This window comes from Xenopus tropicalis, chromosome 8, assembly GCF_000004195.4.
Source record: "Xenopus tropicalis strain Nigerian chromosome 8, UCB_Xtro_10.0, whole genome shotgun sequence".
NCBI lineage: Eukaryota > Metazoa > Chordata > Amphibia > Anura > Pipidae > Xenopus > Xenopus tropicalis.
Window position 1 is genome coordinate 2,962,308 of NC_030684.2, and position 71,113 is coordinate 3,033,420.

At 47.8% G+C, this 71,113-nt stretch overlaps 3 protein-coding genes across 7 annotated transcripts in view; 1 reads left to right on the forward strand and 2 right to left on the reverse strand.

The window, feature by feature from the left end:
- The first annotated feature begins 5,607 nt into the window (after positions 1 to 5,607).
- On the forward strand, positions 5,608 to 23,418 carry noxa1 (NADPH oxidase activator 1). 2 transcript variants are annotated; one of them, NM_001005801.1, is given in 17 exon segments: positions 5,705 to 5,997; positions 7,089 to 7,171; positions 7,447 to 7,555; positions 10,045 to 10,173; positions 13,755 to 13,862; positions 14,516 to 14,575; positions 16,239 to 16,276; positions 17,496 to 17,634; positions 17,832 to 17,891; positions 19,680 to 19,776; positions 19,874 to 19,923; positions 20,021 to 20,104; positions 20,204 to 20,314; positions 20,398 to 20,582; positions 20,808 to 20,913; positions 21,918 to 22,041; positions 23,090 to 23,418. In NM_001005801.1, coding segments are annotated over 17 exon segments (1,743 nt in total). In that variant the 5' UTR covers positions 5,705 to 5,823; the 3' UTR covers positions 23,176 to 23,418.
- Positions 23,419 to 25,177: 1,759 nt separating this feature from the next.
- entpd8 (ectonucleoside triphosphate diphosphohydrolase 8) lies at positions 25,178 to 51,214 on the reverse strand. 2 transcript variants are annotated; one of them, XR_004219866.1, is made up of 11 exons: positions 51,127 to 51,214; positions 45,211 to 45,348; positions 41,041 to 41,158; positions 37,429 to 37,579; positions 33,563 to 33,722; positions 33,241 to 33,471; positions 30,671 to 30,931; positions 27,714 to 27,824; positions 26,973 to 27,110; positions 26,408 to 26,797; positions 25,178 to 26,363 (listed from the first exon to the last, which is right to left on the reverse strand). XR_004219866.1 is itself a non-coding variant. In XM_031891999.1 (10 exons), exons 2-10 carry the CDS (start codon positions 45,334 to 45,336, stop codon positions 26,582 to 26,584), a joined length of 1,512 nt encoding a protein of 503 aa, XP_031747859.1. In that variant the 5' UTR covers positions 45,337 to 45,348; positions 51,127 to 51,214; the 3' UTR covers positions 25,178 to 26,581. The 2 variants fall into 2 exon arrangements, 1 of the variants encoding a protein (XP_031747859.1); XM_031891999.1 differs by having other exon boundaries at positions 25,178 to 26,797.
- Positions 51,215 to 62,145: 10,931 nt separating this feature from the next.
- nsmf (NMDA receptor synaptonuclear signaling and neuronal migration factor) overlaps positions 62,146 to 71,113 on the reverse strand; it is a 21,249-nt gene continuing 12,281 nt past the window's right edge. Inside the window, exons 5-16 of one of the 3 annotated variants that reach the window (NM_001123437.1) lie at positions 70,905 to 70,910; positions 69,455 to 69,523; positions 68,460 to 68,512; positions 68,272 to 68,361; positions 67,925 to 68,046; positions 67,730 to 67,813; positions 67,544 to 67,577; positions 67,282 to 67,352; positions 65,565 to 65,644; positions 65,377 to 65,479; positions 64,954 to 65,029; positions 63,521 to 63,922 (exon numbers count right to left, since the gene is read on the reverse strand). In NM_001123437.1, the coding sequence (NP_001116909.1) occupies positions 63,825 to 63,922; positions 64,954 to 65,029; positions 65,377 to 65,479; positions 65,565 to 65,644; positions 67,282 to 67,352; positions 67,544 to 67,577; positions 67,730 to 67,813; positions 67,925 to 68,046; positions 68,272 to 68,361; positions 68,460 to 68,512; positions 69,455 to 69,523; positions 70,905 to 70,910 (886 nt within the window). In that variant the 3' untranslated portion in view covers positions 63,521 to 63,824. Of the gene's footprint in view, positions 63,923 to 64,953; positions 65,030 to 65,376; positions 65,480 to 65,564; positions 65,645 to 67,281; positions 67,353 to 67,543; positions 67,578 to 67,729; positions 67,814 to 67,924; positions 68,047 to 68,271; positions 68,362 to 68,459; positions 68,513 to 69,454; positions 69,524 to 70,904; positions 70,911 to 71,113 lie in introns of all 3 variants that reach the window. The other 2 variants (XM_031890194.1, XM_031890195.1) reach the window with 2 other exon arrangements.

Consider the following 71,113-nt stretch of genomic DNA (forward strand, 5'->3'; position numbering starts at 1 on the left):
ATACAAACAGCTGATGTGACGCTATAATAACCAGTCATTCCCCTGCTGGAAAGTTCATGTAGGAGCCGCTCATATCAGTCAGTAAATAGATCCCAATACAAACAGCCGATGTGACTCTATAATAACAAGTCATTCCCCTGCTGGAAAGTTCATGTAGGAGCCGCTCATATCATTCAGTAAATAGATCCCAATACAAACAGCCGATGTGACTCTATAATAACCAGTCATTCCCCTGCTGGAAAGTTCATGTAGGAGCCGCTCATATCATTCAGTAAATAGATCCCAATACAAACAGCTGATGTGACTCTATAATAACCAGTCATTCCCCTGCTGGAAAGTTCATGTAGGAGCCGCTCATATCAGTCAGTAAATAGATCCCAATACAAACAGCCGATGTGACTCTATAATAACCAGTCATTCCCCTGCTGGAAAGTTCATGTAGGAGCCGCTCATATCAGTCAGTAAATAGATCCCAATACAAACAGCTGATGTGACTCTATAATAACCAGTCATTCCCCTGCTGGAAAGTTCATGTAGGAGCCGCTCATATCAGTCAGTAAATAGATCCCAATACAAACAGCCGATGTGACTCTATAATAACCAGTCATTCCCCTGCTGGAAAGTTCATGTAGGAGCCGCTCATATCATTCAGTAAATAGATCCCAATACAAACAGCTGATGTGACTCTATAATAACCAGTCATTCCCCTGCTGGAAAGTTCATGTAGGAGCCGCTCATATCAGTCAGTAAATAGATCCCAATACAAACAGCCGATGTGACTCTATAATAACCAGTCATTCCCCTGCTGGAAAGTTCATGTAGGAGCCGCTCATATCATTCAGTAAATAGATCCCAATACAAACAGCCGATGTGACTCTATAATAACCAGTCATTCCCCTGCTGGAAAGTTCATGTAGGAGCCGCTCATATCAGTCAGTAAATAGATCCCAATACAAACAGCCGATGTGACTCTATAATAACCAGTCATTCCCCTGCTGGAAAGTTCATGTAGGAGCCGCTCATATCAGTCAGTAAATAGATCCCAATACAAACAGCTGATGTGACTCTATAATAACCAGTCATTCCCCTGCTGGAAAGTTCATGTAGGAGCCGCTCATATCAGTCAGTAAATAGATCCCAATACAAACAGCTGATGTGACTCTATAATAACCAGTCATTCCCCTGCTGGAAAGTTCATGTAGGAGCCGCTCATATCATTCAGTAAATAGATCCCAATACAAACAGCCGATGTGACTCTATAATAACCAGTCATTCCCCTGCTGGAAAGTTCATGTAGGAGCCGCTCATATCAGTCAGTAAATAGATCCCAATACAAACAGCTGATGTGACTCTATAATAACCAGTCATTCCCCTGCTGGAAAGTTCATGTAGGAGCCGCTCATATCAGTCAGTAAATAGATCCCAATACAAACAGCTGATGTGACTCTATAATAACCAGTCATTCCCCTGCTGGAAAGTTCATGTAGGAGCCACTCATATCAGTCAGTAAATAGATCCCAATACAAACAGCTGATGTGACTCTATAATAACCAGTCAGTCCCCTGCTGGAAAGTTCATGTAGGAGCCGCTCATATCATTCAGTAAATAGATCCCAATACAAACAGCCGATGTGACTCTATAATAACCAGTCATTCCCCTGCTGGAAAGTTCATGTAGGAGCCGCTCATATCAGTCAGTAAATAGATCCCATACAAACAGCTGATGTGACTCTATAATAACCAGTCATTCCCTGCTGGAAAGTTCATGTAGGAGCCGCTCATATCATTCAGTAAACAGATCCCAATACAAACAGCTGATGTGACTCTATAATAACCAGTCAGTCCCCTGCTGGAAAGTTAATGTAGGAGCCGCTCATATCATTCAGTAAATAGATCCCAATACAAACAGCTGATGTGACTCTATAATAACCAGTCACTCCCCTGCTGGAAAGTTCATGTAGGAGCCGCTCATATCAGTCAGTAAATAGATCCCAATACAAACAGCTGATGTGACTCTATAATAAGCAGTCATTCCCCTGCTGGAAAGTTCATGTAGGAGCCGCTCATATCAGTCAGTAAATAGATCCCAATACAAACAGCTGATGTGACTCTATAATAAGCAGTCATTCCCCTGCTGGAAAGTTCATGTAGGAGCCGCTCATATCAGTCAGTAAATAGATCCCAATACAAACAGCTGATGTGACTCTATAATAACCAGTCATTCCCCTGCTGGAAAGTTCATGTAGGAGCCGCTCATATCAGTCAGTAAATAGATCCCAATACAAACAGCCGATGTGACTCTATAATAACCAGTCATTCCCCTGCTGGAAAGTTCATGTAGGAGCTGCTCATATCAGTCAGTAAATAGATCCCAATACAAACAGCTGATGTGACTCTATAATAACCAGTCATTCCCCTGCTGGAAAGTTCATGTAGGAGCCGCTCATATCATTCAGTAAATAGATCCCAATACAAACAGCTGATGTGACTCTATAATAACCAGTCATTCCCCTGCTGGAAAGTTCATGTAGGAGCCGCTCATATCATTCAGTAAATAGATCCCGATACAAACAGCCGATGTGACTCTATAATAACCAGTCATTCCCCTGCTGGAAAGTTCATGTAGGAGCCGCTCATATCAGTCAGTAAATAGATCCCAATACAAACAGCTGATGTGACTCTATAATAACCAGTCATTCCCCTGCTGGAAAGTTCATGTAGGAGCCGCTCATATCAGTCAGTAAATAGATCCCAATACAAACAGTCATTCCCCTGCTGGAAAGTTCATGTATGTTTATACTTCCCCTTTAAATAGACTTTTGTTTTTATGAAAGTAGGGGAAAGGTACCAGACAGAACAAACAAAGAATTGGTTGAATAACAGAAAAAGCCCGATGTTTGTTTACCAAGTTAACCCTTTGTAGGCCTGTCCCGGGCACAATAAATACCCCCCCCCCTCCCAGTTATGTGGGAAGCTGTAACTCGCGGGTTGAACAGAGGGAGGGAAACAGGTTTGTCGGGGCCGGGGCCGTTGTTGTTAATGAGTATATTTAGGCAGTGTTTGCTTTAGATGCGCATTGTGCTGTACTACTTGCCCTTTATTCCTCTGACAGTAACAGTGTGCCAGTTTCCCTTTATAACTTGTTCCATTCTCCATCTCCTTTGATACTCACCTATGCAGCAGGGTTAGCTTAATGTACCCCGGGTCGGGCTGCGATGTCCAAAGCCCACCGGGGCTATTACCCCAACACTGCCTCTGGGGCCCCTACACCGCCTCTGGGACCCCTGCACCGCCTCTGGGGCCCCTACACCGCCTCTGGGACCCCCTACACTGCCTCTGGGGCCCCTACACCGCCTCTGGGACCCCCTACACCACCTCTGGGGCCCCTACACCGCCTCTGGGGCCCCTACACCGCCTCTTGGCCCCCTACACTGCCTCTGGGGCCCCTACACCGCCTCTGGGACCCCCTACACCGCCTCATTCATTTAAACCACTGCCTGGTTGCTAGGGTAAATAAGACCCTAGCAACCAGATAGCTGCTGACATACCAAATGGAGAGCCGCTGAACAAAAAAGCTAAATAACTGAAAAACCATTAAAAAAAAAAAAAATGAAGACCAATTGCAAATTGTCTACATCATATTAAATGAGCATTTAAAGGTCAACTAACCCCTTTACTAATGAATTAACAAACAAGCGAGCGTTCGACATGCTTCGATTTATACAAACGAACTCCGATTTACAAACTTGAAAACTGATAATTGAGCCCATTAAGGCATGACGATCCGAATTACGGAAAGACCCCTTATCTGGAAAATTCTGAGCATTCTGGATAACAGGTCCCGTACCTGTATATGAGTTCTTTATTCTAACGAGTTTTCCTTAATGAGCGAGAATTCAACATGCGACTTTATTTGATTTAGAAAAACAACCTTGAAAATTGATAAATAAGCCCACTAAGGTATGATGATCTGAATTACAGAAAGACCCCTTATCCGGAGAACCCCAGGTCCTATTCTGGATAACAGGTCCTGTACCTGTATTTGAGCTTTTTATTCTAACGAGTTTTTCTTTAATAATAAATAAATTAATTGACACAATGATCCGAATTACGGAGAGACCCCTTATCCGGAAAACCCCGGGTCCTATTCTGGATAACAGGTCCCGTACTTGTATATGAGTTTTTCATTCTAACGAGTTTTCCTTTATTAATAAATAAGCGAGAATCCGACATGCGAGTTTATTCGATTTAGAAAAACAAAGTTGAAAATTGATAAATAAGCCCATAAAGTATGATGATCTGAATTACAGAAAGACCCCTTATCCGTAAAAAACTCTGGGTCCTATTCTGGATAACAGGTCCCTTACCTGTATAGGAGTTTTTTATTCTAACGAGTTTTCCTTAATTAATAAATGAGCCCATTAAGGTATAAAGATCCAAATTACGGAAAGACCCCTTATCTGGAAAACCCCAGGTCCTGAGCATTCTGGATAACGGGTCCTGTACTTGTATATGAGTTTTTTATTCTAACGAGTTTCCTCAACATGCGAGTTTATTTGATTTAGAAAAAAGTTAAAAATTGATAAATAAGCCCACTAAAGTATGATGATCCAAATTACAGAGAGACCCCTTATCCAGAAAACTCCGGGTCCTATTCTGGATAACAGGTCCCTTACTTGTATACAAGTTTTTTATTCAAACGAGTATTTTATTAATAAATAAGTGAGAATTTGACGTGCGAGTTTCTTCGATTTTAAAAATTGATAACTAAGCCCATAAAGTATGATGATCCAAATTACGGAAAGACCCCTTATCCGGAAAACTCCAGGTCCTATTCTGGATAACAGGATAACATACGAGTTTATTCGATTTAGAAAAACGAACTTGAAAATTGCTAAATAAGCTCACTAAAGTGTGATGATCCGAATTACGGAAATATCCCTTATCCGGAAAACTCCGGGTCCTATTCTGGATAACAGGTCCCATACCTGTATACGAGTTTGTCATTCTAACGAGTTTTCCTTTATTAACAAATAAGCGAGAATTCGACAAACTTGAAAATTGATAAATAAGCCCATAAAGTATGATGATCCAAATTACGGAGAGACCCCTTATCTGGAAAACCCCAGGTCCTGAACATTCTGGATAACAGGTCCTGTACTTGTATATGAGTTTGTTATCCTAACGAGTTTTCTTTAATTAATAAGTAAGCGAGAATTTGAGTTTCTTCGATTTTGAAAATTGATAACTAAGCCCATAAAGTATGATGATCCAAATTACGGAGAGACCCCTTATCCGGAAAACGCTGGGTCCTATGCTGGATAACAGGTCCCGCACCTGTATTCGAGCTTATTATTCAAACAAGTTTTTCTTTGATAATAAATAAATTATTTGACATGCGAATTTATTCGATTTAGGAAAAAAAACGTAAAAATTGATAAATAAGCCCACTAAAGTATGATGATCCGAATTACGGAGAGACCCCTTTTCAGGAAAAAACAGGTCCTGAGCATTCTGGATAACAGCTCCCGTACCTGTACTGATAAAAGTGGCCCCGAACCTTCTGAAACAATAGCAGATTTATCAAGGGCAGGGGGTTGGTTATAATGAGCCCTCGTTAATGTGTGTGTGTTCTGCAAACAGACAGCTCAGTGTTGGAGTCGGTGAAGCAACGCTGGAATCTGATTAATCACAGAGGGAAGGAGGGGAGGGCAAGACGGCGGGGCAGAACTTCCTGGTAGGTTAGTGAATAACCCCGAGGCGCGAGGGCTGCGTCCCATTCCTTCCTTGTCGCCGTCAAGCAGATCTTTCCCTCCCCAGCGAGATGCACTACAAGGAGGTGGTGAGACGTTGGCACGAGGGGGTCGTTGCCGCCGAGGGGAAAGACTACGACGCGGCTCTGAGGAGCTTCACCGCCATCGAGGATCCGCCCTCCAGGATTTGGTTTAACGTGGGGGGTATTTACCTGCTCAGGGGGGATTTGCCCCGGGCTTTGGAGGTAAGTGTCTCACTGGCTCCCGGGATATTTACTGTCAGGGCAAAGACACACAGAGCTACTTAGTAGCAGCTACTTGTCACGGCTAGTAAGGGTGAAGACACACAGAGCTACTTAGTAGCAGCTATTTGTCTTGGCTACTATGGGTGAAGACACACACAGCTACTTAGTAGCAGCTACAGAAACAGATAATCGTTTACTGATAATTGCCCCTACATGTGGTTTAGCAGGGGCAACTTTCAGTATTGTCTATGGCAGGAGATTGTCTGGGGTTTAGTAGCTGCTACTAAGTAGCTCCGTGTGTCTTCGCCCTTATTCGCCTGTAGATCAGAGGTATTGGGAGAAAGGAGGTTCCCAGGAAGGATTGAGTAACGTTGTAGGATCCTCTCCCTAAACCAGTTGCACCGGCACATACAGGAAAGGGTTAAGGGTGATGACAAACAGAGCTACTTAGTAGCAGCTACTTGTCACGGCTATAGCCGTGACAAGTAGCTGTTGCTAAGTAGCTCTGTGTGTCTTCACCCTTAGTAGCCATGACAAGTAGCTGCTACTAAGTAGCTCCGTGTGTCTTTCCCCCTTACATGTAATGACATTGCTGGGGCTCCTTGTCTGCCTGTAGAACCTTCCAGAGGGCACAAAGGGATATCCCTCGGTATTAGGAGACAGGAGGTTCCATGAAAGGATTGAGTAAAGTCCCTAAGGCTAAAGGCGGGCTTACACGGGCAGATTTCAGCAGTTTATCTGCCTGTGTAAGGGCTTCCCCAACATATGGCCTGAAATTGGGCAGTTTGAATTTTCTGTTGGATCGGGGGACTTGATTGGTTTGTTGATGTGGCCCCCAACCTGTAGGGGTGCATATCTTGAGAAGATTGGCTCACTAGGTTGCCCCCGCGCACGTCTGAACTGCTCCGAGGGTCCTTACCCCTTAGGGGCAGGTTTAATAAAATGTGAGATTAGAGCTCCTCCCTATTTCAACCCACTTTCTATTCATTCCTATGGGGGATTTAAGAAGCCTATTTATCACTGGGTGAAACCATTTCTGGGAATGGGGGGGCATTTATTAATCTAATTCCTTTTCTTGCTGCCCCCTACAGGCGTATGATAAATCGCTGGCCCAAGACCCCTGCCTGGCCGTGGGGTACTATCAGCGGGGGTACCTACAGTTCAAGTTAGGGAGGTAAGTCCATTCTTTTCAGTCGTTTCAGGGGTTGCTGGGAGTTGTAGTTTGGCAATTGACTCCATGATACAGGGTTATAGGCCCTAATGTTAATTATTGTCTGACACTTTGGGGGCCAATTACTAACTGTCGGATTTTATTTGTGTGTGTTAGTAAACGTGCCCCTTTGTGTTGAACTACAATTCCCAGAATGCCCCAGAGGAATGCTGGGAATGGGGGTTGGCTAACAGAACACTAAAGCCCCTTGTTTGTGGGTCTCCTCCCCCCCCCCGTAGGTATGAGAAGGCGCTGAGCGACTGCCACCTTGCCCTCTCCAACCTGAGGAACAACAGCTTCATAGACTACAAACAGCTGGGGCTGCGCCACGTGCTCTTCTCCTGGGAGGTACAGTATTGCCAGCTCCCCGGGCACGGCGCCCATAGCAACGCCCTGTAGGAAAGCCAACACATACATGCCCTATGTACTAACACTGACGGCCAATGTACCGTCTCTGCCATCATTGTTTTCTATTTCACCCACTTTCAAGGGGAAGTTAATCCCATCATTGTTTCCTATTTCACCCAGTTTCAAGGGGAAGTTAATTCCATCATTGTTTCTATTTCACACACTTTCAAGGGGAAGTTAATCCCATCATTGTTTCTATTTCACCCACTTTCAAGGGGAAGTTAATCCCATCATTGTTTCCTATTTCACCCAGTTTCAAGGGGAAGTTAATCCCATCATTGTTTTCTATTTCACCCACTTTCAAGGGGAAGTTAATCCCATCATTGTTTCTATTTCACCCACTTTCAAGGGGAAGTTAATCCCATCATTGTTTCCTATTTCACCCAGTTTCAAGGAGAAGTTAATCCCCTCATTGTTTTCTATTTCACCCAGTTTCAAGGAGAAGTTAATCCCATCATTGTTTCTATTTCACCCACTTTCAAGGGGAAGTTAATCCCATCATTGTTTCTATTTCACCCACTTTCAAGGGGAAGTTAATCCCATCATTGTTTCTATTTCACCCAGTTTCAAGGGGAAGTTAATCCCCTCATTGTTTCTATTTCACCCAGTTTCAAGGGGAAGTTAATCCCATCATTGTTTCTATTTCACCCACTTTCAAGGAGAAGTTAATCCCATCATTGTTTCTATTTCACCCACTTTCAATGGGAAGTTAATCCCATCATTGTTTCCTATTTCACCCAGTTTCAAGGAGAAGTTAATCCCCTCATTGTTTCTATTTCACCCAGTTTCAAGGGGAAGTTAATCCCATCATTGTTTCTATTTCACCCACTTTCAAGGGGAAGTTAATCCCATCATTGTTTCCTATTTCACCCAGTTTCAAGGAGAAGTTAATCCCCTCATTGTTTCTATTTCACCCACTTTCAAGGGGAAGTTAATCCCATCATTGTTTCCTATTTCACCCAGTTTCAAGGAGAAGTTAATCCCCTCATTGTTTCTATTTCACCCACTTTCAATGGGAAGTTAATCCCATCATTGTTTCCTATTTCACCCAGTTTCAAGGGGAAGTTAATCCCATCATTGTTTTCTATTTCACCCACTTTCAAGGGGAAGTTAATCCCATCATTGTTTTCTATTTCACCCACTTTCAAGGGGAAGTTAATCCCATCATTGTTTTCTATTTCACCCACTTTCAAGGGGAAGTTAATCCCATCATTGTTTCCTATTTCACCCACTTTCAAGGGGAAGTTAATCCCATCATTGTTTTCTATTTCACCCACTTTCAAGGGGAAGTTAATCCCATCATTGTTTCCTATTTCACCCAGTTTCAGGGAGAAGTTAATCCCCTCATTGTTTCTATTTCACCCAGTTTCAAGGGGAAGTTAATCCCATCATTGTTTCTATTTCACCCACTTTCAAGGGGAAGTTAATCCCATCATTGTTTTCTATTTCACACACTTTCAAGGGGAAGTTAATCCCATCATTGTTTTCTATTTCACCCACTTTCAAGGGGAAGTTAATCCCATCATTGTTTTCTATTTCACACACTTTCAAGGGGAAGTGAATCCCATCATTGTTTTCTATTTCACCCACTTTCAAGGGGAAGTTAATCCCATCATTGTTTTCTATTTCACCCACTTTCAAGGGGAAGTTAATCCCATCATTGTTTTCTATTTCACCCACTTTCAAGGGGAAGTTAATCCCATCATTGTTTTCTATTTCACCCAGTTTCAAGGGGAAGTTAATCCCATCATTGTTTTCTATTTCACCCACTTTCAAGGGGAAGTTAATCCCATCATTGTTTTCTTTTCACTCACTTTCAAGGGGAAGTTAATCCCATCATTGTTTTCTATTTCACCCACTTTCAAGGGGAAGTTAATTCCATCATTGTTTTCTATTTCACACACTTTCAAGGGGAAGTTAATTCCATCATTGTTTTCTATTTCACTCACTTTCAAGGGGAAGTTAATCCCATCATTGTTTCCTATTTCACCCACTTTCAAGGGGAAGTTAATTCCATCATTGTTTTCTATTTCACTCACTTTCAAGGGGAAGTTAATCCCATCATTGTTTCCTATTTCACACACTTTCATGGGGAAATTAATCCCATCATTGTTTCTATTTCACCCAGTTTCAAGGGGAAGTTAATCCCATCATTGTTTCTATTTCACACACTTTCAAGGGGAAGTTAATCCCATCATTGTTTCTATTTCACCCACTTTCAAGGGGAAGTTAATCCCATCATTGTTTCTATTTCACTCACTTTCAAGGGGAAGTTAATCCCATCATTGTTTCCTATTTCACACACTTTCATGGGGAAATTAATCCCATCATTGTTTTCTTTTCACACAATTACAAGTGAAACGTGCCAGTGCTTCTACAATGGCCGCTGGAGCACTTCCTGGCACTAATGATACATACAATGTGCGCAGGCGCAGTACAACATGGCCGCCGTCCTGTGTTCCCTGGGGAGATGGGAGAGTGCGGAGGAGAAGCTGAAGGAAACCCTGCAAGGAGATGGGAGAAATGCCAAGCTGGACTGGGCTCTGGATCAGGTGCAGGTGAGGTGCCAGATAAAGCTGCTGATTGGGCGGTGCCTCCCGCATTTCCTTAGCGCAACAGGGGTTATGTGATAAAGGGCACTAAGTTTGCCCAGGAGCAGTAACCCATAGCAACCAATCAGGAGGTAGAATTGACTGGTCACCTGTTTAAAAGCAAACATCTTATTGGTTGCTATCACTTACTGTTCCTGAGCAATACAAGTGCCTTATATTACATATGGGGGGTAAGTACCTTTATAGTACATATGGGGGGTAAGTGCCTTATATTACATATGGGGGTAAGTGCCTTATATTACATATGGGGGTAAGTGCGTTATAGTACATATGGGGGGTAAGTGCCTTATATTACATATGGGGGTAAGTGCCTTATATTACATATGGGGGTAAGTGCCTTATAGTACATATGGGGGGGTAAGTGCCTTATAGTACATGTGGGGGGGTAAGTGCCTTATATTACATATGGGGGTAAGTGCCTTATAGTACATATGGGGGGGTAAGTGCCTTATATTACATATGGGGGTAAGTGCCTTATATTACATATGGGGGTAAGTGCCTTATATTACACATGGGGGGGTAAGTGCCTTATATTACACATGGGGGGGTAAGTGCCTTATATTACACATGGAGGGTAAGTGCCTTATATTACACATGGAGGGTAAGTGCCTTATATTACATATGGGGGTAAGTGCCTTATATTACACATGGGGGGGTAAGTGCCTTATATTACACATGGGGGGTAAGTGCCTTATATTACACATGGGGGGGTAAGTGCCTTATATTACACATGGGGGGTAAGTGCCTTATATTACACATGGAGGGTAAGTGCCTTATATTACACATGGAGGGTAAGTGCCTTATATTACATATGGGGGTAAGTGCCTTATATTACACATGGGGGGTAAGTGCCTTATATTACACATGGAGGGTAAGTGCCTTATATTACATATGGGGGTAAGTGCCTTATATTACATATGGGGGTAAGTGCCTTATATTACACATGGAGGGTAAGTGCCTTATATTACATATGGGGGTAAGTGCCTTATATTACATATGGGGGTAAGTGCCTTATAGTACATATGGGGGGGGTAAGTGCCTTATATTACATATGGGGGTAAGTGCCTTATATTACACATGGGGGGGTAAGTGCCTTATATTACACATGGGGGTAAGTGCCTTATATTACACATGGGGGTAAGTGCCTTATAGTACATGTGGGGGGGTAAGTGCCTTATATTACATATGGGGGTAAGTGCCTTATAGTACATATGGGGGTAAGTGCCTTATATTACATATGGGGGTAAGTGCCTTATATTACATATGGGGGTAAGTGCCTTATATTACATATGGGGGGGTAAGTGCCTTATATTACATATGGGGGTAAGTGCCTTATAGTACACATGGGGGGTAAGTGCCTTATATTACATATGGGGGTAAGTGCCTTATATTACATATGGGGGTAAGTGCCTTATATTACATATGGGGGGGTAAGTGCCTTATAGTACATGTGGGGGGTAAGTGCCTTATAGTACATATGGGGGGGTAAGTGCCTTATATTACATATGGGGGGGTAAGTGCCTTATATTACATGTGGGGGGTAAGTGCCTTATATTACATGTGGGGGTAAGTACCTTATAGTACATATGGGGGGGTAAGTGCCTTATATTACATATGGGGGTAAGTGCCTTATATTACACATGGGGTAAGTGCCTTATATTACACATGGGGGGGTAAGTGCCTTATATTACACATGGGGGTAAGTGCCTTATATTACACATGGGGGTAAGTGCCTTATATTACACATGGGGGGGTAAGTGCCTTATATTACACATGGGGGGGTAAGTGCCTTATATTACATATGGGGGTAAGTGCCTTATATTACACATGGGGGGTAAGTGCCTTATATTACACATGGAGGGTAAGTGCCTTATATTACACATGGAGGGTAAGTGCCTTATATTACATATGGGGGTAAGTGCCTTATATTACACATGGGGGGAAGTGCCTTATATTACACATGGGGGGTAAGTGCCTTATATTACACATGGGGGGGGGTAAGTGCCTTATATTACACATGGAGGGTAAGTGCCTTATATTACACATGGAGGGTAAGTGCCTTATATTACATATGGGGGTAAGTGCCTTATATTACACATGGGGGGTAAGTGCCTTATATTACACATGGAGGGTAAGTGCCTTATATTACATATGGGGGTAAGTGCCTTATATTACACATGGGGGGGTAAGTGCCTTATATTACATATGGGGGTAAGTGCCTTATATTACATATGGGGGTAAGTGCCTTATATTACACATGGAGGGTAAGTGCCTTATATTACATATGGGGGTAAGTGCCTTATATTACATATGGGGGTAAGTGCCTTATAGTACATATGGGGGGGTAAGTGCCTTATATTACATATGGGGGTAAGTGCCTTATAGTACATATGGGGGGGTAAGTGCCTTATATTACACATGGGGGTAAGTGCCTTATATTACACATGGGGGAAGTGCCTTATAGTACATGTGGGGGGGTAAGTGCCTTATATTACATATGGGGGTAAGTGCCTTATATTACATATGGGGGGGTAAGTGCCTTATATTACATATGGGGGTAAGTGCCTTATATTACATATGGGGGTAAGTGCCTTATATTACATATGGGGGGGTAAGTGCCTTATAGTACATGTGGGGGGTAAGTGCCTTATAGTACATATGGGGGGGTAAGTGCCTTATATTACATATGGGGGGGTAAGTGCCTTATATTACATATGGGGGGGTAAGTGCCTTATAGTACATGTGGGGGGTAAGTACCTTATAGTACATATGGGGGGTAAGTGCCTTATATTACATATGGGGGTAAGTGCCTTATATTACACATGGGGGGGTAAGTGCCTTATATTACACATGGGGGTAAGTGCCTTATATTACACATGGGGGGGTAAGTGCCTTATATTACACATGGGGGGGTAAGTGCCTTATAGTACATATGGGGGTAAGTGCCTTATATTACACATGGGGGGTAAGTGCCTTATATTACACATGGAGGGTAAGTGCCTTATATTACACATGGAGGGTAAGTGCCTTATATTACATATGGGGGTAAGTGCCTTATATTACACATGGGGGGGTAAGTGCCTTATATTACACATGGGGGGTAAGTGCCTTATATTACACATGGGGGGTAAGTGCCTTATATTACACATGGAGGGTAAGTGCCTTATATTACACATGGGGGGGTAAGTGCCTTATATTACACATGGGGGGTAAGTGCATTATATTACACATGGAGGGTAAGTGCCTTATATTACACATGGAGGGTAAGTGCCTTATATTACATATGGGGGTAAGTGCCTTATATTACATATGGGGGTAAGTGCCTTATAGTACATATGGGGGGGTAAGTGCCTTATATTACACATGGGGGGGTGTAAGTGCCTTATATTACACATGGGGGGGTAAGTCTGTAGCAGTAAGGTTGCTAAATACCTTATTGGGGGAATGAAGGGCATTTCTCACACCTGAATAGTCATTAGTAATAAAACGTGAGGGTTTCACCTCAAACCGCCTTTTCCATTCCACAGAGGCGGAGCCTCCTCCAGCCAATGAGTGTGCCCGAGGGGGAATTTTTCAGGCCTCGCAAGCAGGAAGTGGAGCAGCTGAATTCTGTGGACTTCCTGGGGAAACCTACAGTAAGGATTTGCCTCTCTCACCCCCAGTGATTCACGGGACAGAAACTTCCCCACTCACTTCCTGGTGTTTGTGGGGCGGAACCTTTCCCTTCCCTAATAAATTCCCCCTTTTTATAGCTGATATGCCAACTGGGGCATGCTGGGACATTTTAAAGGGGAAACATCACTATTATAAAAAAAATACTCACTTAATCGTATCTGGCAGTTTGTTTACATATTTAAAAAAGCATTTGCTGAGTCCCTTAAGCATTATTTCCCCTTTAAAGGGGCGGGTCACCTTGCTGTATGTTATAGAATGGTGAATTCTAAGCAACTTTTCAATTGGTCTTCATTTTTTTTTGTTATTGTTACTTTATAGAACTTATTTTTTATTCAGGCCCCTTCCCTATTCATATATCACTTTCTCATTCAAACCACTCCCTGGTTGCTAAGGTCATTTGGACCCTAGCAACCAGAAACTATAAACTATAGCTGCTGTAAAGGTGCCTCGTAGAGTTACCTCAAAGGTGAACATCCCCTATAAGTAGATCAGGGCTATGAGCCAAATGGGACCCCCTAGCAGATATTTATGCCCCGCCCCCCACAAAAAAAACAACTAGGATGATGTCATAAATGTATCCTAGCAACGGTCTGACTGTTTTTTCTTTGCACAGGTCATTTCCTCCGTGGTACCCAATGACCAGTACAGTGGGTTTGAGCCTCTACGCCCCCAGGTAAGTTGGATTTACTCATTTACAGGGCGTTTATATAGCTGAGATCTCTAATCTCTCCCCCCCCCACCCACAGAACTACTATTCCCATCATCCCCTGAGAGTTAATAGGTACAAGTATAGACCCCTATGTAAAGCCTACAGTGTAAAGTTAGTCTTTGGGCACTTGGCCGACCCACGAATCGAGGCATTGAAGCCAATAAGATGCCATTCTGAGGCTATTGTTGCCCATTAAAGGGGAAGTTCACCTTTTCTAAGATCATTTGCAATTGGTCACAATTTTTTATTTGGTATTTTTTTTCAGTTTATTAACTTTTAGTATGTCTTAGAATGGCCTATTCCTAGCAACTCTGCAGTTGGTCTTCATTATTTATTTATTTTTTATAGTTTTTGAATTATTTGCCTTCCACTTCTGCCTCTTTGCAGCTTTCAAATGGGGGTCACTGACCCCGGCAGCCAAACCCTATTGCTCTGTGAGGCTCCAGTTTTATTGTTATTGTTACTTTTTATTCCTTATCTTTCTATTCAGCCCCTCCCCTATTCATATACCAGTCTCTCATCCAAACTATTCCCTGGTTGCTAAGGTAATTTGAGCCCTAGCAACAGGATAACTGACCCCGGCAGCCAAACCCTATTGCTCTGTGAGGCTCCAGTTTTATTGTTATTGTTACTTTTTATTCCTTATCTTTCTATTCAGCCCCTCTCCTATTCATATTCCAGGCTTTCCTATAAACCACTGCCTGGTTGCTAAGGTAAACAAGACCCTAGCAACCAGATAGCTGTCAACATTCTAAACTAGAGAGCTGATAAACAAAAAGCTAAATAACTGATAAACCACAAAACAAAAAAATGAAGACCAATTGCAAATTGTCTTAGAATATCAATGTCTACATCATACTAACAGTTTAAAGGTCAACTATCCCCTTTTTTTTGCTTTTTGTTCATCAGATCTCCAGTTTGGTATTTCAGCAGCAATCTGGTTGCTAGGGTCCAAATTACCCTAGCAACCAGGCAGACGTTAGACCGAGAGACGGGTATATGAATAGGGGAGGGGCTGAATAGAAAGATAAGGAATAAAAAGTAACAATAACAATAAAACTGGAGCCTCACAGAGCAATAGGGTTTGGCTGCCGGGGTAAGTTATCCTGTTGCTAGGGCTCAAATTACCTTAGCAACCAGGGAGTAGTTTGAATGAGAGACAGGTATATGAATAGGGGAGGGGCTGAATAGAAAGATAAGGAATAAAAAGTAACAATAACAATAAAACTGGAGCCTCACAGAGCAATAGGGTTTGGCTGCCGGGGTCACTGACCCCCATTTGAAAGCTGCAAAGAAGATAAATAATTCAATAACTATAAAAAATAAATAATGAAGACCAATTGCAAAGCTGCTAGGAATAGGCCATTCTATAACATAGTAAAAGTTAACCTGAAGGTGAACCATTAGATTGTAAGCTCTTGTGTGCAGGGATCTCTACTGCCATTTTTTATTCTGTGACCCTTATCTGTTAAACTATTATAAGATCCCTGGTTGTCAGAAATGAGCGTAAAGCGCCGTGTAACGGGCGGTCTCTTAATAAATGAGGATGATGATGTAATTGCTGGTTCGGCCAATGGCAGAGCTGCTTTTTACCATGATTAATAATGTGATCTTTCTGTTCCTGCAGCAACCGGGATTCTATGAGCCGTGCCGGGATGCCATGCAGTAAGTAACTCATTCCCATTATCCCTAAAGGGCAAGTAGTGCCTGCGAGCACCAATATGTGTAATGAAATTAAATCTCTTTGTCAATCACAGCTGTCGAGATGTAGTTCTCTCTGTCGGCCACTAGAGGTCGACTCTTCAACACTAAACTGCTCTACATTACTATCCCTTACTTCTAGAAAGTCATTATTATTCCCTCTGCAGAAAATCCCCTTTGAGTTACCCTTTAGTATGATGTAGAGAGTAATATTCTGAGACAATTTGCAATTGGTCTTCTTTTTTTATTATTTGTAGTTTTTTAAGTTTTTTCACTTTTTGTTCAGCAGCTATCTGGTTGCTAGGGTCCAAATTATCTTAGCAACCAGGGAGCCATTTGAATGCATAGGAGAGGACATGAATAGGGTAAACTATATGCAGCTTTGCAATTGGTCTTCATTATTTATTTTTATATATCAGTTTTGAATTATTTGCCTTCTTCTTCTGATTCTTATATATGAGAGTCGGAATTAATGAAGACCAATTGCAAAGTTGCTTAGAACTGGAGTGGGTTCACCTTTAAGTTAACTTTTAGTATGTTAAAGAATGGCCAGTTATGATCAACTTTTCAATTGGTCTTCATTATTTATTTGTTATAGTTTTTGAGCTATTTGACTTTTTCTTTCAACTCTTTCAAATGGGGGTCACTGACCCCGGCAGCCAAACCCTTTTGCTCTGTGAGGCTCGAGTTTTATTGTTATTGTTACTTTTTATTCCTTATCTTTCTACTCAGCCCCTCCCCTATTCATATACCAGCCTCTCATTCAAACCATTCCCTGGTTGCTAAGGTAGTTTGAGCCCTAGCAACAGGATAACTGACCCCGGCAGCCAAACCCTATTGCTCTGTGAGGCTCCAGTTTTATTGTTATTGTTACTTTATATTAGTTATTTTTCTATTCAGCCCCTCCCCTATTCATATATCAGTCTCTCATCCAAACCCCTCCCTGGTTGCTAAGGTAACTTGGACCCTAGCAACCAGATAGCTGCTGAAACTCCAAACTGGAACACTAAACGGAAATAATTTAAAAACTATAAATAATAAAAAATGAAGACCAATTGCAACTTTTCTCAGAATATTACTCTCTATTACTCATCATACTGAAAGTTAACCCAAAGGTGACCAACCCCTATAAGGAACTCCTGATATTTAATTTGTATTTCACCCCCCCCACCCCCCCCTGTAGATGCCGGGAGGCCGGCTATCACCGCGTCGTGGTGCATTATTACCCAGAGAATTCCAATGAAGTGGCAGTGAAAGCCAACAGCGTCCTGTTTGTCCTCAACAAAGATGGCGACTGGGCCACGGCTATTCACGATGGGCAGGTAAGTACTATGGCCACCGGCACTGGGCATACGGCTTTACTGATACCGTATGATTGCCAGAGCCGGCACTGGGCTTCATTCCTTATTATATATTTCCATACGGCCGGGAGCTGCCATATGGTTTCCCCCCGGACTGTACCACTATACAGGGAGAGGGAGACTTGATCTAATCCAGTTCTATGTTATTATTTCAACAGAAAATTCTCATCCCGACCAGCTTCCTGGAGCCGACAAACCCACCCAAAGCCGACATAAAGGTGAGCGAAACCGAGGCAGAAACTCGTTATTATTATAGGATAATGTCACTGACTGGTCCGACTGGTTCCTCTGGGTGTTTCTTAACTGGGCTCAGAAATGGTGAAACGGCGCCCACGCCCCAAATGTGGCACCGGCTGTGACCCGAAGCTGAATTGTGTATATTCTGCCAACTACCGATATACTGAGATGTACGGTATATACTCACTGGCCTCTGGGTGGGATAAACTACATCTCCCAGCATTCACAGATGGACAAGAGTTAACCCGCAGTTAGGCTACGTGTGTTCACTAAGGAACAAGGCAGGGCTGATTCTGTGTGCCTTCTGCTCCTGGGCTGCACTCCTTCCCATGGTCAGACTGATACATTAATCCAATCCCCCCCCCAGTACTTACCCAGGAACAGAGCTCTGATTCTCTGTACTTCCTGCTCCTGTGCTGCTCTCTTTCCCATGGTCAGGCAGGAACCTCCCCCCCTGGGTAAGTGAATCCAATCTCCCCCCAGTACTTACCCAGGAACAGAGCTCTGATTCTCTGTACTTCCTGCTCCTGTGCTGCTCTCTTTCCCATGGTCAGGCAGGAACCTCCCCCCCTGGGTAAGTGAATCCAATCCCCCCCCCAGTACTTACCCAGATACAGAGCTCTGATTCTCTGTACTTCCTGCTCCTGGGCTGCTCTCTTTCCCATGGTCAGGCAGGAACCTCCCCCCCTGGGTAAGTGAATCCAATCTCCCCCCAGTACTTACCCAGGTACAGAGCTCTGATTCTCTGTACTTCCTGCTCCTGGGCTGCTCTCTTTCCCATGGTCAGGCAGGAACCTCCCCCTGGGTAAGTGAATCCAATCTCCCCCCAGTACTTACCCAGGTACAGAGCTCTGATTCTCTGTACTTCCTGCTCCTGGGCTGCTCTCTTTCCCATGGTCAGGCAGGAACCCCCCCCCCTGGGTAAGTGAATCCAATCTCCCCCCAGTACTTACCCAGGTACAGAGCTCTGATTCTCTGTACTTCCTGCTCCTGGGCTGCTCTCTTTCCATGGTCAGACAGGAACCTCCCCCTGGGTAAGTGAATCCAATCTCCCCCCAGTACTTACCCAGGTACAGAGCTCTGATTCTCTGTACTTCCTGCTCCTGGGCTGCTCTCTTTCCCATGGTCAGGCAGGAACCTCCCCCTGGGTAAGTGAATCCAATCTCCCCCCAGTACTTACCCAGGTACAGAGCTCTGATTCTCTGTACTTCCTGCTCCTGGGCTGCTCTCTTTCCCATGGTCAGACAGGAACCTCCCCCTGGGTAAGTGAATCCAATCTCCCCCAGTACTTACCCAGGTACAGAGCTCTGATTCTCTGTACTTCCTGCTCCTGGGCTGCTCTCTTTCCCATGGTCAGGCAGGAACCTCCCCCTGGGTAAGTGAATCCAATCTCCCCCCAGTACTTACCCAGGTACAGAGCTCTGATTCTCTGTACTTCCTGCTCCTGGGCTGCTCTCTTTCCCATGGTCAGGCAGGAACCTCCCCCCCTGGGTAAGTGAATCCAATCTCCCCCCAGTACTTACCCAGGTACAGAGCTCTGATTCTCTGTACTTCCTGCTCCTGGGCTGCTCTCTTTCCCATGGTCAGACAGGAACCCCCCCCCTGGGTAAGTGAATCCAATCTCCCCCCAGTACTTACCCAGGTACAGAGCTCTGATTCTCTGTACTTCCTGCTCCTGGGCTGCTCTCTTTCCCATGGTCAGGAAGGGCAAGTTTATTCCATTCTCCCCCAGGAAATATGTTTTTGTAATATTTTACCCATTGGAACAGAAAATGAACAACGGAATTCCGCTGCCGCCAATGAAAACGCCTCCCACAAGACCCAACGTGAGGCCGGGGATGGAGCCGCTCACAGGGGTGCAAGCAGGTAGGGGCCCCAATACAATAAACATTCAGTAGAACATAGGGGCATTGGGTACATTGCTGGGGGTCAGTCTCTAAATTCTGCTTTTCCCAACCTGCAGGAGCGCCGGTGCCCCCTCAGCCAGCAGGAGGCGCAGCAGAGCCCTATAAGGTAGGGGCGGGGTTATTGGCGGTTGCTGTGTAGGTTCTGCTGCCAACGGCCTGTGGGTTTGGTACCATTTATGGGTCTGTGGTTCCTTCTCTTCCAGATAAAAGCGCTGCCGGTGGGGATGGAGCCAATAGTGGAAGTGGCGGTACCTGTGCAGCGATCCGTTCCGACCCATAAGGAAACGGTGAGCAGGAAAGGGGCTGGTGTGGGCCGGTGGGGTCCATGTTGCCCCAGACGAGGCTTGTTGCCCATTTATAACATCTTATACTTGTTTCCTTGGCAGGGAAACGTTCCATTGGGAAACGACGCCAGTTTGGTGGAGGATGCGGGACGTACCATTATCAAACCAAAGGGGGAATCCGCTCCAGAGCCGGGACCCTTCCCTACCAGACAGGTGAGATTGAGACGTAGCTTCTAAGTGCTGATTATTTTAACTCCGAGACCCCCCCGGAATCATTTTGCTTTGTCTCAACGCAGACAGGGCCGGATAATGGGCCAATGGCAACGCCCGTGCCGACGGATGATGACAAGCTAGTCCTGAGCGTTCATGCAGAGTTCACCGTAAATATGACGGTCAGCAAGGCCATTACCTACCCTGAGCTGCAGGGGGCGCTGAGGGAGGAGCTAAGGAAACACGGGGAACAGATGGCCAATCACCTGAGGTTTGTGTGCATCCAATTCCCTTCCTTCTTCCTGTATCCCTTTGCCTCTGATTGGTTCATTCTGTTGAACTGTCGTATCCAATCAGCCGTGGCCAAGAGCACTGAAGGGCAAGTCCAAGGGCTAAAGGGCAAGTACTGCTTCTATAACTCATCGCTAGCGGCCCCGGAATCCCTTCTAGAAGCTTCCGTGGGATTTTGGCTCAAACTGGATGTTTTCATATTTAGCTACAGGGACCCAGAGAGCAGGGGGCTCACCCCCGTGACGGGCAGTAAGGATTGGCAGGAGGTGCTGAAGCTTAGCCGAGCCAATCAAGTGACGTTATGCTGCAAGGTAGGAAACCGTCCCCAAGGGGCAAAAAATTATGTTTGATTTGGGGGGTGGGGGGGTTGGGAGTGGTTAGTAAAATAAGAATATTCTGTTTGCTCTGTTACATAATAGGGACTTTATCACTATGTAATAAAAGGCACTAAGTTTGCCCGGGAGCAGTAACCCATAGCAACCAATCAGCAAGAAGCATTTACTGGTCACCTGTTTAAAAGCAAAGATGTCATTGGTTGCTATGGGTTACTGCACCTTTTAGTATGCTATACAATGGGCAATTCTAATCAACTTTTCGATTGGTCTTCATTATTTCTTATAGTTTTTTTGATTATTTGCCTTTTTAAATGGGGGTCACTGACCCCGGCAGCCAAACCCTATTGCTCTGTGAGGCTCCAGTTTTATTGTTATTGTTACTTTTTATTCCTTATCTTTCTATTCAGCCCCTCCCCTATTCATATACCTGTCTCTCATTCAAACCACTCCCTGGTTGCTAAGGTCATTTCAGCCCTAGCAACAGGATAACTGACCCCGGCAGCCAAACCCTATTGCTCTGTGAGGCTCCAGTTTTATTGTTATTGTTACTTTTTATTCCTTATCTTTCTATTCAGCCCCTCCCCTATTCATATACCTGTCTCTCATTCAATCCACTCCCTGGTTGCTAAGGTCATTTCAGCCCTAGCAACAGGATAACTGACCCCGGCAGCCAAACCCTATTGCTCTGTGAGGCTCCAGTTTTATTGTTATTGTTACTTTTTATTCCTTATCTTTCTATTCAGCCCCTCCCCTATTCATATACCTGTCTCTCATTCAATCCACTCCCTGGTTGCTAAGGTAATTCGGACCCTAGCAACCAAATAGCTGCTGAACAAAAAGTGAAATAACTAAAAAACCTACAATTAATAAAAAATGAAGACCAATTGCAAACTGTCTCAGATTATCCCTCTCTGCATTATACTGAAAGTTAACCCAATGGTGACCGACCCCCTTAAGTGAAGATCACGTATTCGTTACAGGAGACGACTCTCTGCGCGGGGAGACCGGTTCTGTATCGGATGAGAGCGCAGTACGACTACCTGGCGCAGGGGCCGGCCGACCTGTCCTTCCAGCAGGGGGACCTCATCAGCATTCTGTCAGAAGGTGGGTACTGTGCTTGGCACCCTGACATAGGGGCATGGGGGGCATAGGGATCCTGATATAGGGGCATGGGGGGCATAGGGACCCTGATATAGGGACATGGGGGGCATAGGGACCCTGATATAGGTGCATGGGGGGCATAGGGACCCTGATATAGGGCCATGGGGGGCATAGGGACCCTGATATAGGGGCATGGGGGGCATAGGGACCCTGATATAGGGGCATGGGGGGCATAGGGACCCTGATATAGGGCCATGGGGGGCATAGGGACCCTGATATAGGGCCATGGGGGGGCATAGGGACCCTGATATAGGGGCATGGGGGGCATAGGGACCCTGATATAGGGGCATGGGGGGCATAGGGACCCTGATATAGGGGCATGGGGGGCATAGGGACCCTGATATATGGGCATGGGGGCATAGGGACCCTGATATATGGGCATGGGGGGCATAGGGTCCCTGATATAGGGACATGGGGGGCATAGGGACCCTGATATATGGGCATGGGGGGCATAGGGGCCCTGATATAGGGACATGGGGGGCATTTAATGACATGGGGGGCATAGGGAGCCTGATATAGGGACATAGGGGGCATTTAATGACATGGGGGGCATAGGGACCCTGATATAGGGGCATAGGGGGCATTTAACGACATGGGGGGCATAGGGACCCCGATATAGGGGCATGGGGGGCATAGGGACTGTGATATAGGGACATGGGGGGCATAGGGACCCCGATATAGGGGCATGGGGGGGCATAGGGACTGTGATATAGGGACATGGGGGGCATAGGGGCCCTGATATAGGGGCATGGGGGGCATAGGGGCCCTGATATAGGGGCATGGGGGGCATTTAATGACATGGGGGGCATTTACTGAAACCCCAGACTCAAATGCCCCCTATGCAAAGTGCCCCCAGTATGATCTCCTATCTGCAGGGCAGGGCACAAAGTGGGGGGCCCCAGCAGGAATCTCCGTGTATGTTTGTGGCCCTGTGATGTCTGATACAGAGGGGCCCCGAAATATAAGATAATTATTGCTGTTTATCTGCCAGTGAATGGGGAGTGGCTGGAGGGGCACTGCCACAGGGGCATCGGCATCTTCCCCAAGTGCTTCGCCCAGCGCGCCGAGGGCATCTGACTCCGGCACCGGGAATGCACACACGGGGGGCTCCCCCTCTTTATTCTTCCCAACGCAATTGCCCCGACCCGACCCGATCTCTAAGGCTAAGGGCAAACGCATGAAGAACGAGGATTGGATGCGACTCAGTAGCCAATCAGAGGGACTCTTATTAAACCTGAGACAGGATTGTACTTTCTATGAATTGTGTAAATTGTGTGTATATTTGTGTATAATGTTCTACGAATAAACTGTAACCTGTGATTGGCTGTGCCTCTATGTAGCGCCCCCCGGCTGTGCCTCTGTGTAGCGCCCCCCGGCTGTGCCTCTGTGTAGCGCCCCCCGGCTGTGCCTCTGTGTAGCGCCCCCCCGGCTGTGCCTCTGTGTAGCGCCCCCCGGCTGTGCCTCTCTGTAGCCCCCCCCGGCTGTGCCTCTGTGTAGCGCCCCCCGGCTGTGCCTCTGTGTAGCCCCCCCCGGCTGTGCCTCTGTGTAGCGCCCCCCGGCTGTGCCTCTCTGTAGCCCCCCCCGGCTGTGCCTCTATGTAGCGCCCCCCGGCTGTGCCTCTGTGTAGCGCCCCCCGGCTGTGCCTCTCTGTAGCCCCCCCCGGCTGTGCCTCTATGTAGCGCCCCCCGGCTGTGCCTCTGTGTAGCGCCCCCCCGGCTGTGCCTCTATGTAGCGCCCCCCGGCTGTGCCTCTCTGTAGCCCCCCCCCCGTCTGTGCCTCTGTGTAGCGCCCCCCGGCTGTGCCTCTATGTAGCCCCCCCCGGCTGTGCCTCTATGTAGCGCCCCCCGTCTGTGCCTCTGTGTAGCGCCCCCCCGGCTGTGCCTCTATGTAGTGCCCCCCCAGCTGTGCCTCTATGTAGCCCCCCCCGTCTGTGCCTCTGTGTAGCGCCCCCCCGGCTGTGCCTCTATGTAGTGCCCCCCAGCTGTGCCTCTATGTAGCGCCCCCCGGCTGTGCCTCTATGTAGCGCCCCCGGCTGTGCCTCTGTGTAGCGCCCCCCGGCTGTGCCTCTATGTAGCGCCCCCCGGCTGTGCCTCTATGTAGCGCCCCCGGCTGTGCCTCTGTGTAGCGCCCCCCGGCTGTGCCTCTATGTAGTGCCCCCCGGCTCTGCCTCTATGTAGCGCCCCCCGGCTGGGCCTCTATCTCTATGTAGCCCCCCCGGCTGTGCCTCTATGTAGCCCCCCCTGGCTGTGCCTCTGTGTAGCGCCCCCCGGCGCTGCCTCTATGTAGCGCCCCCCCGGCTGGGCCTCTGTGTAGCGCCCCCCGGCTGTGCCTCTGTGTAGCGCCCCCCGGCTGTGCCTCTATGTAGTGCCCCCCCAGCTGTGCCTCTATGTAGCGCCCCCCGTCTGTGCCTCTGTGTAGCGCCCCCCCGGCTGTGCCTCTATGTAGTGCCCCCCCAGCTGTGCCTCTATGTAGCGCCCCCCGGCTGTGCCTCTATGTAGCTCCCCCCGGCTGTGCCTCTATGTAGCGCCCCCGGCTGTGCCTCTGTGTAGCGCCCCCCGGCTGTGCCTCTATGTAGTGCCCCCCGGCTCTGCCTCTATGTAGCGCCCCCCGGCTGGGCCTCTATCTCTATGTAGCCCCCCCGGCTGTGCCTCTATGTAGCCCCCCCCGGCTGTGCCTCTATGTAGCCCCCCCTGGCTGTGCCTCTGTGTAGCGCCCCCCGGCGCTGCCTCTATGTAGCGCCCCCCCGGCTGGGCCTCTGTGTAGCGCCCCCCGGCTGTGCCTCTGTGTAGCGCCCCCCGGCTGTGCCTCTGTGTAGCGCCCCCCGGCTGTGCCTCTGTGTAGCGCCCCCCGGCTGTGCCTCTGTGTAGCCCCCCCCCGGCTGTGCCTCTATGTAGCGCCCCCCGGCTCTGCCTTTATGTAGCGCCCCCCGGCTCTGCCTTTATGTAGCGCCCCCCGGCTGGGCCTCTATCTCTATGTAGCGCCCCCCGGCTGGGCCTCTATCTCTATGTAGCGCCCCCCGGCTGTGCCTCTATGCAGCGCCCCCTGGCCCCATAGTAATGAAGCATTTAGAGAGGATGAGGAAGGTCCGACTGTTTATTACAAATGCTTTGAATGAAGTATAAATACAGTAATGACAGGGTCACTTGTACAGTACACAGGTAAGTGGCTCTGGGGGATCGGGTTTGGATACTGTATAATACTCTGGTACTGGTCCATTCATTTCCCCACATACCAGCGAGTAGGATTCCACGGTTTCCTCTTATGACATGTGGCCAGTGCTCTAATATCCCATTTCATAGCCTTTAAAATTACCCCAGAGCATGGCGCCAGAGAGCCCAGAGCATGGCGTCCAGTTCTAGGAGCAGATGAGTATTTATGGTTGAGGCTGAGAGCCCAGAGCATGGCACCAGAGAGCCCAGAGCATGGCGTCCAGTTCAAGGAGCAGATGAGTATTTATGGTTGAGGCTGAGAGCCCAGAGCATGGCAACAGAGAGCCCAGAGCATGGCGTCCAGTTCTAGGAGCAGATGAGTATTTATGGTTGAGGCTGAGAGCCCAGAGCATGGCACCAGAGAGCCCAGAGCATGGCGTCCAATTCAAGGAGCAGATGAGTATTTATGGTTGAGGCTGAGAGCCCAGAGCATGGCACCAGAGAGCCCAGAGCATGGTGTCCAGTTCAAGGAGCAGATGAGTATTTATGGTTGAGGCTGAGAGCCCAGAGCATGGCGCCAGAGAGCCCAGAGCATGGCGTCCAGTTCAAGGAGCAGATGAGTATTTATGGTTGAGGCTGAGAGCCCAGAGCATGGCACCAGAGAGCCCAGAGCATGGTGTCCAGTTCAAGGAGCAGATGAGTATTTATGGTTGAGGCTGAGAGCCCAGAGCATGGCGCCAGAGAGCCCAGAGCATGGCGTCCAGTTCAAGGAGCAGATGAGTATTTATGGTTGAGGCTGAGAGCCCAGAGCATGGCACCAGAGAGCCCAGAGCATGGCGTCCGGTTCAAGGAGCAGATGAGTATTTATGGTTGAGGCTGAGAGCCCAGAGCATGACACCAGAGAGCCCAGAGCATGGCGTCCAGTTCAAGGAGCAGATGAGTATTTATGGTTGAGGCTGAGAGCCCAGAGCATGGCGCCAGAGAGCCCAGAGCATGGCGTCCAGTTCAAGGAGCAGATGAGTATTTATGGTTGAGGCTGAGAGCCCAGAGCATGGCACCAGAGAGCCCAGAGCATGGTGTCCAGTTCAAGGAGCAGATGAGTATTTATGGTTGAGGCTGAGAGCCCAGAGCATGGCGCCAGAGAGCCCAGAGCATGGCACCAGAGAGCCCAGAGCATGGCGCCAGAGAGCCCAGAGCATGGCGTCCAGTTCAGGGAGCAGATGAGTATTTATGGTGGAGGATTTGACAGTGTTAAATATATAGATGATGAGTGTCTGTTGGTAACTGTAAGGGTGGGGATTGACAGTCCAGCGCCCCCTCTAACCCGCCGTCTATCAGGTCCACCCGGCCTGCCCCGGGGAGATGTTCCTACAGAAGCAGTGTAACGGGGCGGCCAGCAGCCCAGCGCTGATGCTCAGTACAATGAAGAATATGGCGCCGACCCAGAGACTGTAGCTGTGCGCCTTCAGGTACGTGGGGGCTTCTGACGGGATCATGTTGGTCAGGTTTAGCATGTAGCCCAGGGTCCACCCAATATCCATACTGCCCGCCTGTAGGGGGAGAAGAGGGTAACGCAGAGCTTACGCTCAGTAGGCATTTCCTCATATGTAATAAAAGGTCCAGTAACCCATAGCAACCAATAAGATGTTTTCTTTTAATCAAGTGATCAGTAACTGCTGCCTGCTGATTGGTTGCTATGGTTGCCCCCAGGAGAGACCCCCTTACCTGCTTAGAGAAATAGATCTTGTTCCAGGTCTGGCTGTCAAATTTGTAACCGTCCAATAGCAGCGTGAGTATGTACATCCCTGAGCTGCAATACTCCAGCAGGCGCTTCCGGCTCTCCAATGGGAAGGATCCGGTGAGCTGAGACATTGAGACTGTTAGTTCCCCTTTAATTGCTTCCAGCTGCCCATACACCGACCAATGCGATTGCGCCCAATGGCACAGCTTTTTCCCCTTTTCTACCCCTCCCACTTCTGGTGATGTCACTTCCACTTTGCAGCACTTGCTGTTTAATGGTGGTCAGCGGGTTGCGGATAAGGGAGTGGCGGGTTGGGTCATACCAAGTGAAAATGGGGGTTCTGGGCTGTGGGCTTGGCCTCAAAAATTGGTTCCCTGGGCAGGGCGGACTGGGCCAGCGGGGCACTGGGAAAGAACCTAGTGGGCCACACCGGCCCAGACCTAATGCCCCCCCCCCCATGGCCACAGAGCCCCTTTCCCAACGCCCCTAAGTTCCCCTTTATTCTCTAGTAAGAATAAAGTATGGGCTCTCAGGGGAGGGGCCTGGGCAGGGGCCACGGTGGGGGTCCCTTGAGGGGTGCGGGGACCTGGGGGGCCTTTTACCCCCCCCCAGTCCAGCCCTGCTGTTTGGGGGTCACAAGATGGGGGCAGGTTTGTGGGGGCAGGGCAGCGACTCCAAAGCTGGTTGTCGGGCAGATTATCGTCTGGGTCGATTCTGGTTCTTACCGTGGCCCAATCACTGGAGCAGAAGTTCCAGACGGTGCCATTGGCCTCGCTCAGCGATTGTCTGCTGGTCAAGTTCAGGAAGCTGAAGGTGTAATAGAAGGCAGAGAAAGCCTGGGGGGGGGGGCCAGAAATAGAAGATTTAATGAATTTGTCTTCCTGCAGTGATGCCCTGCGGCCAGTAGGGGGCGCCGGCCTCCCATTGTAACCCCACCCCAGTAATGCCTGCCCAGCTTGTATCTGATGTAATCAGTGGGGCAGGGAGGGGGCAAGGTGTGGCCCCCCAGTTACCCCCCCCCCCCCATACCCTGTGCCTTATCAACCGCCACATCTGGGATTGTGCAATAGGCAAATACAGGATCCTGCCAACTCCCAGCTGGGGGCAAAGCAAGGCGGGCACTCTCCCCGGGCACCTGTGGGCAGGCTGAGTTATACAGGGAACTCTGAGTATCACTCATGTATTATAAGGGATAATGTACCCCCTACTGTAAATGATAAGGATATTAGCAGCCACTGAGGGGTTCTGTGCCCCCCATATAAAGGCACAAGGCTGCAGGCTGAGTTATACAGGGAACTCTGAGTATCACTCATGTATTATAAGGGATAATGTACCCCCTACTGTAAATGATAAGGATATTAGCAGTCACTGAGGGGTTCTGTGCCCCCCATATAAAGGCACAAGGCTGCAGGCTGAGTTATACAGGGAACTCTGAGTATCACTCATGTATTATAAGGGATAATGTACCCCCTACTGTAAATGATAAGGATATTAGCAGTCACTGAGGGGTTCTGTGCCCCCCATATAAAGGCACAAGGCTGCAGGCTGAGTTATACAGGGAACTCTGAGTATCACTCATGTATTATAAGGGATAATGTACCCCCTACTGTAAATGATAAGGATATTAGAAGTTACTGAGGGGTTCTATGACCATATAAAGGCACAAGGCTGCAGGCTGAGTTATACAGGGAACTCTGAGTATCACTCATGTATTATAAGGGATAATGTACCCCCTACTGTAAATGATAAGGATATTAGAAGTTACTGAGGGGTTCTGTGCCCCCCATATAAAGGCACAAGGCTGCAGGCTGAGTTATACAGGGAACTCTGAGTATCACTCATGTATTATAAGGGATAATGTACCCCCTACTGTAAATGATAAGGATATTAGAAGTTACTGAGGGGTTCTGTGCCCCCCATATAAAGGCACAAGGCTGCAGGCTGAGTTATACAGGGAACTCTGAGTATCACTCATGTATTATAAGGGATAATGTACCCCCTACTGTAAATGATAAGGATATTAGCAGCCACTGAGGGGTTCTGTGCCCCCCATATAAAGGCACAAGGCTGCAGGCTGAGTTATACAGGGAACTCTGAGTATCACTCATGTATTATAAGGGATAATGTACCCCCTACTGTAAATGATAAGGATATTAGCAGTCACTGAGGGGTTCTGTGCCCCCCATATAAAGGCACAAGGCTGCAGGCTGAGTTATACAGGGAACTCTGAGTATCACTCATGTATTATAAGGGATAATGTACCCCCTACTGTAAATGATAAGGATATTAGAAGTTACTGAGGGGTTCTGTGCCCCCCATATAAAGGCACAAGGCTGCAGGCTGAGTTATACAGGGAACTCTGAGTATCACTCATGTATTATAAGGGATAATGTACCCCCTACTGTAAATGATAAGGATATTAGAAGTTACTGAGGGGTTCTGTGCCCCCCATATAAAGGCACAAGGCTGCAGGCTGAGTTATACAGGGAACTCTGAGTATCACTCATGTATTATAAGGGATAATGTACCCCCTACTGTAAATGATAAGGATATTAGCAGTCACTGAGGGGTTCTGTGCCCCCCATATAAAGGCACAAGGCTGCAGGCTGAGTTATACAGGGAACTCTGAGTATCACTCATGTATTATAAGGGATAATGTACCCCCTACTGTAAATGATAAGGATATTAGCAGTCACTGAGGGGTTCTGTGCCCCCCATATAAAGGCACAAGGCTGCAGGCTGAGTTATACTGGGAACTCTGAGTATCACTCATGTATTATAAGGGATAATGTACCCCCTACTGTAAATGATAAGGATATTAGCAGTCACTGAGGGGTTCTGTGCCCCCCATATAAAGGCACAAGGCTGCAGGCTGAGTTATACAGGGAACTCTGAGTATCACTCATGTATTATAAGGGGTAATGTACCCCCTACTGTAAATGATAAGGATATTAGCAGTCACTGAGGGGTTCTGTGCCCCCCATATAAAGGCACAAGGCTGCAGGCTGAGTTATACAGGGAACTCTGAGTATCACTCATGTATTATAAGGGATAATGTACCCCCTACTGTAAATGATAAGGATATTAGCAGTCACTGAGGGGTTCTGTGCCCCCCATATAAAGGCACAAGGCTGCAGGCTGAGTTATACAGGGAACTCTGAGTATCACTCATGTATTATAAGGGATAATGTACCCCCTACTGTAAATGATAAGGATATTGGAAGTCGCTGAGGGGTTCTGTGCCCCCCATATAAAGGCACAAGGCTGCAGGCTGAGTTATACAGGGAACTCTGAGTATCACTCATGTATTATAAGGGATAATGTACCCCCTACTGTAAATGATAAGGATATTAGCAGTCACTGAGGGGTTCTGTGCCCCCCATATAAAGGCACAAGGCTGCAGGCTGAGTTATACAGGGAACTCTGAGTATCACTCATGTATTATAAGGGATAATGTACCCCCTACTGTAAATGATAAGGATATTAGCAGTCACTGAGGGGTTCTGTGCCCATATAAAGGCACAAGGCTGCAGGCTGAGTTATACAGGGAACTCTGAGTATCACTCATGTATTATAAGGGATAATGTACCCCCTACTGTAAATGATAAGGATATTGGAAGTCGCTGAGGAGTTCTGTGACCCTTGGGGTTCCCTTTACAGCCCCCCCCCCCCAATAACTCACATAGAACTCCCCCTGTGCCGGGGGTTGATAGACTCCATCGAAGGAACAGTCGGCTTTGCTCTGACAGGCGGAGAAATTGAAGACGTTGCCGATGGCTCGGTGGCACTCAGTGGGGTCCCCGGTCCCCTCCACGGTCACATTGACAGACAGGTCGGCCGGCCCACTGGGCACACAGGGGCTGTTGAAGACAGATGCCAGGGAGATGTTGGCTCTGTAGCCCTTGGCATAGCAGGGGTGCGCCACTAGCCCAGACGACCAGCCCTAGGGGGAAAGGAAAGACTTTCAGCCAACACATTGGCTGCGTAGGTAGGTGGGCACAGGGGGGCACAGGTGGGCACAAGGGGGCACAAGTGGGTACAGTGGGACACAGGTGGGTACAGGGGGGCACAGGTGGGCACAAGGGGGCACAGGTAAGACACAGGGGGGCACAGTGGGACACAGGTGGGTACAGGGGGGCACAGGTGGGTACAGGTAAGGCGCAGGTGGGCAAGTGGGACAAACGTGGGCACAGTGGGGACCGTTTCCTAAACTGCCACTTTGTTTTCCTTTCAGATCTCTGTGCCTGGTTACGTTCCCTTGCACATCAGCAGAGGCGTACTTTCCCTTTAATAAGGGGCGTGGCAGATTAATAAGAAACACAGGACAATGGGCGATTGTGGCGAATCCCAACGACAAAATGATATTTACACCAGCGAGTTCAATGTGGCCCTCCTGTAGTTGCTGGGCTACAGCACCTGCATTCCCCTGCCATAGGGTGCTGGGAGTTGCACTGGCACCACTGGTATAAAGGGTTACTGTCTTCAGTTGGCATATCTCACCTGTATAGGGTTGGCATATTTCACCTGTATAGGGATTCTATATCTCACCTGTATAGGGATTCTATATCTCACCTGTATAGGGTTGGCATATCTCACCTGTATAGGGTTGGCATATCTCACCTGTATAGGGTTGGCATATCTCACCTGTATAGGGTTTCTATATCTCACCTGTATAGGGATTCTATATCTCACCTGTATAGGGTTTCTATATCTCACCTGTATAGGGATTCTATATCTCACCTGTATAGGGTTGGCATATCTCACCTGTATAGGGTTTCTATATCTCACCTGTATAGGGATTCTATATCTCACCTGTATAGGGTTGGCATATCTCACCTGTATAGGGTTTCTATATCTCACCTGTATAGGGTTGGCATATCTCACCTGTATAGGGTTGGCATATCTCACCTGTATAGGGTTAGCATATCTCACCTGTATAGGGTTGGCATATCTCACCTGTATAGGGTTGGCATATCTCACATGTATAGGGTTTCTATATCTCACCTGTATAGGGTTTCTATATCTCACCTGTATAGGGATTCTATATCTCACCTGTATAGGGTTGGCATATCTCACCTGTATAGGGTTAGCATATCTCACATGTATAGGGTTTCTATATCTCACCTGTATAGGGATTCTATATCTCACCAGTATAGGGTTGGCATATCTCACCTGTATAGGGTTGGCATATCTCACATGTATAGGGTTTCTATATCTCACCTGTATAGGGTTTCTATATCTCACCTGTATAGGGTTTCTATATCTCACCTGTATAGGGATTCTATATCTCACCTGTATAGGGTTGGCATATCTCACCTGTATAGGGTTGGCATATCTCACCTGTATAGGGTTAGCATATCTCACCTGTATAGGGTTGGCATATCTCACCTGTATAGGGTTGGCATATCTCACCTGTATAGGGTTTCTATATCTCACCTGTATAGGGTTGGCATATCTCACCTGTATAGGGTTGGCATATCTCACCTGTATAGGGTTAGCATATCTCACCTGTATAGGGTTGGCATATCTCACCAGTATAGGGTTGGCATATCTCACCTGTATAGGGTTGGCATATCTCACATGTATAGGGTTTCTATATCTCACCTGTATAGGGATTCTATATCTCACCTGTATAGGGTTGGCATATCTCACCTGTATAGGGTTAGCATATCTCACATGTATAGGGTTTCTATATCTCACCTGTATAGGGATTCTATATCTCACCAGTATAGGGTTGGCATATCTCACCTGTATAGGGTTGGCATATCTCACATGTATAGGGTTTCTATATCTCACCTGTATAGGGTTTCTATATCTCACCTGTATAGGGTTTCTATATCTCACCTGTATAGGGATTCTATATCTCACCTGTATAGGGTTGGCATATCTCACCTGTATAGGGTTAGCATATCTCACCTGTATAGGGTTGGCATATCTCACCTGTATAGGGTTGGCATATCTCACATATATAGGGTTAGCATATCTCACCTGTATAGGGTTGGCATATCTCACCTGTAGAAGGTTGGCATATCTCACCTGTATAGGGTTGGCATATCTCACCTGTATAGGGTTGGCATATCTCACCTGTATAGGGTTGGCATATCTCACCTGTAGAAGGTTGGCATATCTCACCTGTATAGGGTTGGCATATCTCACCTGTATAGGGTTGGCATATCTCACCTGTAGAAGGTTGGCATATCTCACCTGTATAGGGTTCCTATATCTCACCTGTATAGGGATTCTATATCTCACCTGTAGAATGTTGGCGAGCAGTCTCTTGAAGACTTGATCCTGCCCGTAGCAGAGGTAGCTGTGGGTGTAGATGGTGTAGTTGTAGCCGTAGAGTCTGAAGAACATCTCCGTGTCCTTGTCCTGAATGGCCCCCGTGGGCTGGAAGGTCATCTGCGTAGAAGCCCCACCCAGATCCATGGCCCCGAACGTCTGCCCACCCGTCGGGTGAACCCAGCTGCCCAGGTATGTGTGCTACTTCAGCCGGGCACAAAGAGAGGGGCACGGGTTAGCCGCTTACCCTGAGCAGAACCAATCAGAACCCGGCAACTCCGGATCTACTCACCCCTACAAAGGTGCCCAGGAGGTAGTTGACCGTGACCCATCCCAAGGAGCCTTCCTCGCTGCCAGTCAGTATACGGGCACCCCGAAAATCCACTGGGTACCCCCCAAGCGTTTTAGAGATTTCATCAAATATAAGTTGGGTTTTGGTGGCATTTTCTATTCTGTAAGGAGATGGGGAGCCAACATGTAACCGACCATAGAGATCCCCTCAGCACAATTCAGCAGGAACAGCCCCCTAAGTTTGCCCATAGCCTGTACAGAGAGATCCCCTCAAACTATGGCACATAGGGATTCCCCTGTACTAAGCACAATTCAGCAGGAACAGCCCCCTAAGTTTGCCCATAGCCTGTACAGAGAGATACCATAAAACTATGGCACATAGGGATTCCCCTGTACTAAGCACAATTCAGCAGGAACAGCCCCCTAAGTTTGCCCATAGCCTGTACAGAGAGATACCATAAAACTATGGCACATAGGGATTCCCCTGTACTAAGCACAATTCAGCAGGAACAGCCCCCTAAGTTGCCCATAGCCTGTACAGAGAGATACCATAAAACTATGGCACATAGGGATTCCCCTGTACTAAGCACAATTCAGCAGGAACAGCCCCCTAAGTTTGCTCATAGCCTGTACAGAGAGATACCATAAAACTATGGCACATAGGGATTCCCCTGTACTAAGCACAATTCAGCAGGAACAGCCCCCTAAGTTTGCCCATAGCCTGTACAGAGAGATACCATAAAACTATGGCACATAGGGATTCCCCTGTACTAAGCACAATTCAGCAGGAACAGCCCAGACAGACTACTGAGTGCCTATACAGACAGATACAGTAGGTATTCCCCCGGTACAGGGCAGAGTCCAGCAGGGAAGTCTGAGGGCAAAGTCCAGACCTAAAATTGATTTTTCCGCTCAGAGTTATGAGCCTGAGATATTCACTGACATTCTTACATTTTATTTCACTTACAAAAGAGTTTTATTACCCAATAACACGAGTTCAGGTCCAATCAGCGTCTAATTATAGTTCTGTCAACACAAACTGTTCCTTCCCTCAAAGCCAAGGTCACCCCCAACCTCCTCCTGTGTCATAAACAGCACTTACCTACTAATGATTTCTCTTATTAATTATGGGCAATTCATAAAGATACATTATATCATAATTACATAATAAGAACCTTGAGCCCAGTGCTAATTGTGTGCCCAGAACATTCCTTCTCTGTATATTTGAATTTATACATATGGGTAGGGGGTGCCATAGTGTTTCCCTTAGACAGTACAGTATGGGGGTACAGCTTATTGTGTGCCCAGAACATTCCTTCTCTGTATATTTGTATTTATACATATGGGTAGGAGGTGCCATAGTGTTTCCCTTAGACAGTACAGTATGGGGGTACAGCTTATTGTGTGCCCAGAACATTCCTTCTCTGTATATTTGTATTTATACATATGGGTAGGAGGTGCCATAGTGTTTCCCTTAGACAGTACAGTATGGGGGTACAGCTTATTGTGTGCCCAGAACATTCCCTCTCTGTATATTTGTATTTATACATATGGGTAGGGGGTGCCATAGTGTTTCCCTTAGACAGTACAGTATGGGGGTACAGCTTATTGTGTGCCCAGAACATTCCCTCTCTGTATATTTGTATTTATACATATGGGTAGGGGGTGCCATAGTGTTTCCCTTAGACAGTACAGTATGGGGGTACAGCTTATTGTGTGCCCAGAACATTCCCTCTCTGTATATTTGTATTTATACATATGGGTAGGGGGTGCCATAGTGTTTCCCTTAGACAGTACAGTATGGGGGTACAGCTTATTGTGTGCCCAGAACATTCCCTCTCTGTATATTTGTATTTATACATATGGGTAGGGGGTGCCATAGTGTTTCCCTTAGACAGTACAGTATGGGGGTACAGCTTATTGTGTGCCCAGAACATTCCCTCTCTGTATATTTGTATTTATACATATGGGTAGGGGGTGCCATAGTGTTTCCCTTAGACAGTACAGTATGGGGGTACAGCTTATTGTGTGCCCAGAACATTCCTTCTCTGTATATTTGTATTTATACATATGGGTAGGAGGTGCCATAGTGTTTCCCTTAGACAGTACAGTATGGGGGTACAGCTTATTGTGTGCCCAGAACATTCCCTCTCTGTATATTTGTATTTATACATATGGGTAGGGGGTGCCATAGTGTTTCCCTTAGACAGTACAGTATGGGGGTACAGCTTATTGTGTGCCCAGAACATTCCTTCTCTGTATATTTGTATTTATACATATGGGTAGGGGGTGCCATAGTGTTTCCCTTAGACAGTACAGTATGGGGGTACAGCTTATTGTGTGCCCAGAACATTCCCTCTCTGTATATTTGTATTTATACATATGGGTAGGGGGTGCCATAGTGTTTCCCTTAGACAGTACAGTATGGGGGTACAGCTTATTGTGTGCCCAGAACATTCCTTCTCTGTATATTTGTATTTATACATATGGGTAGGGGGTGCCATAGTGTTTCCCTTAGACAGTACAGTATGGGGGTACAGCTTATTGTGTGCCCAGAACATTCCTTCTCTGTATATTTGTATTTATACATATGGGTAGGGGGTGCCATAGTGTTTCCCTTAGACAGTACAGTATGGGGGTACAGCTTATTGTGTGCCCAGAACATTCCCTCTCTGTATATTTGTATTTATACATATGGGTAGGGGGTGCCATAGTGTTTCCCTTAGACAGTACAGTATGGGGGTACAGCTTATTGTGTGCCCAGAACATTCCTTCTCTGTATATTTGTATTTATACATATGGGTAGGGGGTGCCATAGTGTTTCCCTTAGACAGTACAGTATGGGGGTACAGCTTATTGTGTGCCCAGAACATTCCCTCTCTGTATATTTGTATTTATACATATGGGTAGGGGGTGCCATAGTGTTTCCCTTAGACAGTACAGTATGGGGGTACAGCTTATTGTGTGCCCAGAACATTCCCTCTCTGTATATTTGTATTTATACATATGGGTAGGGGGTGCCATAGTGTTTCCCTTAGACAGTACAGTATGGGGGTACAGCTTATTGTGTGCCCAGAACATTCCTCTCTGTATATTTGTATTTATACATATGGGTAGGGGGTGCCATAGTGTTTCCCTTAGACAGTACAGTATGGGGGTACAGCTTATTGTGTGCCCAGAACATTCCCTCTCTGTATATTTGTATTTATACATATGGGTAGGGGGTGCCATAGTGTTTCCCTTAGACAGTACAGTATGGGGGTACAGCTTATTGTGTGCCCAGAACATTCCCTCTCTGTATATTTGTATTTATACATATGGGTAGGGGGTGCCATAGTGTTTCCCTTAGACAGTACAGTATGAGGGTACAGCTTATTGTGTGCCCAGAACATTCCTTCTCTGTATATTTGTATTTATACATATGGGTAGGAGGTGCCATAGTGTTTCCCTTAGACAGTACAGTATGGGGGTACAGCTTATTGTGTGCCCAGAACATTCCTTCTCTGTATATTTGTATTTATACATATGGGTAGGAGGTGCCATAGTGTTTCCCTTAGACAGTACAGTATGGGGGTACAGCTTATTGTGTGCCCAGAACATTCCCTCTCTGTATATTTGTATTTATACATATGGGTAGGGGGTGCCATAGTGTTTCCCTTAGACAGTACAGTATGGGGGTACAGCTTATTGTGTGCCCAGAACATTCCCTCTCTGTATATTTGTATTTATACATATGGGTAGGGGGTGCCATAGTGTTTCCCTTAGACAGTACAGTATGGGGGTACAGCTTATTGTGTGCCCAGAACATTCCTTCTCTGTATATTTGTATTTATACATATGGGTAGGAGGTGCCATAGTGTTTCCCACCTGAGGAGCCTCATGCCGGCGGTGGCTCCGAGCAGGACGGGGGTCTGGCGCTGTTGGGCCGCGGGGATGACACTCAGGACCTGGTCCATACAAGGCTGCAGACTGGCCGCTGCCCCGGAGGGGGTATCTGCGTAGGAGGAAATCCCAGGCCCTGGCACAAACACATGACAGCAGAAATGTAAGTTCATAAACCGGTTTTATTGGTGCCGATTCAGTTCAAGGGAAAAGCTGATATAAAACTGAGGTCTCGCTTTATGGCTCTGCTGCGCTCACTCCTGGGAAGCCCTTTGGTAAACACCGAAACCAATAACATTTCCCAATAAAACACAGACTGTAACATTGCTGTTATACTGAGGGACAGGCTGGCTCTGCAGGGGTTAATTTATAGCCCTAGGGGAGGGCTCTAGGGGCAGTTTGACTTCTAATCTGCTCCCAGGGAGGTCTCGAGCTCCACCCAATGGGGCCACACATTGGGGAATGTAGGAGGAGCTTATATACAGGTAGAGCAAGAGTTCCCCTGTCAGGGAGGCGGGGCTTCTTTTATGCAATAGGTACTTCCTGTATATGGACACTAGGGGCGCTGTTGGGTTTGCAGCAGATAAGGAGCAGTCAGCTGACTCCCAGTGAAACAGATGGACCCTGCTTATCAATAGGAGAAGAGACCCATATCAGAGCCCTATTGGACTGAACACTGGGACCGACCCGCTCTTTCAGACAAGTGACATACAGAACCCAGTGACAGGGTTAGACAGTCCCTTTATAATCATAGGCCTGCGAGACTTGGGGATGTCCCATGTTCTACCAAACTCTCTCTTCTATTCATTCACTGCAACTCAGCGCTCCTGCCCCCCCCCCCCCCCCCCGGCCGTCTCATTAATCATCTCACTAACTGATTCTACTCCATCTTGCCCTACTGTCCCCATCTTGCCCTACTGTCTCCATCTTGCCCTACTGTCTCCATCTTGCCCTACTGTCTCCATCTTGCCCTACTGTCTCCATCTTGCCCTACTGTCTCCATCTTGTCCTACTGTCTCCATCTTGCCCTACTGTCTCCATCTTGCCCTACTGTCTCCATCTTGCCCTACTGTCTCCATCTTGCCCTACTGTCTCCATCTTGTCCTACTGTCCCCATCTTGCCCTACTGTCTCCATCTTGCCCTACTGTCCCCATCTTGCCCTACTGTCCCCATCTTGCCCTACTGTCTCCATCTTGCCCTACTGTCTCCATCTTGCCCTACTGTCTCCATCTTGTCCTACTGTCTCCATCTTGCCCTACTGTCCCCATCTTGTCCTACCGTCTCCATCTTGCCCTACCGTCCCCATCTTGCCCTACCATCCCCATCTTGTCCTACCGTCTCCATCTTGCCCTACCGTCTCCATCTTGTCCTACCGTCTCCATCTTGTCCTACCGTCCCCATCTTGCCCTACCGTCCCCATCTTGCCCTACCGTCTCCATCTTGCCCTACCGTCTCCATCTTGCCCTACCGTCTCCATCTTGCCCTACTGTCTCCATCTTGTCCTACTGTCCCCATCTTGCCCTACTGTCTCCATCTTGCCCTACTGTCTCCATCTTGCCCTACTGTCTCCATCTTGCCCTACTGTCTCCATCTTGCCCTACTGTCTCCATCTTGCCCTACTCTCTCCATCTTGCCCTACTCTCTCCATCTTGCCCTACTCTCTCCATCTTGCCCTACTGTCTCCATATTGTCCTACTGTCTCCATCTTGTCCTACTGTCCCCATCTTGCCCTACTGTCTCCATCTTGCCTACTTCCCATCTTGCCCTACTGTCCCCCATCTTGCCCTACTGTCCCCATCTTGCCCTACTGTCCCCATCTTGCCCTACTGTCTCCATCTTGCCCTACTGCCTCCATCTTGCCCTACTGTCTCCATCTTGCCCTACTGTCTCCATCTTGCCCTACTGTCTCCATCTTGCCCTACTCTCTCCAATCTTGCCCTACTGTCTCCATATTGTCCTACTGTCTCCATCTTGCCCTACTGTCCCCATCTTGCCCTACTGTCTCCATCTTGCCCTACTGTCTCCATCTTGCCCTACTGTCTCCATCTTGCCCTACTGTCTCCATCTTGCCCTACTGTCTCCATCTTGCCCTACTGTCCCCATCTTGCCCTACTGTCTCCATCTTGCCCTACTGTCTCCATCTTGCCCTACTGTCTCCATCTTGCCCTACTGTCTCCATCTTGCCCTACTGTCTCCATCTTGCCCTACTGTCTCCATCTTGCCCTACTGTCTCCATCTTGCCCTACTGTCTCCATCTTGCCCTACTGTCTCCATCTTGCCCTACTGTCTCCATCTTGCCCTATCTGCCCTGCTACTGTCCCCATCTTGCCCTACTGTCTCTATCTTGCCCTACTGTCTCCATCTTGCCCTACTGTCCCCATCTTGCCCTACTGTCTCCATCTTGCCCTACTGTCTCCATCTTGCCCTACTGTCTCCATCTTGCCCTACTGTCTCCCATCTTGCCCTACTGTCTCCATCTTGCCCTACTGTCTCCATCTTGTCCTTACTGTCCCCATCTTGCCCTAGTGTCTCCATCTTGCCCCTACTGTCCCCATCTTGCCCTACTGTCTCCATCTGCCTACTGTCTCCATCTTGCCCTACTGTCTCCATCTTGCCCTACTGTCTCCATCTTGCCCTACTGTCTCCATCTTGCCCTACTGTCCCCATCTTGCCCTACTGTCCCATCTTGCCCTACTGTCCCCATCTTGCCCTACTGTCTCCATCTTGCCCTACTGTCTCCATCTTGCCCTACTGTCTCCATCTTGCCCTACTGTCTCCATCTTGCCCTACTGTCCCCACAAATAGCAGATCTATGGATCAGGTTGGGGACATGTGGGGGAAGGGGAAACAGGACCTGATTCCGGATCACCAGACCAGACAATTCTCAGTTGCCCTTTAATCATGTAATGGAATCCCCCCTAATGCATACAGTAAGGAGAGGAGGTGCTGCTGTGATACCCGGCACGTGGGCAGCTGCCAGTCTCTACCCCTAGGTGCCCCCGTGGGACTGGCCGGCTGCCAGGACAGAGCTGTAAATTCATTAAATGATAGTAAATGCTCCCCGGGATCCCGGCCAGACTTGTAAAGGGCAGTGGGCGGGGTTTAACCGTATAAATGTCGCTAATGGGCAAATAAACCTGGGACACGCCCACTTGGCATTGGGGGATAAGTATGAACTGGGTTAACCAGTGAGGAGAAGTGGAGAAACTCACAGACTGGGGGCGGCAGGGGTGGGGCAAGGAAAGGGTTAATGAGGAAATGAGAAGGGTATTTACTCAGGGATTTATTGCCCTTGCGCAACTCCCTCCCCGCCTGGCACAGCGAGTGTGTGCTCTCCGGGCGTGTTGGTGGCACAGGGAACGTCCTGCTGCCAGGGTAGGGTTACAGCCCCCGATAATGATTGCTTACAACTCCCAGCACCTTATTACTAGTCCTTTATAGATAGCAGGTAGGCAGGGGGTAGCTGCATCAGGGGTTTCCGCTGCCTTTGGTGCAGAACTACAGCTTTCTACATGCCGGGACCCTTCATTGCGTAGTGGAGGTTGCAGGGAGTTGCAGTTGCATAGGGTTAAGCCACGATGGGGCAGGATACGCACCTTGTACATCACAGCTATAGGCTTGTCTGATGATCCCGGTGTCGTTCTCCTTATTGGCCGGCCATTGGTACAGGTAGAGGGTGGTGTGGGAGGAACCAGCGTCAAACACCATGCCATACTGTCAGGAACAGAGCATTGTGGGAAAAGTAAGCAATTCAGCATATAAGTCAAGGCATTGTGGGAAATCTCCATTACACATAGGGTGATGCCTATTATTTCTGGTGTAAATCGAGGGATTGTGGGAAAAAACCCATCAGGCCCAGGTGCAGTACATTCAGCATAGGAGGAGAAAGGAAAGAAAGGAACACAAACCAAGTTATTGTGGGAAAGGTCCCATCATGCACTGGGTGCTGTGTATTACATAGGGAGAGAGCAAGGGAAAATAGGACAATTAAAAATAAGGCATTATGGGAAATGTCTGCATACTACATAGGGAGAGAGTAAGGGAACATTACATGTAGGGCACTGTGGGAAATGTATCTGTATACTGTATTACATAGGGAGAGAGTAAGGGAAGACAGAAACATAAAATGAAGGGCATTCTGGGAAATGTGTTATTAGACGCTGGGTGCTGTGTATTACATAGGGAGAGAGCAAGGGAAAATAGGACAATAAAAGGTAAGGCATTGTGGGAAATGTCTGTATACTACATAGGGAGAGAGTAAGGGAACACAGGAGCATTACATGTAGGGCATTGTGGGAAATGTATCTGTATACTGTATTACATAGGGAGAGAGTAAGGGAACACAGGGACATTACATGTAGGGCACTGTGGGAAATGTATCTGTATATTACATAGGGAGAGAGTAAGGGAACACAGGAGCATTACATGTAGGGCATTGTGGGAAATGTATCTGTATACTGTATTACATAGGGAGAGAGTAAGGGAACACAGGGACATTACATGTAGGGCACTGTGGGAAATGTATCTGTATATTACATAGGGAGAGAGTAAGGGAACGCAGGAACATTACATGTAGGGCACTGTGGGAAATGTATCTGTATATTACATAGGGAGAGAGTAAGGGAACACAGAAACATAAAATGAAGGGCATTCTGGGAAATGTATCTGTATACTGTGTTACATAGGGAGAGAGTAAGGGAACACAGAAACATAAATGTCAAGGCATTTTGGGAAATTACCCATTAGACACTGGGTGCTATATATAACATAGGGAGAGAGTAAAGGAACATAAAAAGCAAGGCATTGTGGGTCTAACAATCCAGTAAGTTGATACCAGAGGTGCAAACTGACCCAAGCTATTTACCGACCCCTATAGCAGGGGGTGAGATTACACCTTGACCTTTGACCTTGGCTTTTGAATGGGAAACGTCTTACTAACATGGCAGGAGAAGAGCAGAATCCTTATCTGCTAGGATGGGGGTTAATTTGCTTGGAAAGTGAAAGAATCACAGAGGTTTCCATATGATTCCTTATCAGCTCATCACTGATCTCACTGAGGGAGGGGCACAGGGAAGTGGGCGGGGACTCGGTGCCTTGGAATCCCAGGAATCCTCAGGAGCAGCACAATCCAACATTTTGCTTCATGAGAAGGAAAAACGTTTCCCTGGAATGTTTCATATGTATCATCAAGTCAATAAATTCCCCTCCCTTCCCCTCACGTGGGGCAATTCTGAGCTCACTGGAAACTGCTGGAGTCCTTGGCCTCTCAGGTGAGATCGGGTCACGCAACTCCAAGTGCTTCTCAGGAACCGACCCATAAACCGACCCATAAACTTCAACTGTGTGTGTGCACCTGTATAACTGCCCCATAAACCCATTATTTACCCGCAGTGTATTGTATCTGTACCCCAGCTGGGTATAACGTGCTACTGTCTCCCATCCTGCCCTGATTTACCCCTATCCTTCCCATCTTGCCCTACTGTCTCCATCTTGCCCTACTGTCTCCATCTTGCCCTACTGTCTCCATCTTGCCCTACTGTCTCCATCTTGTCCTACTGTCCCCATCTTGCCCTACTGTCCCCATCTTGCCCTACTGTCCCCATCTTGCCCTACTGTCCCCATCTTGCCCTACTGTCCCCATCTTGCCCTACTGTCCCCATCTTGCCCTACTGTCTCCATCTTGCCCTACTGTCTCCATCTTGCCCTACTGTCCCCATCTTGCCCTACTGTCCCCATCTTGCCCTACTGTCTCCATCTTGCCCTACTGTCCCCATCTTGCCCTACTGTCCCCATCTTGTCCTACTCTCTCCATCTTGTCCTACTCTCCTCCTCTTGTCCTACTGACCCCATCTTGCCCTACTGTCTCCATTTGTCCACTGTTGTCCATCTTGCCCTACTGTTCCATCTTTGCCCCCCTACTGTGTCCTATTGCCCTACTGTCTCCATCTTGCCCTAACTGTCTCCATCTGCCCTTACTGTCTCCATCTTGCCCTACTTTCCCCATCTTGTCCTACTGTTCCCATCTTGCCCTACTCTCCATCTTGCCTACTGTCTCCATCTTGCCCTACTGTCTGCCATCTTGCCCCTTCCCATCTTGCCCTTTACTGTCTCCATCTTGCCCTACTGTCTCCATCTTGCCCTACTGTCTCCATCTTTCCTACTGTCTCCCAATCCCTACTGTCTCCATCTGCCCCAACTGTCCCCATCTTGCCCTACTGTCTCTCATCTTGCCCTACTGTCTCCATCTTGCGCTACTGTCTCCATCTTGCCCTACTGTCCATTCTTGCCCTACTGTCTCCATCTGCCCTACTTCCATCTTGTCTACTGTCTCCATCTTGCCACTGTCTTCCCTAACTTCTCCATTTCCCTCTGTCCTACTGTCTCCATCTTTCCTTGCTCCATCATTGCCCTAACTGTTCCCCATCTTGCCCACTGTCCCCATCTTGCCCTACTTCTCCCATCTTGTCCTTCTGTCTCCATCTTGTCCTACTGTCCCCATCTTGCCTACTGTCCCCATCTATGCCCTACTGTCTCCATCTTGCCCTACTGTCTCCATCTTGCCCTTTACTGTCTCCATCTTGCCCTGTCCTACTGTCTCATCTTTGCCCTACTGCTCCATCTTGCCCCTGTCCCCATCTTGCCCTACTGTCCCATCTTGCCCTACTGTCTCCATCTTAGCCTTTACTCCCCATCTTGCCCACTGCTCCATCTTGCCCTACTGTCTCCATCATTGCCTACTGTCCCATCTTGCCCTACTGTCTCCATCTTGCCCTAGCTGTCTCCATCTTGCCGCTACTGTCGCCCATCTGCCCTACTGTCCGCGTCATCTTGCCCTGCTGTTCATCTTCTGCCCTACTGTCCACATCTTGCCCTACTGTCTCCATCTTGCCCTACTGTCTCCATCTTGCCCTACTGTCTCCATCTTGTCCTATGTCCCATCTTTGCACACTGACTGTCCCCATCTTGTCCTATCTGTCTCCATCTTGCCCTACTGTCTCCAATCTGCCCTACTGCCTCCATCTTGCCCTACTGTCCCCATCTTGCCCTTAACTGTCGACCATCTTGTCCTAGTCTCCATCTTGCCCTAATCTGTCTCCAATTTGCCCTCTGTCCCCTATCGTTGGCCCTACTGTCTCCATCTTGCCCTACTGTCCCCATCTTGCCTACGTCTCCCATGCTTGGCCCTACTGTCTCCATCTTGTCCTACGTCTCCATCTTGCCCTACTGTCCCCATCTTTGGCCTACTGTCTCCCATCTTGCCCTACTGTCCCATCTTGCCCTACTGTTCTCCATCTTGCCTACTTTTTTTGTCTCGCATTTGTCCTAGCTCCTGTCCCCATCTTGCCCTACTGTCCCCCCCCCCCCCCCCGTATTCTACTCCTGTTGCTGTTTGGGGCCCCACTAGATACAGCCCCGGGGCCCTGATCCCTAGCTAGTGACAGACATTCCGGCAGCGGATAGAATGAACCGATGAGATAATGATGATGAGGCTCAGGGGATAAGATAACTGCGTCTCTGGGAATAAAGCGACTCCGGGAGAGATTCCTACACGTGACGGTGCGACTCAGTAGTCAGGAAAGCCACACGTTATACCATCCGGTCCATAATTAACCCATTATTTCAGTGTATTGAGAGCAATTACCCCGGGACTCGCTGGTGTAACAGGAAGCTGCTCCTGGCCTGTGATTGTAAGGCTGCTGGGCCATAGAGCTACACTATAACAACCAGAACCCCCTCGCCCCAGTCCCGGCCCACATCGCTCTTACCTTGTCCGGTGGGGGCTGGGTGACAGTTTGGGAATTGACGAGGCTGAGGATGAGAGCGATGACCCCCGAGAGCAGCGAGGTGACGATGAGACACCCGACAATCAGACCCTTATGGTTCCTAAACATCACGGCATCGGCCTGAAAGCACCAGAACCAGCAGGGAGATCAGAGCTACTTTCCTATGGCCAGTTCTAAGCAACTTTTCAATTGGTCTTCATTATTTATTTGTTATAGTTTTTGAATTATTTCCCTTCTTCTTCTGCCTCTTTGCAGCTTTCAAATGGGGGTCACTGACCCCGGCAGCCAAACCCTATTGCTCTGTGAGGCTCCAGTTTTATTGTTATTGTTACTTTTTATTCCTTATCTTTCTATTCAGCCCCTCCCCTATTCATATTCCCGCCTCTCATCCAAACCACTCACTGGTTGCTAAGGTAATTTGGAACCTAGCAACCAGTTTATAATAATTAAAAAATTAAGACCAACTGCAAGCTTTCTTGGAATATTACTCACTACATCATTCAAAGGTGAACAGCCCCTATAATGAATATAAGGGGTAGGTTTACTTTCCCTTTAGGCGCCCCATGTGACTATTGGAGGGGTGCCAGTATAGTACATACAGACTAAGCCCCGCCCCCCTGTGTAACTGGCGATAATGAGAGAGGAAGGGATTTGTAATTCTCTGTTTATTCTGGGGATTCTCCCAATCTGTGTACATTAACCCATTGTGTGCCCCGCTGCATGGAGCAAAGGTACTGCCCAATCAGCTGAACCCCCCCAATACCCCCCCTTTGCCCTACAGCCCCCCGGCTGCCCCCCGACTGGGTCCCCCTCATGTAATGACTTATTATACACAATGAAAATAGCCCCCAGCGCGGCTGAACTGCCCCCCCACCCAAACACCATTCATATATAAAAGTTCCTCCACCCTCTTATCTACCCCTAGAATGATTTAACCCCCAGCTAAACTGCCCCTAGTGGGGGGGGGGGGGGGTGACTGTACGGTGGGGTATTCCCTGGCGCCCCCCATCGCCTTGTAACCCTGATGCCATAATGACCCCCATAGAAGTACATAACCCCTTCTCTCTAATATAGAGCCCCCCAATATGATCCCTCTCCCTGCAAAATATAGTGTCACTGCTGGTTCCCCATAACAACCTCTCTCCATTATACAGATAGCAAGTTGCACTTATAGTGTCACTGCTGGTTCCCCATAACAACCTCTCTCCATTATACAGATAGCAAGTTGCACTTATAGTGTCACTGCTGGTTCCCCATAACCAACTCTCTCCATTATACAGATAGCAAGTTGCGCTTATAGTGTCACTGCTGGTTCCCCATAACAACCTCTCTCCATTATACAGATAGCAAGTTGCACTTATAGTGTCACTGCTGGTTCCCCATAACCAACTCTCTCCATTATACAGATAGCAAGTTGCGCTTATAGTGTCACTGCTGGTTCCCCATAACCAACTCTCTCCATTATACAGATAGCAAGTTGCGCTTATAGTGTCACTGCTGGTTCCCCATAACCAACTCTCTCCATTATACAGATAGCAAGTTGCACTTATAGTGTCACTGCTGGTTCCCCATAACAACCTCTCTCCATTATACAGATAGCAAGTTGCACTTATAGTGTCACTGCTGGTTCCCCATAACCAACTCTCTCCATTATACAGATAGCAAGTTGCACTTATAGTGTCACTGCTGGTTCCCCATAACCAACTCTCTCCATTATACAGATAGCAAGTTGCCCTTATAGTGTCACTGCTGGTTCCCCATAACAACCTCTCTCCATTATACAGATAGCAAGTTGCACTTATAGTGTCACTGCTGGTTCCCCATAACAACCTCTCTCCATTATACAGATAGCAAGTTGCACTTATAGTGTCACTGCTGGTTCCCCATAACAACCTCTCTCCATTATACAGATAGCAAGTTGCACTTATAGTGTCACTGCTGGTTCCCCATAACCAACTCTCTCCATTATACAGATAGCAAGTTGCCCTTATAGTGTCACTGCTGGTTCCCCATAACCAACTCTCTCCATTATACAGATAGCAAGTTGCACTTATAGTGTCACTGCTGGTTCCCCATAACAACCTCTCTCCATTATACAGATAGCAAGTTGCGCTTATAGTGTCACTGCTGGTTCCCCATAACAACCTCTCCTCACTATACAGATAGCAAGTTGCCCTTATAGTGTCACTGCTGGTTCCCCATAACAACCTCTCCTCACTATACAGATAGCAAGTTGCACTTATAGTGTCACTGCTGGTTCCCCATAACCAACTCTCTCCATTATACAGATAGCAAGTTGCCCTTATAGTGTCACTGCTGGTTCCCCATAACAACCTCTCCTCACTATACAGATAGCAAGTTGCACTTATAGTGTCACTGCTGGTTCCCCATAACAACCTCTCTCCATTATACAGATAGCAAGTTGCACTTATAGTGTCACTGCTGGTTCCCCATAACAACCTCTCTCCATTATACAGATAGCAAGTTGCCCTTATAGTGTCACTGCTGGTTCCCCATAACAACCTCTCTCCATTATACAGATAGCAAGTTGCCCTTATAGTGTCACTGCTGGTTCCCCATAACAACCTCTCCTCACTATACAGATAGCAAGTTGCCCTTATAGTGTCACTGCTGGTTCCCCATAACAACCTCTCTCCATTATACAGATAGCAAGTTGCACTTATAGTGTCACTGCTGGTTCCCCATAACAACCTCTCTCCATTATACAGATAGCAAGTTGCACTTATAGTGTCACTGCTGGTTCCCCATAACAACCTCTCTCCATTATACAGATAGCAAGTTGCGCTTATAGTGTCACTGCTGGTTCCCCATAACAACCTCTCTCCATTATACAGATAGCAAGTTGCGCTTATAGTGTCACTGCTGGTTCCCCATAACAACCTCTCTCCATTATACAGATAGCAAGTTGCACTTATAGTGTCACTGCTGGTTCCCCATAACCAACTCTCTCCATTATACAGATAGCAAGTTGCGCTTATAGTGTCACTGCTGGTTCCCCATAACCAACTCTCTCCATTATACAGATAGCAAGTTGCGCTTATAGTGTCACTGCTGGTTCCCCATAACCAACTCTCTCCATTATACAGATAGCAAGTTGAACTTATAGTGTCACTGCTGGTTCCCCATAACAACCTCTCTCCATTATACAGATAGCAAGTTGCACTTATAGTGTCACTGCTGGTTCCCCATAACAACCTCTCTCCATTATACAGATAGCAAGTTGCACTTATAGTGTCACTGCTGGTTCCCCATAACAACCTCTCTCCATTATACAGATAGCAAGTTGCCCTTATAGTGTCACTGCTGGTTCCCCATAACCAACTCTCTCCATTATACAGATAGCAAGTTGCACTTATAGTGTCACTGCTGGTTCCCCATAACAACCTCTCCTCACTATACAGATAGCAAGTTGCACTTATAGTGTCACTGCTGGTTCCCCATAACAACCTCTCTCCATTATACAGATAGCAAGTTGCACTTATAGTGTCACTGCTGGTTCCCCATAACAACCTCTCTCCATTATACAGATAGCAAGTTGCCCTTATAGTGTCACTGCTGGTTCCCCATAACAACCTCTCTCCATTATACAGATAGCAAGTTGCACTTATAGTGTCACTGCTGGTTCCCCATAACCAACTCTCTCCATTATACAGATAGCAAGTTGCACTTATAGTGTCACTGCTGGTTCCCCATAACCAACTCTCTCCATTATACAGATAGCAAGTTGCCCTTATAGTGTCACTGCTGGTTCCCCATAACAACCTCTCTCCATTATACAGATAGCAAGTTGCACTTATAGTGTCACTGCTGGTTCCCCATAACAACCTCTCTCCATTATACAGATAGCAAGTTGCACTTATAGTGTCACTGCTGGTTCCCCATAACAACCTCTCTCCATTATACAGATAGCAAGTTGCCCTTATAGTGTCACTGCTGGTTCCCCATAACAACCTCTCTCCATTATACAGATAGAAAGTTGCACTTATAGTGTCACTGCTGGTTCCCCATAACCAACTCTCTCCATTATACAGATAGCAAGTTGCACTTATAGTGTCACTGCTGGTTCCCCATAACCAACTCTCTCCATTATACAGATAGCAAGTTGCCCTTATAGTGTCACTGCTGGTTCCCCATAACAACCTCTCTCCATTATACAGATAGCAAGTTGCACTTATAGTGTCACTGCTGGTTCCCCATAACAACCTCTCTCCATTATACAGATAGCAAGTTGCACTTATAGTGTCACTGCTGGTTCCCCATAACCAACTCTCTCCATTATACAGATAGCAAGTTGCACTTATAGTGTCACTGCTGGTTCCCCATAACCAACTCTCTCCATTATACAGATAGCAAGTTGCCCTTATAGTGTCACTGCTGGTTCCCCATAACAACCTCTCTCCATTATACAGATAGCAAGTTGCACTTATAGTGTCACTGCTGGTTCCCCATAACAACCTCTCTCCATTATACAGATAGCAAGTTGCCCTTATAGTGTCACTGCTGGTTCCCCATAACCAACTCTCTCCATTATACAGATAGCAAGTTGCACTTATAGTGTCACTGCTGGTTCCCCATAACCAACTCTCTCCATTATACAGATAGCAAGTTGCCCTTATAGTGTCACTGCTGGTTCCCCATAACAACCTCTCTCCATTATACAGATAGCAAGTTGCACTTATAGTGTCACTGCTGGTTCCCCATAACAACCTCTCTCCATTATACAGATAGCAAGTTGCGCTTATAGTGTCACTGCTGGTTCCCCATAACAACCTCTCTCCATTATACAGATAGCAAGTTGCCCTTATAGTGTCACTGCTGGTTCCCCATAACCAACTCTCTCCATTATACAGATAGCAAGTTGCCCTTATAGTGTCACTGCTGGTTCCCCATAACCAACTCTCTCCATTATACAGATAGCAAGTTGCACTTATAGTGTCACTGCTGGTTCCCCATAACCAACTCTCTCCATTATACAGATAGCAAGTTGCGCTTATAGTGTCACTGCTGGTTCCCCATAACAACCTCTCCTCACTATACAGATAGCAAGTTGCACTTATAGTGTCACTGCTGGTTCCCCATAACCAACTCTCTCCATTATACAGATAGCAAGTTGCACTTATAGTGTCACTGCTGGTTCCCCATAACAACCTCTCTCCATTATACAGATAGCAAGTTGCGCTTATAGTGTCACTGCTGGTTCCCCATAACAACCTCTCCTCACTATACAGATAGCAAGTTGCACTTATAGTGTCACTGCTGGTTCCCCATAACCAACTCTCTCCATTATACAGATAGCAAGTTGCACTTATAGTGTCACTGCTGGTTCCCCATAACAACCTCTCTCCATTATACAGATAGCAAGTTGCGCTTATAGTGTCACTGCTGGTTCCCCATAACAACCTCTCTCCATTATACAGATAGCAAGTTGCACTTATAGTGTCACTGCTGGTTCCCCATAACAACCTCTCTCCATTATACAGATAGCAAGTTGCACTTATAGTGTCACTGCTGGTTCCCCATAACAACCTCTCTCCATTATACAGATAGCAAGTTGCACTTATAGTGTCACTGCTGGTTCCCCATAACAACCTCTCTCCATTATACAGATAGCAAGTTGCACTTATAGTGTCACTGCTGGTTCCCCATAACAACCTCTCTCCATTATACAGATAGCAAGTTGCACTTATAGTGTCACTGCTGGTTCCCCATAACAACCTCTCCTCACTATACAGATAGCAAGTTGCCCTTATAGTGTCACTGCTGGTTCCCCATAACAACCTCTCTCCATTATACAGATAGCAAGTTGCCCTTATAGTGTCACTGCTGGTTCCCCATAACAACCTCTCCTCACTATACAGATACAGAAGCCCACGGTACCTGTAGGTTCCGGCCGGGAGAGGAAGGTTCCGGAAAGTACAACAGATCCCCTTTGGCAGTCGCACCGGGTTTGGGTCAAGGTGCACTGGGTGCTGTACAGTTATATTGACAGTGAGTTAGCCCCGCCCACCCATGTGCAGGTAGCCAATCAGGGCCGGGCTCACCTGTGTATCAGACCAAAACACTGGGGAAGGGGGGAGAGGGGGGGAGAGAAGTGAGAGACAGGGAATGTAATGTATTGTTACCCCCCCGAGGGGCAAAAAGGGAGACTGGCATAGTGAGGTGCCCTGGGTACCCCTGGAACTATAGCGGGGTGACTGTTACCCCAATGTTTCTATATATCTGTAACCTTGTTATGGGCTAAGGGGGCCCAGCCTGAAGGCCAGTTAGGGGGGGATTTGGGGTGAGTGCTTATTTGTGCCCTGGGTACCCCTGGAACTATAGCAGGGTGACTGTTACCCCAATGTTTCTATATATCTGTAACCTTGTTATGGGCTAAGGGGGCCCAGCCTGAAGGCCAGTTAGGGGGATTTGGGGTGAGTGCTTATTTGTGCCCTGGGTACCCCTGGAACTATAGCGGGGTGACTGTTACCCCAATGTTTCTATATATCTGTAACCTTGTTATGGGCTAAGGGGGCCCAGCCTGAAGGCCAGTTAGGGGGGGATTTGGGGTGAGTGCTTATTTGTGCCCTGGGTACCCCTGGAACTATAGCGGGGTGACTGTTACCCCAATGTTTCTATATATCTGTAACCTTGTTATGGGCTAAGGGGGCCCAGCCTGAAGGCCAGTTAGGGGGGGATTTGGGGTGAGTGCTTATTTGTGCCCTGGGTACCCCTGGAACTATAGCGGGGTGACTGTTACCCCAATGTTTCTATATATCTGTAACCTTGTTATGGGCTAAGGGGGCCCAGCCTGAAGGCCAGTTAGGGGGGGATTTGGGGTGAGTGCTTATTTGTGCCCTGGGTACCCCTGGAACTATAGCGGGGTGACTGTTACCCCAATGTTTCTATATATCTGTAACCTTGTTATGGGCTAAGGGGGCCCAGCCTGAAGGCCAGTTAGGGGGGGATTTGGGGTGAGTGCTTATTTGTGCCCTGGGTACCCCTGGAACTATAGCGGGGTGACTGTTACCCCAATGTTTCTATATATCTGTAACCTTGTTATGGGCTAAGGGGGCCCAGCCTGAAGGCCAGTTAGGGGGGGGATTTGGGGTGCTTATTTGTGCCCTGGGTACCCCTGGAACTATAGCGGGGTGACTGTTACCCCAATGTTTCTATATATCTGTAACCTTGTTATGGGCTAAGGGGGCCCAGCCTGAAGGCCAGTTAGGGGGGGATTTGGGGTGAGTGCTTATTTGTGCCCTGGGTACCCCTGGAACTATAGCGGGGTGACTGTTACCCCAATGTTTCTATATATCTGTAACCTTGTTATGGGCTAAGGGGGCCCAGCCTGAAGGCCAGTTAGGGGGGGATTTGGGGTGAGTGCTTATTTGTGCCCTGGGTACCCCTGGAACTATAGCGGGGTGACTGTTACCCCAATGTTTCTATATATCTGTAACCTTGTTATGGGCTAAGGGGGCCCAGCCTGAAGGCCAGTTAGGGGGGGATTTGGGGTGAGTGCTTATTTGTGCCCTGGGTACCCCTGGAACTATAGCGGGGTGACTGTTACCCCAATGTTTCTATATATCTGTAACCTTGTTATGGGCTAAGGGGGTTAAAACACAAACCAGGTGCTGGGAATTGGCGGTTTGGATTGGAGGCAGTTGATCACATGACATGTTGGGGGGCTGTTAGAAGCGGTTGGACAGATACAGATACAGAGGATCAGCTGGAAGAGCTTTGTGGGGTTCAGGAGTCAGAGAGAGAATATTAAAGCAGACGAGGTGAGTTTGGTTCTGGTCGGTACTGGATCCAACTCTCTGTGGGGCCCCCCTATGGCAAGCTCCGCCCCTGGGCTACATTGGGGGTTGGAGGTACAGGGGTTAATGACATGGGAAATGATTAACTAAATCAGTAAATGATCTACTGTCTCATGTATTTGGGCCCAGACTGTGATTGGATAACGCTGTGCGTCTGTCATTCCAGATGCAGGACGACGAGAAGATTGCCCACCTGGGCCGAGGTACCGCCTCCGAGATGCCAACCGGGCCCTGGCCAACTATGGTATTTACCTGTCCCTAGTATCACTCATGTATTATAAGGATAATGTACCCCCTACTGTAAATGATAAGGATATTAGCAGTCACTGAGGGGTTCTGTGCCCCCCATATAAAGGCACAAGGCTGCAGGCTGAGTTATACAGGGAACTCTGAGTATCACTCATGTATTATAAGGGATAATGTACCCCCTACTGTAAATGATAAGGATATTAGCAGTCACTGAGGGGTTCTGTGCCCCCCATATAAAGGCACAAGGCGGCAGGCTGAGTTATACAGGGAACTCTGAGTATCACTCATGTATTATAAGGGATAATGTACCCCCTACTGTAAATGATAAGGATATTAGCAGTCACTGAGGGGTTCTGTGCCCCCCATATAAAGGCACAAGGCTGCAGGCTGAGTTATACAGGGAACTCTGAGTATCACTCATGTATTATAAGGGATAATGTACCCCCTACTGTAAATGATAAGGATATTAGCAGTCACTGAGGGGTTCTGTGCCCCCCATATAAAGGCACAAGGCTGCAGGCTGAGTTATACAGGGAACTCTGAGTATCACTCATGTATTATAAGGGATAATGTACCCCCTACTGTAAATGATAAGGATATTAGCAGTCACTGAGGGGTTCTGTGCCCATATAAAGGCACAAGGCTGCAGGCTGAGTTATACAGGGAACTCTGAGTATCACTCATGTATTATAAGGATAATGTACCCCCTACTGTAAATGATAAGGATATTAGCAGTCACTGAGGGGTTCTGTGCCCCCCATATAAAGGCACAAGGCTGCAGGCTGAGTTATACAGGGAACTCTGAGTATCACTCATGTATTATAAGGGATAATGTACCCCCTACTGTAAATGATAAGGATATTAGACAATTTGCTGATTTTGCAATTTTTTTATTCAATGTTCCAGGGGAAAGAGATGAATAATATTGGGGTGAGCGCCCCCATTTCATCCCTAATGAAGAGGCCCAGGAAGCTGCCCCGTTGGTACCGGTGGATGATCTTTTTGCACTGTGTGACGGGGCAGGAGGGGGGCAGCGGCAGCACCGGGTCCCTCTCATAATTCATGTGTTGGTACATACAGGGCTATTCTATGGGAGTTTCATATGCAGATAAAGGCCAAATAAAGCCAAATTATTTCTTGTTTATTCCAGCTGTTTGTTTGTCAGTGGATTATTTCATTTATTGCCCCGCTCCCTGCCCCTCGACTCTCCAGCCCAGACCCTTGGGGTACATTTATGTATATGGCAGCTACAGACTCCCCACTAGGTGGCGCTCACTGCACATAAATCCCTCACTGATCTAAAGGCCACAATGCCCAATGGCAAATGATCATAGAGCAGCACCGGGCAGTGACTGCCATATCTCTATCCCAGAATCCTTTGAGGCTGCCGCTCTATCCCAGAATCCTTTGAGGCTGCCGCTCTATCCCAGAATCCTTTGAGGCTGCCGCTCTATCCCAGAATCCTTTGAGGCTGCTGCTCTATCCCAGAACCCTTTGGGGCTGCCGCTCTATCCCAGAATCATTTGAGGCTGCCCCTCTATCCCAGAACCCTTTGGGGCTGCCGCTCTATCCCAGAATCATTTGAGGCTGCCGCTCTATCCCAGAATCATTTGGGGCTGCCGCTCTATCCCAGAACCCTTTGAGGCTGCCGCTCTATCCCAGAATCCTTTGAGGCTGCCCCTCTATCCCAGAACCCTTTGGGGCTGCCGCTCTATCCCAGAATCATTTGAGGCTGCCCCTCTATCCCAGAACCCTTTGGGGCTGCCGCTCTATCCCAGAACCCTTTGGGGCTGCCCCTCTATCCCAGAACCCTTTGGGGCTGCCGCTCTATCCCAGAACCCTTTGGGGCTGCCGCTCTATCCCAGAACCCTTTGGGGCTGCCGCTCTATCCCAGAACCCTTTGGGGCTGCCGCTCTATCCCAGAACCCTTTGAGGCTGCCGTTCTATCCTAGAATCCTTTGGGGCAGCTGCTCTATCCCAGAATCCTTTGGGGCTGCCGCTCTATCCCAGAATCCTTTGGGGCTGCCGCTCTATCCCTGAATCCTTTGGGGCTGCCGCTCTATCCCAGAACCCTTTGGGGCTGCCGCTCTATCCCAGAACCCTTTGGGGCTGTCGCTCTATCCCAGAATCCTTTGGGGCTGCCGCTCTATCCCAGAATCCTTTGGGGCTGCCGCTCTATCCCAGAATCCTTTGGGGCTGTCGCTCTATCCCAGAATCCTTTGGGGCTGCCGCTCTATCCCAGAATCCTTTGGGGCTGCCGCTCTATCCCAGAACCCTTTGGGGCTGTCGCTCTATCCCAGAACCCTTTGAGGCTGCCGCTCTATCCCAGAATCCTTTGGGGCTGTCGCTCTATCCCAGAATCCTTTGGGGCTGCCGCTCTATCCCTGAATCCTTTGGGGCTGTCGCTCTATCCCTGAATCCTTTGGGGCTGCCGCTCTATCCCAGAACCCTTTGGGGCTGCCGCTCTATCCCAGAATCCTTTGGGGCTGTCGCTCTATCCCAGACCCCCTTGAGGCTGCCCCTCTATCCCAGAATCCTTTGGGGCTGTCGCTCTATCCCAGAGCCCTTTGAGGCTGCCCCTCTATCCCAGAACCCTTTGAGGCTGCCGCTCTATCCCAGAATCCTTTGGGGCAGCTGCTCTATCCCAGAACCCTTTGGGGCTGCCGCTCTATCCCAGAACCCTTTGGGGCTGCCGCTCTATCCCAGAACCCTTTGAGGCTGCCGTTCTATCCCAGAATCCTTTGGGGCAGCTGCTCTATCCCAGAATCCTTTGGGGCTGCCGCTCTATCCCAGAATCCTTTGGGGCTGCCGCTCTATCCCTGAATCCTTTGGGGCTGCCGCTCTATCCCAGAACCCTTTGGGGCTGCCGCTCTATCCCAGAACCCTTTGGGGCTGTCGCTCTATCCCAGAATCCTTTGGGGCTGCCGCTCTATCCCAGAATCCTTTGGGGCTGTCGCTCTATCCCAGAATCCTTTGGGGCTGCCGCTCTATCCCAGAATCCTTTGGGGCTGCCGCTCTATCCCAGAACCCTTTGGGGCTGTCGCTCTATCCCAGAACCCTTTGAGGCTGCCGCTCTATCCCAGAATCCTTTGGGGCTGTCGCTCTATCCCAGAATCCTTTGGGGCTGCCGCTCTATCCCTGAATCCTTTGGGGCTGTCGCTCTATCCCTGAATCCTTTGGGGCTGCCGCTCTATCCCAGAACCCTTTGGGGCTGTCGCTCTATCCCAGACCCCCTTGAGGCTGCCCCTCTATCCCAGAATCCTTTGGGGCTGCCGCTCTATCCCAGAACCCTTTGGGGCTGCCGCTCTATCCCAGAATCCTTTGGGGCTGCCACTCTATCCCAGAACCCTTTGAGGCTGCCGCTCTATCCCAGAATCCTTTGGGGCTGTCGCTCTATCCCAGAGCCCTTTGGGGCTGCCGCTCTATCCCAGAACCCTTTGGGGCTGCCGCTCTATCCCAGAACCCTTTGGGGCTGCCACTCTTCCCAGAACCCTTTGCGGCTGCCGCTCTATCCCAGAACCCTTTGGGGCTGCCGCTCTATCCCAGAACCCTTTGGGGCTGCCGCTCTATCCCAGAACCCTTTGGGGCTGCCGCTCTATCCCAGAACCCTTTGGGGCTGCCGCTCTATCCCAGAACTCTTTGGGGCTGCCGCTCTATCCCAGAACCCTTTGGGGCTGCCGCTCTATCCCAGAATCATTTGAGGCTGCCCCTCTATCCCAGAACCCTTTGGGGCTGCCGCTCTATCCCAGAACCCTTTGGGGCTGCCGCTCTATCCCAGAACCCTTTGGGGCTGCCGCTCTATCCCAGAACCCTTTGGGGCTGCCGCTCTATCCCAGAACCCTTTGGGGCTGCCGCTCTATCCCAGAACCCTTTGGGGCTGCCGCTCTATCCCAGAACCCTTTGAGGCTGCCGTTCTATCCTAGAATCCTTTGGGGCAGCTGCTCTATCCCAGAATCCTTTGGGGCTGCCGCTCTATCCCAGAATCCTTTGGGGCTGCCGCTCTATCCCTGAATCCTTTGGGGCTGCCGCTCTATCCCAGAACCCTTTGGGCTGCCGCTCTATCCCAGAACCTTTGGGGCTGCCGCTCTATCCCAGAATCCTTTGGGGCTGCCGCTCTATCCAGAACCCTTTGGGGCTGCCGCTCTATCCCAGAATCCTTTGGGGCCGCTCTATCCCAGAATCCTTTGGGGCTGCCGCTCTATCCCAGAATCCTTTGGGGCTGCCGCTCTATCCCAGAACCCTTTGGGGCTGTCGCTCTATCCCAGAACCCTTTGGGCTGCCGCTCTATCCCAGAATCCTTTGGGGCTGCCGCTCTATCCCAGAATCCTTTGGGGCTGCCGGAATCAGAACCCTTTGGGGCTGCCGCTCTATCCCAGAACCTTTGGGGCTGCCGCTCCCAGAATCCTTTGGGGCTGCCGCTCTATCCCAGAACCTTTGGGGCTGGCTCTATCCAGAACCCTTTTGCTCTATCCCAGAACCCTTTGGGCTGCCGCTCTATCCAGCTTTGGGGCTCGCTCTATCCCAGAACCCTTTGGGCTGCCGCTCTATCCAGAACCCTTTGGGGCTGCCGCTCTATCCCAGAACGCTCTATCCAGAAGCTCTATCCCAGAATCCTTTGGGGCTGCCGCTCTATCCCAGAACCCTTTGGGGCTGCCGCTCTATCCCAGAACCCTTTGGGGCTGCCGCTCTATCCCAGAACCCTTTGAGGCTGCCGCTCTATCCCAGAATCCAGGCAGGTGTTATAACCTGCAGATGGAGCAAGTAGGTCACATGATGGCAGAGACTTCCCAGCAGGCTTTGCTGGCCCAGACACTAACAGGTACATGTGAGAGTCAGAGACTGCCCCCTGGCAATGACTTGGGCTTGCTGCTGCTGCTGTTTCAGGTGGGATGCTGGGAGTTGTAGTTCAGCAAAACCTGCAGGTTGCGACTCCCTGCATTATACCCTTATAACCAAGTAGCAGTTCAGTTAGTATTGTGCTGCAGCCTGCACTGAATTTTGCTCTACCCTGAGTCTCAATGACCTGCCAGTAAGGGTTAATTAACTGGCACTTCAGCCCCCACCTCCAGGGCAATGTTACCCCCATTGATTTGTAACAGTGGGCGGAGTCTCATAGGGCGGCATCTAATGCCCACATGTTACCTGCAAATCCTGTGGGTGGCAGCACTGATGCACACAGCGGGGGCAATTTAATAATGCCGGGGGCAGTGGGGCGCATTTCAGAAGGGGGATTTGGGTCAAAACTGACTTTCAATTGAATGGCACAGCCCTAGCCCCCCCACAGATCCATATCAGTCACCCCAATTGTCTTTGTATCCACCACTCGGGGGGGGGGGGCATTAGGAGGGGTATAATTCCCACAATAGCTCATTGTATCACATGCATCACATGGGTTACGGATCAATAAAAACATCCGGAACAACAACAAATAAATCAATAAGTTTTATTAAGAAATGACAGCGACAAGATTTGCCCCCAAACTGCCACCCGAGAGTCACATGACTAATTTGCACTTTGGAAAAGTAAGAAAATCGCAGGGAAATCCTGCGGCTAAAGCAACGGGTGGAGCTACAGTAGGGTGGCCACACCCCCAATGCTAGCAAAGCCCCACTAACACCAGGAAGTGAACCCGCCCAAAAACACTTACAAGGGGCGGTCCCCATCGACTTTGAAAATGGTCAAATTCACAAATGCAAAAACTTGAATTTGAATAAATTTGCCCCACAGGGGGGCGCCATTTCTAGCAATATGGGCAGGATAGATTGTGGCCATTTCCATTGTTGATGTTACTAGTTAGATATACCCCCAGCACTGGGGCGTCACACATTGGCCAGTGACTAAATGAGCCTTTTTAAAGTTGACGTTCTAGATGTCACAACTTTTTTTGATAAACCTAGAACGTCAAGCTTCTACACCTTTGCAGTCCAAATAGGCAGGGGTTTTAATAGTTTTATTTGTGCTCTGATTGGTCGGCACGGAGTATTGTACGTCTTGTTTTCCTCTTTTGTAACAGTCGTACATCTCGCGATTGTTAGTAAATACGACGTGGCCCAACTCATACAATGAAATCACGTATGTACATTTCTTCTACCCATACATTTCTCTTACTAGCATGTTCACATACCTATTAACAAACATATTTACATACACGTTCCTGGTGGTTAAACAACCAACAAGTTCTGGAAGCCTATTGGGCGTTGACACCCGCGATATTGATACATATTAAATTCTGCCATTTTAGAATATTCCTAACTAATACAGAAATCCACAGAAAATCTCTCCAATGAAGACCCTTACATGGTTTCTCTTGATGGCCCTACCCCATTGGACCCATTGGACCCATTGGACCCATTGGACCCATTGGACCCATTGGACCCATTGGACCCATTGGACCCATTGGACCCATTGGACCCATTGGACCCATTGGACCCATTGGACCCATTGGACCCATTGGACCCATTGGACCCATTGGACCCATTGGACCCATTGGACCCATTGGACCCATTGGACCCATTGGACCCATTGGACCCATTGGACCCATTGGACCCATTGGACCCTGCCCAACAATTCCTTCCTCAGGGTTGGGAGACCCAAAATATTGCGTGACTTCCCAATAAAGCATGTAGAGTACGGAGTTGGGGCGTGGTCATTTATCTCTTTAAGATGTAGAGATGCACCACCAATGAGTAGACCCCACCCATGACCATTCCTTCCCCAGGACTGGGTGACCCCAAACATTGTGTGACTCCCCAATAAAAAACCTGGAGGAAGGGGTGTGGTCTACTGACCCTTTGACGAGGTCCATAGGGTTGTGGTGTGGGGGCATGAAGGTGCTCCACCAAGGAGATAAGAACCACAAGGTCCAGGCAGGGACCCCACGTCCTTATTCATTTCGTTCACTACCGTATTTACATAAAAACCGAATCACGTCAATTTGTGAAAAAATCTCAAAAAGTTCCTCGTTTCGTCCATTTTTATAAATTCCAACATTTTTAAAAAACAAACAAAAAAAACCTCAAATATAAAATATCAAGAATTTTGGAATTCCGAAAACTCCACCTCCCTTGGATTTACATAGAAATTCGATTATTTCATTTGAAATGGAATTTGGAATTTATTTTTATTTTTTGATTGATAAATCACAGAAATTCCAAATTTGAGTTGGAATAAAATTAAGATTGGAGGGTTTGGGGTTTTCTTGCCATGATTTTTTTTTTTTCAATTTCCTATTTACCAACATTTTCATTTTAGTGGTTTTAGAAGTTTTTGAAACCGCGGTTTAATTAATTTTTGGGGGCTAATTTTTTTGCTTTTACCCAAACATCGGGTATATAAACAAATAGATAATTAAATTGGGTATATAAATAAATAAAGAATTTTTTTGCCAGGCATGGATTCGCAGCGAATTTCCATATTTCGCCATTGGCAAATTGTTTTGCGAAATTTCCGTGAACATTCTCGCGGAAAAATTAGTCGCGCAGAATTTTTTTTTTTGCTGCGCGGCAAAATTGGGTGCGGTCACGTCAAAAAAGTGCGGGCGAAAAAATAGACGCAGACGACAAAAAAAAAATCTGCGACAAATGTGTTTCGCAAATTTTTCGCCGTTTCGCGAAATTTATGGCGAAGCGAAACGGGACAGATTTGCTCATCACTAATGTTTTTATGTAATTCTGGTTGTTGCCAAAGAAATTCATATTCAGGGGTAATTTATCAATGTTCGCAATTTTTTTGAAATTTTTGAAATTTGAGTTTTTGCTCTAAAGTTCAAAAACTTTAATGTCTGGTATTTATTAAGGCCAAAAAAAACCCCAAAACTTGAATGTCTGGTATTTATTAAGGCCAAAAAAAACCCAAAAACTTGAATGTCTGGTATTTATTAAGGCCAAAAAAAACCCCAAAAACTTGAATGTCTGGTATTTATTAAGGCCAAAACCCCCCCCCCAAAAAACTTGAATGTCTGGTATTTATTAAGGCCAAAAAAAAAAACCAAAAACTTGAATGTCTGATATTTATTAAGGCCAAAAAAAACAAAAACTTGACTGTCTGGTATTTATTAAGGCCAAAAAAAACAAAAACTTGACTGTCTGGTATTTATTAAGGCCAAAACCCCCCCCCCCCCCAAAAACTTGAATGTCTGGTATTTATTAAGGAAAAAATAAAAACCCAAAAACTTGAATGTCTGGTATTTATTAAGGCCAAAAAAAAACCCAAAAACTTGAATGTCTGGTATTTATTAAGGCCAAAAAAACCCCCAAAAACTTGAATGTCTGGTATTTATTAAGGCCAAAAAAAACCCCAAAAACTTGAATGTCTGATATTTATTAAGGCCAAAAAAAACAAAAACTTGACTGTCTGGTATTTATTAAGGCCAAAAAAAAACCCCCCAAAAAACTTGAATGTCTGGTATTTATTAAGGAAAAAATAAAAACCCAAAAACTTGAATGTCTGGTATTTATTAAGGCCAACCCCCCCCCAAAAACGTGAATGTCTCGTATTTATTAAGGCAAAAAAAACCCCCCAAAAACTTGAATGTCTGGTATTTATTAAGGCCAAAAACCCCCCCAAAAACTTGAATGTCTGGTATTTATTAAGGCCAAAAAAAAACAAAAACTTGAATGTACAAGCCTCCAAGTTGCCCTCGGCAAAGCCGTATTTTCAATTCGAGGAATTCAAGTATTTTTATTCGAATTAATTTACCGTATTAATAAATAAGCCGGCATTCGAGTTTTTCGAATTAGAAAAAAAAACACTCCAATTTACAAACTTGGAAAATTGATAAATAAGCCCAAAAGTGTTTTTTTCTGCGGTAAACTCTGATATTTGATAAATCGTAGATTGTGGGTTTTTTTTTTTGAATTTGATGAATCTGCCCCTTGTTTTCTGGAGACAAAATGCCATAAATATGTGTTTAAAGCTAATCTGTTGACACAACGGCTGGTGATTGGGGGGTTGAGGTTAAGTACGACGCCCCCCATTGGCTTTTCTTATGGACCCCGTTGGGTCGAAGATGGGAACCATGAACAATGATACGAGTGGTATTTATCAAGGCACCAGTTCCATGTTAATGAAGTCACGTGACCCATTTTGTGCGGATGACCCTCAATCCACCTTGGAGACCCTCAACGGAGGCTTCTGGAGGAACCTAAAGCTAAAGGAGAAGTTCTAGATAAATTAGCCCAAGTCATAAGAACTGGACTGAAACAAACTACGACCGTGGCCCTCGGTCCTGTTGACTCGGCCAAACCTCTTTGACCATGAAATAAACCCGACAATGAGATGATGGAGCCCTACAAAGCCCGACCGCTCCGATATCGGGCAACGGCGTCTTCTACATCACCGGCGAATCCACACACAATATGAAAGAAGGGGGAGGAGTTTGACCTGGCTGCCTTAGCAAAAAATAAAACCTTAATTAGAAGGGAGACAGCACCGGTCGGAGGGTGGAAACGTCTAATTTATCGATAATTATAACGACCTATCAAACCTGAGCTCTGGTCTAAGGTAAAATAACATATGGCACGCCTTTATGGAGGCCGGTCTCCGTGTATATAGAAATAAATATATATTAGATATCGGTTACTGATTACATATAGACGTCCTATCGATGACTACGAAGCAGCATCTATGATATTGCGATGAGAAGTTCTAGGCTACTACTTGACCAAGCAGAGGACCATGGGACGTTGGACGTATGTACAGGTACCACCATCAATGAGTCCAGGTTGGGGTTGCTGGTGAAGATGTCCAACGACTGCGTCCCACGCGGACCCCCCCACTAAGAGTCTAACAATTTATTAGCGCTATTTGTACCTTGAAAAGAACAAAAAATTGCACTTATGCCCTAAGTGGACCTCACAAGAAAGCTACCCCCTCGGTAAGATATAGATATATACGTGTAGATACTGTTAATATCGCTATATATATATATAGATAATACTTCCACCCAGTAAGATTGCACTGCAGTGATTGGCTTTCACTCATCAATGGCTGAGAAGAACAAAAATGGCGCCATGGCTGATAATTCTTCATCATCATCATCATCATCATCATCAACTTCATCCAAGTGGAGATCAAAGGATCCCCCTGGTTTTGCTACAAATGTAAAAAGAGTTGAGTGATGTTCTTTGAAGGCTCCTCACGTGGTAGTGCAAGACGTTGCAGTGTTATTGTCCTAAGAAAACCTGAGCTTGAAAGTCTTGGACCCCGAAATATAGATCCTTTTTTTATTTTTTTTTACATATTTGCCCTGAATTGGTGAAGCTCAGTGGTGTGAAGGCTTCTCATTCCTGACCCTCGACGCTTGTCTTCTGGCTCGGCAAGCCTTCAAGCGACTTGACCCAACTGGCCAACCATAGAGAACGTCTTCTTCATTCGCCTCCATCGCTCCTGAGCCGATACGTTGGTTCTTCGTTCCTGAAGATCCAAATGGGCTCATCTCGCCACCGGTAAACAGCAAAAGAGTTACCCCCAAGAGGTGGCCTAATCCAGATACTTTGCCCCCTTTTTTTTTGAAGGGTCGTCTTCTTCGGCTCATAAAATATCATCATAGTCCAACAACTTGGAGTGCTGACGGGTCTTCCATAGACGGTACATCCGGAAATCAAAGTATCTCTCGATCAGTTGCTTTCCTGGAAGATGGAGTGGGGGAGAATGGAGAAGGGGGGGGCGGGGGGGTAAAAGTAGAGTTGGTTTTCAATCATGGTGGAACTTATTTTTTTACTCTACTCTGATATGCCTCTATGCTTTCCAGTTATCCCTTTCCTACAGTGTGTATAGCTTACTAAGTCCCTACTAAGGTGACCTACATCCCCCAAGACCAGTTGGCTCAGGGGCATCTACGATAAAGGTTGGCCCATTGACTATTGATGAGGACGAGTTACCTTTTCTGAGGTATCTAAAGACTGGACCCCAGTGTAGAATTAGAGATATAGTAAGGAGGCCAAAGAGAAGAAGATGTACTTAAGTTGGGCAAGGGCATCTCGAAGTCCTTTTGATGATCAGCTAAGCTTAGCGATGGTCATAGATTCTAGAACAGCGGTTCTCAACCTGTGGGTCGGGAGCCCTTTGGGGGTCCAATGACCCTTTCACAGGGGTCACCTAAGACCATCGGAAAACACATATTTCCGATGGTCTTAGGAACCGAGACACTGCTTCTCTATGGTTAGAGATATAATAAGGAGGCCAAAGAGAAGAAGATATACCTAAGTTAGGCAAGGGCATCTCAAAGTCCTTTTGATGATCAGCTAAGCTTAGCGATGGTCATACTTCTAGGGCAGCGATTCTCAACCTGTGGGTCGGGACCCCTTTGGGGGTCGAACGACCCATTCACAGGGGACATCTAAGACCATCGGAAGACACATATTTCTGATGGTCTTAGGAACCAAGACACCGCTCCTCTATGGTTGGGGGTCACCACAACATGAGGAACTGTATTAAGGGGTCGCGGCATTAGGAGGGTTGAGAACCACTAGAGAGTTTTAATTAGCCCCATCCACATATGATTAATGGTTGAATACTGGCACGTATGGACAACCCAACTGATATCTAATAGAACCTCTAGGGAGGATAACCTCACCCCGCCCAAAAATGACCCCAAACTCTATGATTCCAGACCTTTGACCAAGGTCCAGGTTGCCATAAGAGCTTGACTACCTCGTACCTTGTGCCGAAAGCTCAAGTGGAGACTTAAATTCCATCCGATGGGGGCTCATAAGGTTCTTCAGGTTCTGGAAGAGCTGAAAAGAGAAGTATTTGTTGAGAAGAAGCTTGGGGACAACCAAAGGTTTACAATTTAATCTTCTCACACGTTGTCCAACGTTGAAGAAATAATATGGGCGTGGCCATGGGTATCTGCTCGGTGGGATGGGCTACACATCAAGCAAGGGGGCTATAGGAACCTCAGGCATCTGGTTTCCCAGCTAATAGAAGGGAATTAGCCAATTATTTATGCTTGTGTGTCATTAAGCCTCCATGGTAACGAGCTAATTAAGAAGGATTTGCGTCTCTAAGGTCAAGGCAACATGGATACTGAGCAGAAAATAAGGCTTTATATCTTCTTTGTAGGCGTGGGCAATTCCCTCACCTTTTCCCCGTTGGGGTTCCCAAGCACGTAGCAGCCCATGATGTTAATGACGTTGGCTTCTGGATTCACTTTACTCATCAACCGACCCAGACGCTTCCAGAACCTGTGATTGGACCCAAGAGATTGACAATGAAGCAACCAACCCTAAGTCATTGGGGATTGGTTCTTTGGTAAAGACTGGGACTTACAGGATGAGATCTTCTTCTTTCTCCACTTTGGCAAATGTAGCAACTTTGTTCTTCAGTAGGTACAGATACCCTGGGCCACCCTGTGGGGGCAGAAGAGAGGCGGTCAGATAGTCCCCGGTGCATTTCATGCAGCCCAGGAGCAGGAAGTACAGAGAATCAGAGCTCTGTACCTGGGTAAGTACTGGGGGGAGATTGGATTCACTTACCCAGGGGGAGGTTCCTGCCTGACCATGGGAAAGAGAGCAGCCCAGGAGCAGGAAGTACAGAGAATCAGAGCTCTGTACCTGGGTAAGTACTGGGGGGAGATTGGATTCACTTACCCAGGGGGAGGTTCCTGCCTGACCATGGGAAAGAGAGCAGCCCAGGAGCAGGAAGTACAGAGAATCAGAGCTCTGTACCTGGGTAAGTACTGGGGGGAGATTGGATTCACTTACCCAGGTGGGGGGTTCCTGCCTGACCATGGGAAAGAGAGCAGCCCAGGAGCAGGAAGTACAGAGAATCAGAGCTCTGTACCTGGGTAAGTACTGGGGGGAGATTGGATTCACTTACCCAGGGGGAGGTTCCTGCCTGACCATGGGAAAGAGAGCAGCCCAGGAGCAGGAAGTACAGAGAATCAGAGCTCTGTACCTGGGTAAGTACTGGGGGGAGATTGGATTCACTTACCCAGGGGGAGGTTCCTGCCTGACCATGGGAAAGAGAGCAGCCCAGGAGCAGGAAGTACAGAGAATCAGAGCTCTGTACCTGGGTAAGTACTGGGGGGAGATTGGATTCACTTACCCAGGGGGGGGTTCCTGCCTGACCATGGGAAAGAGAGCAGCCCAGGAGCAGGAAGTACAGAGAATCAGAGCTCTGTACCTGGGTAAGTACTGGGGGGAGATTGGATTCACTTACCCAGGGGGGGTTCCTGTCTGACCATGGGAAAGAGAGCAGCCCAGGAGCAGGAAGTACAGAGAATCAGAGCTCTGTACCTGGGTAAGTACTGGGGGGAGATTGGATTCACTTACCCAGGTGGGGGGTTCCTGCCTGACCATGGGAAAGAGAGCAGCCCAGGAGCAGGAAGTACAGAGAATCAGAGCTCTGTACCTGGGTAAGTACTGGGGGGAGATTGGATTCACTTACCCAGGGGGAGGTTCCTGCCTGACCATGGGAAAGAGAGCAGCCCAGGAGCAGGAAGTACAGAGAATCAGAGCTCTGTACCTGGGTAAGTACTGGGGGGAGATTGGATTCACTTACCCAGGGGGAGGTTCCTGCCTGACCATGGGAAAGAGAGCAGCCCAGGAGCAGGAAGTACAGAGAATCAGAGCTCTGTACCTGGGTAAGTACTGGGGGGAGATTGGATTCACTTACCCAGGGGGGGTTCCTGTCTGACCATGGGAAAGAGAGCAGCCCAGGAGCAGGAAGTACAGAGAATCAGAGCTCTGTACCTGGGTAAGTACTGGGGGGAGATTGGATTCACTTACCCAGGGGGAGGTTCCGGCCTGACCATGGGAAAGAGAGCAGCCCAGGAGCAGGAAGTACAGAGAATCAGAGCTCTGTACCTGGGTAAGTACTGGGGGGAGATTGGATTCACTTACCCAGGGGGAGGTTCCTGCCTGACCATGGGAAAGAGAGCAGCCCAGGAGCAGGAAGTACAGAGAGTTGCAGTTTGCATTGCCAAGCTAAGGCTTTGATCGATCTGGACCTTTACAATAACCCTGCAGCACAACATGGCACCCACCTGGCAAAATATCAGCATCTCCCAGATCTTGCAGCCTTTGCGATATATATTGAGTTTCTTCTCGATTTCCTCTGCAAGACACGAGACAAGTCTTAAAGGTCTTCAGCATGGAATCCATTGCAGCCAATAACATCCTGAGACTATTTGCAATTGGTCCTTATTTTCTATTTCTTGTGCATTTCTGATTATTTAGCTTATTGCTTGGCCCCTCCCCAGTTAAGGCGGGGCTAGCCAATTATAACCACGCCCACAAACAACTCACCCAGAATGTCTTCGAAGGTGGCGTGTTCGTGATCCTGTGAAGCCAATGAGAGAAGGAAGGTTAGAGGGTTCCGTGACATCACCATGATGTAGGATGAGTGGGCGGGGAATCATTTGAGACTTATGACATCACAAGAAAGAATGTGGGCTTTCCCTATTGGTTAGAAACGGAGGGGGCAGTGCTTACATAGAGAATAGGGATGATGGAGGAGTCGTCTCTCCGGATGATGGTGGGAATGTACTCGGCTTTGGGGACTTTGGATGAAATCAGCTGAAAAGACAGAAGGAGACACCGGATCAGACAGCAGATCCCAGACTGGATCCAACCGATCCCATTGGCTGCAGGATCCAATAGAAGGACAGGGTCACACAATTCTCTTACCATTATCTTTGGGGGGATAAAATCGTCCCCCTCGCACGACTGGATTTCCATCTCCTTCTCTGCCTCCCAGTTGAAGTCGCATTCCTCGTTGAGAGCAGTGCAGGAATCCTGCAACTCATGGCCTGGGGGTGAGAAAACAAAATATAAATGTTAGCTTGCCCTTTATATGGGTCAGTCCATTCGGCTCGGGGATAGGGGTGCTACAAGTCAACATCATGGCATCTTGACGCCCCTTATTCGTCCCAAACAGTAAAACCCTTGTAGGGCCCCCCGAAACTTCGGGTAGGAGACATTCTGCCTATATTGCCCCCTAGAGCGCCCCCCAGCCCCAAGCAGTCTCGACTTACTTTCTCGAGAGTCGTGGATGGAGTCAATCTTGACCGGGGTGGGGTCACTCCAGGACCGGCTGAAGCTCCTCTCCCTGCGGTCAGCAAAGGCTGGAATACAGAGATACGGGGGGGGGGTTATTAATCATATAATTTCCAATCTGTACCCCCCATAGAATTCATGCAGAATATGAACCCCAAATCCTTACTTTGCGCCTTCACCCTCCGGCTGCCGACCATTCGTAGATGTTTGCGGAAATGTCTGAGGGCAGAAGAACAAATGGGGCTCAGAGTCGGGGGGGTTATAAGGAAATTGTAGAGATGCAGAATAGAGGGGGAAACATTGGACATTGAGATGGACGGGGGGACACGGGGTTTGGCCCTTTGTTTGGTCTGGCTGCCCCCCAATCCCCCGCGAATCCCCCCACTGCCGGCCGATGGCCCATAATTTGCGTCACTTACAAGTAATAAGTTTGCTCAGAGCCCACTGGACCCACCACCCAGCTACTAATGGACCCACCACCCAGCTACTGAAGGACCCACCACCCAGCTACTAATGGACCCACCACCCAGCTACTGAAGGACCCACCACCCAGCTACTAATGGACCCACCACCCAGCTACTGAAGGACCCACCACCCAGCTACTAATGGACCCACCACCCAACTACTGAAGGACCCACCACCCAGCTACTAATGGACCCACCACCCAGCTACTAATGGACCCACCACCCAACTACTAATGGACCCACCACCCAGCTACTGAAGGACCCACCACCCAACTACTAATGGACCCACCACCCAACTACTAATGGACCCACCACCCAACTACTAATGGACCCACCACCCAGCTACTGAAGGACCCACCACCCAACTACTAATGGACCCACCACCCAGCTACTGAAGGACCCACCACCCAACTACTAATGGACCCACCACCCAACTACTAATGGACCCACCACCCAACTACTAATGGACCCACCACCCAGCTACTAATGGACCCACCACCCAGCTACTGAAGGGCCCAACACCCAGCTACTATGGGGGAGCTCTGTATGGGGGAGCCCTGTATGGGGGGGCTCTGTATGGGGGGGCTCTGTATGGGGGAGCCCTGTATGGGGGGGCTCTGTATGGGGGGGCCCTGTATGGGTGAGCCCTGTATGGGGGGGCTCTGTATGGGGGAGCCCTGTATGGGGGAGCCCCTACCTCTGTATAACTGCTGCCGAATCATTCTCTCGCTTCCGTCTTTTCCTCTCCGCATACCCACGGAAGGCCCTGAGAAACCGTTTTGTGTCATTAACCAGGGGGCGGGGCTAAACATCGGTACCAATGGCAACAGACTTACTGAGCGCAAACACTGACGCAGATGGAGACACGATGGAGTCGGAAGCACAGCCAGACCAACACCCCAGGGCTGGGAATTCATACCCCTTATTTGCCCTCCTATGGGGCAACTCTAATATAGCCAGGGGCAAAGTAATCCCACAAACCAAATATCCTTATAATACATGAGTGATACTCAGAGTTCCCTGTATAACTCAGCCTGCAGCCTTGTGCCTTTATATGGGGGGCACAGAACCCCTCAGTGACTGCTAATATCCTTATCATTTACAGTAGGGGGTACATTATCCCTTATAATACATGAGTGATACTCAGAGTTCCCTGTATAACTCAGCCTGCAGCCTTGTGCCTTTATATGGGGGGCACAGAACCCCTCAGTGACTGCTAATATCCTTATCATTTACAGTAGGGGGTACATTATCCCTTATAATACATGAGTGATACTCAGAGTTCCCTGTAAAACTCAGCCTGCAGCCTTGTGCCTTTATATGGGGGGCACAGAACCCCTCAGTGACTGCTAATATCCTTATCATTTACAGTAGGGGGTACATTATCCCTTATAATACATGAGTGATACTCAGAGTTCCCTGTATAACTCAGCCTGCAGCCTTGTGCCTTTATATGGGGGGCACAGAACCCCTCAGTGACTGCTAATATCCTTATCATTTATAGTAGGGGGTACATTATCCCTTATAATACATGAGTGATACTCAGAGTTCCCTGTATAACTCAGCCTGCAGCCTTGTGCCTTTATATGGGCACAGAACCCCTCAGTGACTGCTAATATCCTTATCATTTACAGTAGGGGGTACATTATCCCTTATAATACATGAGTGATACTAATGTAACTCATTTATGTGCATTATTCTCCATAGGGCAGGGTGTAACAGTGGGGGGTGAGTACAATATAGGGGGGGGTTTCACCCCCTGTCAGTCTGTGAGACAGTTGCAGGGAGAGTACAGAGCAGCCATGCAGTTTCCCATTGGATATATATATATATATATAATACTGTATCACACACAGAGTTAAGAGCTTACAATCTGCTGACAGTGACAGTGGGGGGCAGGAGAGTCACCCCCAACCTTGTTATTCTACAGACAGATTTCATGGGAGTTTCTGGCAACCCTGTCATTAGCACGAGGGGTAGAATAATTGCCCCTGCTGGGGTAGAAAAAGTGCAGACACAATGTGAATAAACATGCGACTAAGTGACCAGTACATGCACATGAGCGGAAGGGTTGCGGGGGGTTGCGGGTGGTTTCGGGGTTACGGGGGGTTGTGGGGGGTTACGGGGGGGTTGCAGGGGGTACTTACGAGATACTGAACGGCAAGAATTGGAAGGAGAGACAAAAAGGCAAAGTCAGTATCCTGATAAAGCTATTGGGGTACATTCTACCCATTATACCCTCCCGGGGGGTAATTATGTACCATATAAACTAAAGGGCAATGATATGTATCCCCCCCCCGCCACAATCCAACTGGGTCAGAACCCTCTATTGAGCCCCAACTGCATGTTCTACCGT

Excerpts from the sequence above, each read along its gene's own strand:
- entpd8 (XM_031891999.1), bottom strand. The coding sequence starts at position 45,336 with ATGTTTAGGAACCATAAGGGTCTGATTGTCGGGTGTCTCATCGTCACC. Across the intron at positions 41,159-45,210 it reads CCCAGCCCCCACCGGACAAG|TATGGCATGGTGTTTGACGC; the intron begins GTAAGAGCGATG and ends TGTTCCTGACAG. Across the intron at positions 26,798-26,972 it reads AGATCTATTTCTCTAAGCAG|GCGGGCAGTATGGATATTGG; the intron begins GTAAGGGGGTCT and ends CTCCCCCTACAG.
- noxa1 (XM_012969757.3), top strand. The coding sequence starts at position 5,824 with ATGCACTACAAGGAGGTGGTGAGACGTTGGCACGAGGGGGTCGTTGCC. Across the intron at positions 14,576-16,238 it reads TTGAGCCTCTACGCCCCCAG|CAACCGGGATTCTATGAGCC; the intron begins GTAAGTTGGATT and ends CTGTTCCTGCAG. Across the intron at positions 17,635-17,831 it reads CGGCTATTCACGATGGGCAG|AAAATTCTCATCCCGACCAG; the intron begins GTAAGTACTATG and ends TTATTTCAACAG.